Source organism: Ipomoea nil, unplaced genomic scaffold (genome assembly GCF_001879475.1).
Source record: "Ipomoea nil cultivar Tokyo-kokei standard unplaced genomic scaffold, Asagao_1.1 scaffold0146, whole genome shotgun sequence".
Taxonomy (NCBI): Eukaryota; Viridiplantae; Streptophyta; class Magnoliopsida; order Solanales; family Convolvulaceae; genus Ipomoea; species Ipomoea nil.
The window spans coordinates 3,958,163-4,030,251 of NW_017616574.1; the positions used below are offsets into that span (position 1 = coordinate 3,958,163).

Consider the following 72,089-nt stretch of genomic DNA (forward strand, 5'->3'; position numbering starts at 1 on the left):
AAATTTTTGCGATCAATCGGTGTTTGAATAAAATAGTTTTGTCGCATTTTAAATTAATTCGACACCAAAAATGGATTCTATTCGAAAATCTCTAAGTTTTCGAGTACTTCGCATACCAAGATTTAAATCGAGAATTTTATCTGAGTGAGACCGGGAGAATTCAAAAAGGATTTTAAACAAGTGTTCATCCAAATAGCTTTTGAGAAAATTCACTTTCAACCCCAAAGTATTTAAAGATAGCATTTCTAACCTATGGTTCATGTTGCATGGTGGACCACAAGACATCTAAAAATCTCTTCCTGATTCAACTTTTAGCTTATGGAATTACTCCTTTGCCCTCAGCCAATCATTGATGATCAACCTAGGGTTTTGAACCCTATATAAACCACCTTATTCCATCTTGATTCCCTGATCTCATTCTTTGCCTCTCCCCACCATTTGTCTGCCAAGAAAAAGAGGAGAAACAACATCACAGTAAGCTTATTCATCCTTCAATCCTAGCCTCTTTTCTCTTCTAGTTTCCTTTAGTATTTGAGGTTCTAGGCTAAGGTTATATGGTGTGTTTGGGAAGTATAGGTGGTGAAGGAGGCTCAAGCTAGGTATAGAGGAAGAAGAGATCCAAGCTAGAAGAAAGACTAAAAGAGGTATAACCCCATGGATTCCTCTTTAAATTTGGCTCTATGAAGCCTTAGTTATGAGTAGAAATGAGTAGAAACTATGAGTTTTTGATGTTTTCATGCATGGAAGTGATTTAGTATTTGTTTGTGAGTTGTTGAGATTGTTTTGGACTTGTTTGGATTAGTTTTTGCAGGTGAAACATCATCCGGTGCACAACACAGTGTGCACCAGATCATATGGACGACCCTAGCTGCGGCCCATCAGGACGGCCACCGGCTAGAGCCGTAGTGGCACGGGACTCGGGCACGGCCCTAGAGGAGGGTCGTTGCCTAGTCCCGGTGATTTAACGGGGCTCATGGGGCGGACCATGAGGAGTCCCGCCCCAGGTCCCTGAGTTTGTTCTGAGAAGGATTTTTGTGCAGTGGCCGGGCCCTTGTGGCTCAGCTACGTGTCGTTTTGGACCGAGTGTTATGGGCCCTTGTGGCTCGGCTCTTCGGGATCGTCTCGACGCACGTTTTGGCTTTGACTTCGTTGAATTTGGATTAAAAACGAGTATGTTATGAAGGAATTTGTGAAGAATTGCTACACAGAGTATATATTTGCTTAGTTCACTGTGTATGAGACATATTTGGTTATGTGATCAGATAATGATTTTATTGAGTATAGACATAATTCTTTGAGAATATGATTTATTATGAAAGCATGATTAAATTGTGTTATTTGATCAATGAGAATAGAAGCATATTTGTTGAGTGAAATGTATAGAACTTGCTATTTTGCAAACCGAGCATGATGATATATTCTTGAATACTTCATGATATTTTATACATGGTTTAGAAGCATGTTATAGAGCATTTTGGCATTTCACATGTGTCATATTTCAAAAATGCATAAGGGACCAACGTGAGCCCAAGAATAGTTTCAAAAACCATAAGCATGTGGTATAGCATTCTTTGATGCATTGAGAAGTAGTAGAGTTGTTTGCATGCATGAGATTGATGCATGAGAGATATATTTATGTAATATCTATATCGGTGAGGTTTTGGAGGATACCGTTTGGACTATGTCCTCTGGGGAGATATTTATGGACATTGCGGTCCCAGTATATGTAACGCGGCGTATTCCCACGTTACGAGGTTGGAAACTTTCCGCCTGGCTTGGAATCCTGGTTAGGGGGTGTGCACACTAATAGTTCGATACCTGATTCCACAGAGTTTGAACCACGAGATTGGTTCCGTAGACGGTAGGAGATATTGGGTCGGAATTATGTCGTTCCCGATGGGGTAATTCACACTTCTGTGAAACCCTAAGCCGTCTACGAGTATAAGAGAAAGAAAGAGAGTCAACAAAGACTCAAGAAAGAGAGTCAACAGAGACTCAAGAAAGAGAGTCAATAAAGACTCAAGAGAAAGAAAGAGAGTCAAGAGAGACTCGAGAAAGTAACGAAGAGACCTCCACAGAAAGTACTCTATTTTATAAAAGAGTGTAAGAGTATGATTAAATTGTTGCATGAGTTTGCATATGAGTATGAGTATATTGTTGCACGAGATTGCATATGAGTATGAGTATATTATTGCACTAGATTGCATAAGAGTATGATTAAATTGTTGCATGAATTTGCATATGAGTATGAGTATATTATTGCACTAGATTGCATAAGAAGTATGATTATAATGTTATACGTGATTGCATGTGAATAGAGCATCGTAAAAGATTGTATAACGAGAAGTTTGACTTAAGATATTCCTTTGAGCATGATTATCTTGTTGTACTAGAAGCTCTACTTATCATGTGATAAGAATGTGAAAGCATGTGAACACCTGTTATATGGTCTTTTAGCATGAACCTATCTGTAAGCATGAATTGCTTGATAAGCTATTTGAGAAGTCTATATGTTGATGAATCTACGTGATCAGTCTTATACATATATGAGAATGACAGCTTATATTATAGGGTGCAAGCATCTAGAAAGAATGTGATAAATCTAAAGATAATTTGAGATGAGCTTATTGCTGATAAAGAAATCAAATGTTTTCTAAGTAAATGTTAGAATGCTTTACAGGGTTGAGTGTGGTTATACTTAGCTTCGTGCTAATGGGTGTTTTCCTATTTGTCTATGTGTTGCTTGCAAAACCCCTTTCAGGTGGGCCCAACAATGTGAAGAAGTCGAGTTAGATTAGTCTCGTAGATAGAGATATCTAAACTCTAGTACCACGGATGTTATGTATGGATTTTATACTTTTGACTTTATGTTTAGAGGATTGATGTAGACAATTTGGGGTGACGTATTTCCCCCTTATGTTTTTAGTTTTATGATGGATGCCCGACTTTTACTTTATTTCTAGTTTTAACCCCTTTAGCCTGTGCAATCACCACGGAGTGGTGGTTGTGGCGGTGACACTCCCACTACTTATCTTTTAGTTTTCCGTTGCTTAGTGATGTCAATGACTGTTTAGAGTTATAATTCAGAGTTAGAAAAGTGGGGTGTTACACTCCCTTCGGCCGTTTGCTACCCCACCGTAACACCCCTCGCCCAAGCAGTACTACGTACTGCCGTAGCCGGCGGTAACAACCAGCTGCCGCCAACTGGCCGTGGTCCCCGGGTTCCACCCGCTCGTAGCTCCGGCCCATACGGATAGTCCTCCACTGGCACCACCGAGTCCCTCGCACCACGACAAAACTTGTAGGCATGCCCAAGCATCCCACAGAAAAAACAATATGTATGTAACCGCTCATACTTGAAATAAACCCAACAGGTCGTCTTGTCACGCTTTACGAATTTCATTCGGCGTTTCAAAGGTTTATCCACTGACAGTGTAACCCTAATTCGATAGAACGTTTTCCATGGCGCATTCTGAAACCGATCATCCCTTTTCACAAACACCCCTAGGTAGTTTCCAATCTGCTCTTGAATCAACTCAGATGTATATCCTGTAAGCAAGTCATGGATTTGTACCCACATATCAACCGTATCAAGCTTAACATTCACGGGCAGAATACCATCAGGAACTTGTTTGCACACAAAAGTACTATTATCAAACGACCATAGCCCCTCATCAAGGACCCGGTGCACATCCTTTATATGATGAAAAACGAATAGAAACAGCCCCGGTTGTATTTCAGAAGCATGTACCCCACTTACCGGTTGCCAGACGGATGCCATAACCTGACTCATAAATTCAAGCTTAACAAGCTTCCTCGTCAAGAAACGACCTACCACCCCCCACGACTCCTCCTCCACCGCGTCGTCCTGCTCACCGTCATTCTCCTCCTCCTTGGGCACGAACGCCGCCTCCTCCTCCTCCAAGACAAGGTCGGCCCACCTGGTCGTGATACCTGCCACCGCCGTAGCGTTAGACGTCGACGAAGCCACATTCAGAGAATTCACACCGTAGACTTCCGTCCGGCCACTGCAGCCTTCCGTGCGCTTGGTCCGTTCAGTTCGTACGTGATCGCCGGGAGTTACCGGAGAGATTGTTGAGAGAACTGACCAAAACCCTAGAAACCGTAGGTAGAGAGAATTTGTAAGAGAAATATTAACTAAAATATAGTCTTAACCTAATATATACACTACCTTGTATCTAATACCTTATCCTAACAATCCCTACAAATAAATATTCTAACACTTTGTCTTTCTCCCAACTCCACTCCATCATCTTCCACGTCATTTTCCTCCTAAAAACACAAGCAAATAGCCTTCATCTTCTACAAGCAAAACATCATCAACACTACTCCTTTATGAATCTTTTCTATGAAATAAAGTAAGACCAACCTTCATCTTGCATTTTCCCTTCTCATTTCATAGTCTTTATTACATCTTCTTATGTTTTCTACATTGGGGTTTTGGGGTTTCTAGAGGATCAAGTTGAAGAAAAAGTGCTAGGATAAGCTTGCTTGGAGATTATAGTGGTTTGGCTAGCTAAGAGGTAATTAAGCTTCCTTGTCCAACAAAGCTATTTTCAATCCAATATGTGTTGAATGTTCTACTTGAAAATCCTGAGCATATTCTTGCTGTATTTCTTGATTTATCTCTTGTTCTTGAGTATATTTTGGTGTTAATCTTGATCTATAATGTCTATTCTTGATTCCCTTTGAGCTATTGATATTCTAGAGTTGTTAGTATGAATTTTTTGTTGATTTTTAGCCCTTGTGTTGATGAAATAGCATTCTACTGTGTTGAAATATTGCTTTTGTTCACGTACTATTTCTGCTGTCATTTTTGCCATGCGGGCATCCCTCGCGGACATGAGTTTCCCGCTAGAGATACCCACAAGGCCACTCGTAGAGAGGTGTGGCGGCAATCTCTTTCCCGTGGCACATGCCCGTCGCCTCTATGCGGTATAACATGGCGGGAGTTCTTTTCCCGAGGTGACTGACCATTAGGTCCTGGGAGGTAATTCCCAGAATGTATTACTTTGGTTTCCAGTGCAATGTTGTTTGACCTTTAGTGCATTACAAGTCTTTCTTGGTGTTTTGTGAACTCTTTGACCTCCGTTTGAGTTGTGATTCCTTCATGAATCCTTTTTCCTTGGTATCAATTGAGTCTTGAGTAACTTGATGGTATATATATATATATATATATATATATGTGTGTGTGTGTGTGTGTGTGTGTGTGTGTGTGTGTGTGTGTGTGTGTGTGTGTGTGTATGTGTGTGTGTGTGTGTGTGTGTGTGTGTGTGTGTTTTATTGGCTATATTGTATTATTATTATATTATTGGGCTTTGGCCATTGGATTGGTGGAATTGGAGAGCTTATGCTCCTTTGGATCGGTGGAAGAAGCTTATGCTTCATTGGATTGGTGGAAGAAGCTTATGCTTCATTTGGATTGGTGGAAGAAGCTTAGGTTTCATTTTGGTGGATAAGGTTGGACTAGTGTACAGGGTGGTCTCTTGGTGTAAAGGTTGGAACTGATATAAGGCTGGATATTGATATTAAATATTGAATATTGATTATTGTTATATGATTCCTTGATTATGTATATACCATTATGTTTGGTTGAATTGGAAACTATTGGTAATTCTATCTTGTTAATGTGTTGGTATCAATCTCTTGAATCCACTTTGAATTGAGTATGTCTCGTTGTCTATTAATTGAGTCTTTGTCTTGTATCTTGAATAGTCTTGATCTTGAGCTTACTATTGGAGTCATTCTTGAATTGATCTTTGAGTCTTGAATGCTTGGGTAATTGAATCATTTTAAAAATGCGTTGAGTTGGTTACGTTGAATATATCTATAGTTGCAAAACCTATTTGAATACAAATGTATATCTATATAGTTTTACGTGTTGGATTGGAGGCTTGCTTAGCACTCTTTTGCTAATTGTTTAAAATGTATTTCAGGTATGGACTAGAACTCGTTGAGAGCGCGTTAGCCGAGCCTAGCTCACTGCTTGATAGTATTACTTTCCTTTTTGTTTAGACTTTGGCCTGTGAGCCGGATGTTGATGTAATAATTTGATACCTAGTTATTTTGGGATTTTGACTAGTTATGTTGACAGTGTAGACTCGCCTTAACATTTAGGATAGTAATTCCTAAGTGTGGCGTAACGCCCTTTGAATTTTACCTAGTTATTTTGGGATTTTGACTAGTTATGTTGACAGTGTAGAGTCGCCTTAACATTTAGGATAGTAATTCCTAAGTGTGGCGTAACGCCCTTTGAATTTTAGTATGCTTCCGCAGCATTTGAATTTGACTTAAGCTTTAATTGAATGCCTATTGCTGGTATTATTGCCTAGATTGCATGTTTAGTTTGAGGGTACTAATAATAATAATAATAATAATAATAGTGTGCGCAAACTCACAATACAAAAGGATTTAAAAAAATAAAGAGATGTACATAGCTAAAGTAGCATACAACTTTTGAACCACTAACCTCCAAATTGAAATACAATAAACACACATTCTTACCATTTCTTCATGGAGCCTTTTAAGCTTAATTGAAAACTTTTAGTTTTTATTTCTAAAGAAAAAAAATAGCTAGGTAAAAATTAAATATTGGGCATCTAAAATTTAGGGTCTTGTGCTGTTGCCCAACTTGTGTTGGAAAAATAGCTTAAAATGACATTTTAAGTGGCTATTTTGTGGTACAATTATTAATGGGATCCACTTCCGATTTGGGTCGGGTCAAAGTGGATTCGGATTTTTCGTAGTGAGACGAAGATATTGATATATTGTACACTCAAAACGGATAATGATAATGGGTGAATGAGATATTGATTCTCAAAGTAGACCCCATTTGAGTTGGAAAAATGAAGGAAAAAAGAATGAGCTTTTGTCCCACATTGGTTCGGGAAGTGGGTTTGCACCACTATTTATACAAGAGCATTTCTAAAGCTTATTGAATTGTATAGCATAGAGGCTTTCTCTCGTGTGTAGGGGGGTGCAAATCAAATCCCAAAGTGAGCCTGAAAAGGCTTGACTTGTGTACCCCGGCTCTTGTAGGCACAAATGTTGTCCGAAAAATTGGCTGGCCTTGCGGTCTAAGTTATGCCAGATTTCGGTATCTTTTTCCCAACGCAACAGTTTCTATTAATTCCTATTTTAAAATTCGAATTTAAGTCTCACATGATGGCTGCTATTTCAGATGTTACAAGACTAGGTTTAATGGTCATGTTCAATGCTATTGAAGTCCAACAGTCCTATATAAGAAGTAGTAGGGCAGCAGAAATTTTAGAACAACAAGTACACATACTTACACGTTTTTCCAATTCTCCAAAATCTCTGCTTCTACTCATTTCTTAGCCTACTGTGTTCTAAGCTTTGCTCTAGTTCGTCGGGTTCTTTGTTTGGGTGCTCAAACAATTCAACCGTAGTACGTTTTATCTTGGAAAACCTAGGCTACAACGCTCCTAACACTTGTGGGAGGTAGCAACTAAGGTTTTAAAGAAAGAGTGTTTCGCTCGACTCGTACTAAACACCTTTCCCTCGGTATCCTTTCATCCTTCCCACCATATCCGATCATCCTTCCCAAAATTTTCATAAAAATAATAATCTTTTCGCAGGATTATTATTGGGTTTTTTACCAACATATATCCGACAACTTGCACATCCCAAAATTCGGCTCTGAATATGAATGTAATTGAAGAGTAAAAAGAGAAATACAAAGTAAAATTTCATTAATATTTTGCAATAATAATTGGAGTTTCGTGTATACTTTGATGGACGCGTTAACGAAGACGAGAGCCAATAATCCGCCTCCACTGAAAATTGAACTCACAACTTTCGACATAAGGTAATAACTTGGTGTCAGTGGACCACAACCTTATTTCTTTCATTTGATTTAAAAAAAAAAAAAAATTTACATACATGATTAATTTTTTTCGTAGTACTTTCAACTAGGCCGGGTGGTGGCAACCATGTTTGCTATACATAATTAATTTTTTGTTTTAAATATTTTGTTCAAGCGATGTTTCCACCTATACCTAATATATATATTTTTGAATGCTATACCTCATATATATATATATATATATATATATATATATATATATATATATATATAGTTTACTCACTTTTAACTAAGCGAGATTTACTTATAAACTTGCATTCAAATGAATGAGAACGCTTTTCGGATGGTAATTTTGACATATATAATAATCATTTACTCCGTATTATTTATTGAGTATGAAATTGTGATTATGCTTGAGTATCTTTTGAGACATTTAAATATGCATTACTTAAATATCTAAAAATATAATATGTGATAATATAAATGTTATATATATATATATATATATATATATATATATATATATATATATATATATATATATATATATTAGCGCTCAAATACGGCAGTGGCTTTAGGTGCGGCGGTGCGGCCATATCAGCATCGTCCATTCTGCTTAATCTAACGGCGGCGGCTAATTTTTGAAGATTTAAAGATTAGCGCGTCCTGGTAAGTGGGGATGTTATGGTAATTGTAGTGATCATTTATATCGTTCGCTTGTCAGAATACACCAACAGTGTTAACAAAAGACACCAATAGTGTTAGGAAAAAGCACCACAATGAAATGCACAAATACACCAAAAAACACACAACACACCCAAAAAATACACCATATAACTCACCACCTCAATGGTGTATTTCTGAACACTGTGTGATGCTTTTATTCATACCTAATGTTCCGTTCTGGTGATGCATATCTAATTTGTGCATGTTTTTTTTGTGTGCATTTTCTAACATGGATGGTGTATATTTGTATAACTATTAGTGCGCCCGCACTGATAGCATGAGAAGGCGCGGGCGCACCTGAACTTGGCACCAACACAAATCCTCAAATACACCACAGTAAGATTAATAATGCACCAATAACGAACATAAAACACACAACACTATGATTTGATCTATTCTGGTGCTCAATGACGACTTTAACCTTGCAGTTCGCGTAGTGTGAGAACGTGCACGAAAATATCAGAAAAGCCTTTATGAATGTGATTCGTTGGATTTATCTAATCTAATGGCCTATAATTAACCGCACCGCCGCACCTAAGTGCACTACCGCACTTTAACCTTCCTCTATATATATATATATATATGCAAAATAATGGCCACAAAATTTTCCCTCCAAAGTGTGAATGCATTTTGATAGAAACAAGATTAGTAAGTATGAATGCATTAATTGTGTAGGTAGAGAATTCCTTCCTACCAAACAACGTAATTTGAATTCGTACTTTATTATCACCTTAGGGTCCGTTTGGAAAGCAGGAAAATGACTTTTGGAAAATGAGTCATTTTCCGAAAAACATTTTCCTTTCCAGTGTTTGGTTGCATTCTGGAAAACTGTTTTTGTGTGTTTGGTTCATTTTCTAGAAAATGAGTAGAATTGTATAATTAAACATTTTAATTATTTTATTTAGAATATTACAACATGTATAATAATATATAATAATATAATAATAATTTTAAATATAATAAACAAATGACTAATAATATATCAAAAATATTATGGTGGTGGTGGTGGTGGTGTAATGGTAGTGGTGTTATTTGTTATATAATAATAATAATAATAATAATAATAATAATAATAATAATAATTATTATTATTATTATTATTATTATTATTATTATTATTATTATTATTATTATTATTACTGGTGGTGGTATGACGGTGGTGACAGTGGTGGTGGTGGTGATGGTGTAGTGGCGGTGGTTGCGGTGGTATGGTGGTGGTGGTGGTGGTGGTGGCGGCGACGGTGGTTGCGGTGGTATGGTGGTGGTGATGGTGGCGGTGGTTGCGGTGGTATGGTCGTGGTGGTGGCGACGGCGGTGGTGTGATGATGGTGGTGTGGTGGTGGTGTGGTGGTGGTGGCGGTGGTTGCGGTGGTATAGTGGTATGGTGGTGGTGGTGGTGGCGGTGACGGCGGTGGTTGCAGTGGTATGGTGGTGGTGGTGGCGACGACGGTGGTTGCGGTGGTATGGTGGTGGTGGTGGCGGCGGTGGCGGTGGTGTGATGGTGGTGGCGGCGACGATGGTTGCGGTGGTATGGTGGTGGTGGTGGTGGTATGGTGTTGATGGTGTTGGTGGTTGTAGTGGTTGCGGTGGTATGGTGTTGTTGGTGGTAGTGGTGGTGGTGGTGGCAGCGGTGTTGGTGGTGGTATGGTGTTGGTGGTTGTAGTGGTTGCGGTGGTATGGTGTTGGTGGTGGTAGTGGTGGTAGTGGTGGTGGTGGTGTGATGGTGGTGGTGGTGTGGTGGCGGTGGTTACGGTGGTATAGTGGTGGTGGCGGCGGCAGTAGTGGTGGTGATGGTGGTAGTGAGGTGGTGGTGGTGGTGGTATGGTGTTGATGATGTTGGTGGTGATGTGATGTTGGTGTAAAAGTTAGAAAATGACTTCCCCCAAAAAAGGGGAAGTCATTTTCCTCCAAAACAAACCTATTTTCCAAAGTCAACGGAAAATGATTTCCGTTGACTTGATTTTCCAGGCACATCCGAACAATGAAAACTTGGAAAATGATTTCCAGAACTCATTTTCCAGGTTTCCAAACACACCTTTATTGTTTTCCCATTAAGGGTGCGTTTGGAAACCTAGAAAATGACTTTCGGGAAATGTTTTTCGAATTTTTAGTGTTTGGCCAGCAGGAGAAAAATGAGGTCAATGGAAAATGATGCATTAGTCAAAGGAAAATAGGTATATTTTGGGAGAAAATTACTTTTTTTTTTTTTGAAAAGTCATTTTCCAATCCCCTATGTATAGTATATATAACTATATAGTATATATAGTGTGTGTAATATGGATACACTATACATACATACATACATATATATATATATATATATATATATATATATATATATATATATATATATATATATATATATATACACACACACACACACACACACGATGTATATACAGATACATACTATATATAATGTGTATATATATATATTGTATATACTGTGTACAGTGTGTACACAATATATATATACACTACACACAGCACATGGTATACATAGTATATATATACACTGCACAACGCACATTGTGTGTGTGTGTATATATTCAAAATTATCCACAAGGCTTAATGAGTGCGGTTCACAAAAGGATTTTATCATAAGTATCAAACAGTTAAAATGTTGAAGTATACAATTATGTTCATTTTCTAGCTCATTTTTCGAAAAATGAATAAACACAAAAAGGCCATTTTTCGTTGTGTAGTTAAACACCGGAAATGAAAATGTTTTCTTGAAAATGACTCATTTTTCAGAAAATATTTTCCACAAGTCATTTTACTTTTCCAAATGAAGCCTAAATTACAATTTTTTTTCTTTTTTAATTCCCTTGTTCTAACCAAACGCCCTGTAAGAGGAAATAAGATTATTCTACATGAGTAGTACATGTAATCTATACTATATATAAAAACAAAATCCTGGAATTTTAATTTCCCGCCCAATTCCTAAAAAATCTCACTTCCTATAAACTATATTGATTTCTACTCTACCATTCGTACAATAATTCTGCATTAAAATTCTATTCTAATATTATAAAATTGTGTAATACAATCTATACTATATATAAAAACAAAATCCTGAAATTTTAACTTCCCGCCCAATTCCTAAAAATCTCACTTCCTATAAAATATATTGATTTCTACTCTACCATTCGTACAATAATTCTGCGTTAAAATTCTATTCTAATATTATAAAATTGTGTAATACAATCTATACTATATATAAAAACCAAATCCTGAAATTTTAACTTCCCGTCCAATTCCTAAAAAATCTCACTTCCTATAAAATATATTGATTTCTACTCTACCATTCGTACAATAATTCTGCGTTAAAATTCTATTCTAATATTATAAAATTGTGTAATACAATCTATAATCTATAATCTATAATATATATATATATATATATATATATATATATATATATAAACAAAATCCTGGAATTTTAACTTCCCGCCCAATTCCTAAAAAATCTCACTTCCTATAAAATATATTGATTTCTACTCTATCATTCGTACAATAATTCTGCGTTAAAATTCTATTCTAATATTATAAAATTGTGTAATACAATCTATACTTCTATACTATATATAAAAACAAAATCCTGAAATTTTAATTTCCCGCCCAATTCCTAAAAAATCTCACTTCCTATAAAATATATTGATTTCTACTCTACCATTCGTACAATAATTCTGCGTTAAAATTCTATTCTAATATTATAAAATTGTGTAATACAATTTATACTATATATAAAAATAAAATCCTGGAATTTTAACTTCCCGCCCAATTCCTAAAAAATCTCACTTCCTATAAAATATATTGATTTCTACTCTCCCATTCCTACAATAATTCTGCGTTAAAATTCTATTCTAATATTATAAAATTGTGTAATACAATCTATCTATACTATATATAAAAACAAAATCCTGGAATTTTAATTTCCCGCCCAATTCCTAAAAAATCTCACTTCCTATAAAATATATTGATTTCTACTAGGGGTGTAAATGAGCCAAGCTGCTCGCAAGTCGCTCGTGAGCGGCTCGGTCAACGCTCGGCTCGAACTCGGTCAAAATCGAGCTCGGCTCGAGCTCGAGTAGCTCGTGGATTAAACGAGCACCAGCCGAGCTTAGGTATTGTAGGCTCGCGGCTCGACGAGCCTTTCGCGAGCCTTATAATATATTATATAATATATAATATATAATATAATTATATTATATTTAGTATATAAAAAATAATAATTAGGGGAGGGAAATTAAAATGCTTTAATAATTATGTATGGATAAAAATAATAAAATAAAGTAGTTTAAATTTTAAATCAAACAGGTCAGATTCGAGATCAAAATTGAGCTCAAATTCGAGCCTAAACTCGAGCTCGAATTCGAGCCTGAACTCGAGCTCAGGTTATGGCTCGAATTCGAGCTCGAGTTTGAACAATCGAGCTGCTCGAGCTCGAGCTCGAGCAGCTCGACAATTGCCGAGCTCGAGCTCGAGCATCAGTTCACAAGATCGAACGAGCTCGAGCAGTGCTATCATTAACGAGCACGAGCATGAGCCTACCCAGGCTCGGGCTCGGCTCGGCTCGTTTACACCCCTAATTTCTACTCTACCATTCGTACAATAATTCTGCGTTAAAATTCTATTCTAATATTATAAAATTGTGTAATACAATCTATACTATATATAAAAACAAAATCCTGGAATTTTAACTTCCCGCCCAATTCCTAAAAAATCTCACTTCCTATAAAATGTATTGATTTCTACTCTCTCATTCGTACAATAATTCTGCGTTAAAATTCTATTCTAATATTATAAAATTGTGTAATACAATCTATACTATATATAAAAACAAAATCCTGGAATTTTAATTTCCCGCCCAATTCCTAAAAAATCTCACTTCCTATAAAATATATTGATTTCTACTCTACCATTCGTACAATAATTTTGCGTTAAAATTCTATTCTAATATTATAAAATTGTGTAATACAATCTATACTATATATAAAAACCAAATCCTGAAATTTTAAATTCCCGCCCAATTCCTAAAAAATCTCACTTCCTATAAAATATATTGATTTCTACTCTACCATTCGTACAATAATTCTGCGTTAAAATTCTATTCTAATATTATAAAATTGTGTAATACAATCTATACTATATATAAAAACAAAATCCTGGAATTTTAACTTCCCAGAATCGGCCTCCTCAGCGGCCGCCTCGCCGGCTGAACCGGCCTTTAATTTTTATTTTTTTTAAGTTGTAAAGTGTCAAAAGTTCGGCACGGCATAACTTTTGACTCCGTTGTCCGTTTTGGACAAATATTTTTTTGAAATCGCGTATTTTTTCGAGATCTATCCACCGCAAACTGCCGTAGGTGGTTTGGCCCACTAATTTCTAAAAAAAATACTTTATTAAAGAGTTTCTAAGAAAAAACTATGAGTACCTTATGTTTTATTAATGAATTTTTAAAATTTTTAATTAAACAATTGTCCCGTGCATTATTTAATAATCTTTCTTTATAATTGGTCAAATTATTTAATTATGGTAAATTTGGGAATGATTAATGATGGTAATAGAAATCTTAGAAGAATATAGAATTGAACAATATTTAATTATTGTTATATTATTATTGTGACTCACGGAATACAAGAGTTAATGCCATTTTTGGCCCTAGACTTATTGGGGCATTGACACTTTTCATCCTCCATAATAAAAATTGCCACTTAGTAGCCATTGTTTTTGATCGTTGGATAGTTTTGATCCTCCGTCAATGACCTCCTTTGTTGACCGTGAATTAGAAGAGGTTTTCTGTCTTTTTATGTTCTAATCCTTGTATTTCTCCATCCATTGGTCACTGCTACATCCATTTCTTCAAACTGAGGTTATCCGCTTCAGTCATTTCTAACATTAAGAAACCATCTTCACCCAACTAACAATCACGCGTTTTACATTTGACATCAATCTCAAGATAATGGAAACAAGTGCAGTTGAAATAGAAAGGACGTTAGTCCATGCCTGTGGAAATTTTGTCGAGCATACAACATAACTAGCAAAGTCAGGAATATCACCCAACCCCTCCCTTAACCTTTCTGCATCAACTATAATAGGTATGCCCCTACTCTTTGCCTCCTGCACTACAATCAAAGCAGTCTCAAGCAGCCTTCCATCTAAGTAGACAATATTTACTCCAAGCGCTGAAGACAATTTTGATTTGGCTATGTAGACCCTCAGATATCATGGGTGGATATCCGCCGACCTGCTGCCCTCTCTGCTTCGCCGGAACCAAAAACAACCGGTGAAGGCCCCAACCTCGTCGGATCTGTTGCTGCACCGCCAGATCTGCCTTACTGGTCTGTCTCCGGAAGGAGTTACTGCCTTGTATGCTCGCCGACGTACCCACAACTCGCCGGAGAAGAACCTCGCTGCTACTCACTACCGACGGTTACTACTTAGCAGCCAAGTCTCGCCATCTCGCCTCACAGGAGTCACAACAACGCTGGTCTAAACAGGATTAGAAGAATAAGACATATAAAGACAGAAAAGCCCTTCTAATTCACGGTCAACAAACGGCTTCATTGACGGAGGATCAAAACTGTCCAACGACCAATAACAGTGTCTACTAAGTGGCAATTTTTATTATGGAGGATGAAAAGTGTCAATGCCTCAATAAGTCTAGGACCAAAAATGGCATTAACTCCGGAATACAATACAAGAATATTTAATTATGGTTATATTGTTATTGTGCCTCACGACCATTATATACTAACAGTACTTGAAAAGAAACTAATAATAATAATAATATAAGTGGTAATAATAATATCTAAAAGTAATTAAGTGTTAATAATAATAGTAAGAATATTAACGTAAGAGTTGTAACATAGAATAAATTGTAATAATTAATAACTATAGTCTAGGATTAAATTTGGAATTGTCAGGAAAGATAAACGACCTCTGGTGAAATTAACTCTTAAATAATTATATATCGATTTAAATATTCTTAATATATTACAACAATTCCATTCCGTGCATCGCACGGGTGAAAATACTAGTGTCGTTAACAACTTACAGGGCGTTTGGTTGGAGGGATTTTAAATTCCCTTCTCACTTAATTCCCACCTAATTCCAAAGGTCATTAAATTCCGTAGTTTGATTGGAGGGAATTGCAATTCCATGGAATTGCAATTTCCCCATTTTCATGGAATTAAAATCCCATGTCCACCCCTGGTATTTTAATTCCTGGGATTTTAGGAAGAAAAAAATACTGATGAGACAAAATTACCCTTCTCTTTTTTAACCTAAAATGAATGTCTGATCTTTCCTTTTAACAACAACAATGGACATTTTGGACTTTTACTATTTATTCCCTTTCAATTCCCATGTATACCAAACATTAGAATTGAAATTCACAGTAATTCTATTCCTGTCAACCAAACACTGGAATTTAAATTCCCACTTTATTCCCAGTAATTTAACTCCCATAGAATTACAATCCTTTCCCACATAATTCCCCCCTCCAACCAAACGCCCTGTTAGAGAATTTTTTTAATTTATTTTTTAAAGAAGGGTAAAGTCATAAAGAATTTGTAAATATATAAGAAAATCTTAACTATAATAAAGCTATATGGTTTGGGAAGTAATTAATGTTACAATTATTATTTTAGTGAGTAATTATTGTTACAATTATTATCTCTATCCTTATTATTATTATAAAATAGCCACAACATCCTTTACTATTAAAAAAAAAAAAAAAAAAAAAAAAAAAAAAAAACACACACACAACATTTGAAAAATAAAATAGCTATTTTTTTCTCCCCATAACAAAGGATTACATTTATTTTAAATTTACTCATACAAAATTTGATTTTTTTTTCTAAATGTAATTATCTTAGTTATTATTCGTATTGTGAAAATTATAATATAGATGAAATACAATTAAGAATAAAAAATCAATGTAATTATGTAAATTCTCTCTATAAGTTATTTGAATATGTACATAATTAAAGATTATATTAACCATACAAAATTTTAATTTTAATTTTAATTTTAATTTTTTATTCTATACAAATAATAAATACTTGACCGATGGAAGCTCAAAAATATTATTATATTAAACAATTTAAAATATTTTTATTTTTTCTATTTTTTATTTATATTTATAATAACATCATTTTTCCCGTGCATCGCGCGGGTGAATTACTAGTAAGTATATATAGTATAGTATACACAAGTTATAATTGTAACTAATTACACTTACATGTTTTTCTATTTCTGTTGAAATCCTATCATTATTCATGTTGCATGGACCGTCCAAATTGAGTAGTTAAACCATTCAGATTTACATAGTAACAATTTTATAACTTTTCATAACTAAAAATAGAAAATGTAAAAGTGGATTTAGTAGGAAATTAAAGTCTTTTTGCATATAATTTTTTTGAGTTAATATTCAATATAATCATCGATTATAGTGGTTTACTTAATTTAGTCTTAAATAATTTTTTTGCTCAATTTAGTCCTATTTGATGGTTTTACACAATTTGATCATTTGTTAAAAATTTTGTTAATTGACTGTTAGAAATAGGGTCCTAATGGTAATTTTTCATCATTCATCCCATTTGGGATGATTCCGTATTCTTTCCCTTATATCCACGCATAAATGTAAATCTTTGTACCCAAATATTTATTTACTCTGTATTTATTTATTTAGGGTTGAAGTTGATTTGAGTACGAAAATTTGCATTTCTACGTGAATCTTAATAAGGAGAAGAATAAGGAATCCTCCTAAATGGGATGAAGGATGCAAAATTACCATTAGAGTCGTATTTTTAATCGTCAACTAACAAAATTTTTAACAAATAATTAAATTATATAAAATCATTAAAATCGAAAATTAAATTAAACATAAAAAACCATTTAATGCTAAATTAAATAAAACCACTATAGTCAAAGACTATATTAAGTATTAACTCTAAATTTTTTCCATATATTTATATAGAGGGGCGAGGACTACATGAGTGGATAAATGCCTAAAGCCAAGAGGGGCACCCCGAGGCATTGCACGTGATTTTAGAGACATTTTCTAGGACTACGATATTTCAAAAGCAGAATTGTAGCCTAGTACTCCTAGTAGGTATACGCATTAATTCTTCCTATTTCTTAATAAACACTATGAACTGTTTGGTACATACTTGTTAGGTGAGAGCTGTTAGTTGGTGGTTGATTGTGTTAATTAGAGGATATAACTCGTTGATAACATTAGCTGATTGTAGAAAGGTGTTTAGTAAATTAATTGTCAGTTGATAGTTGTTTTTTTATAATTTCTTTTCTCAAAAAGTTAATTGAAAAAGTTGTTTTGAGTCGCTTTTTGAATTTTAGCATTTTGAAATTACAAAAAGCTAATTAACCAAACACTTATATTGATTTTTAACCAAATCAAAAAGTTAATAGTAATCAAATAAGTTAAAATTGACCTATAAGTTAACTATTTTACCAAACAAGGCCTATATCTATAAATGGAGAGGTGGAGTTCTTGGATTCTTGATTTCAATTTTCAACTTGGGCAACGACAATAAATGTTCCCTGTCAATTCATAAATTACCTAATCCTACCGCAAGTTTAAAAAAAATTCACTTAGCAGTCAAATGGACCCCCCCCCCCCCCCCCAAAAAAAAAAAAAGGAAAAAGACACGAAAATTAATCAATAATCTTATGAAAGAAAATTATAGTGTTTGTTACAAGAAAGAAATTTCCTCTCAATGAAAGTTGGCTGCCTAGGCCTAGCTTGAATTTGAGGCTTTTCCTAAAATAAGCCAATAATAGATTACCATTCTCTTTAGATACTTCAATTCCCTCTTTTTTGGAGTAAACAACACTATTTTTATGACATTAATAATTAATTAGTAATTTAATTGATCCTTTTCCCACTTCTGCTTTGATGCAACTCGTTCATGGCAGGGATTGTATTCCTGCAAAAACAAATGGTGCAAACAAACATCAAACAACATATTTAATGACTATTATGTCTTGATTACTCCTCTATCATTTTTTGATTTACAAAAAAGCCTACTCTAGATGAAACTCACATTGCAATCCTAATCAGTAAATGACCACAATGAGGCAAATCAACTTAGATTTCTCATATTTGATCAATTCAAACCAATAAAGTCAATAGACAGCTCCTATAGAAAGTTAAGCTTGGAACCTTATGGTTACCAAGCCAACTGATTAATTAACTTGTCTAGGGTTCTCTTCTATCATTCTAAACTTAGAAAAACTTGTAAAGACAACCTTTTCACTTGATTATGCCAACAATGAAAGGAGGTACGTTGAACCTATTACCGCTTTGCGATTATTAGTTTGTGTTTTATTTTGATATGCAACTCCATATATGTTACAAAGTAAATAATTTGTAATATTGGAGTTCAAAGCCAATAGAGACTCTGTCGAGTGTGTAAAACTGAATACTTTCTAACATAAAGATAAAAGTTGATCGTAATCAATATATATATCAAATTTAAATGAATATTTTTATTTTGTATACAAAAATATTCAAAATAATTAGTAATTACCTCCAATTCATTCATTAGCTCTTTTGCATTAGGGGCTGAGACGAAAATTTGGCGCGCATTTGGGCTGATGAATCCTTCTTCTACAGCTTTGTCAATAAATGTGAGCAGAGAATTATAGTAACCTTCTACATTCAGTAACCCCACCTGCATTTATACACATTATTATAATTTTATAACTTTAATTTGATCCCTAAAATAGAAAATAAAATATTTTAAGTTTCAAAAGAAAAAAAAAAAAAAAAAAAAAAAAAAAAAAAAAAAAAAAAAAAAAAAAAACTTTACCGGTTTATCATGGATGCCAAGTTGAGCCCAAGCTATGACTTCAAGAAGCTCTTCTAGAGTTCCATACCCACCTTAAATGGTATAATAATTCACAAAATTAATTATAACACAAAAATAAAAGAATGTTATTAAACTTTTAAACTCCATTTTTTTTTGGGTGATGAAAGAAACCCGCAATTACTATTCAAGCGTGTGCACTAAGTAAACCCACAAATCACACATGCGAAGTAAATTGCATTAAGATTTAAGAATACCTTAAGTGATAGGTTCATCCGAAAGGATGTTAGTAATAATTAAACTCGTGATCTTTAAGTACGAGAATCATGCTCTATGTACTTTATCTCTCTTTCTGGCGCAAAGAAAAACTATGTTAATAATTTTAAAATTCACATTATTATTATTATTTTGGACCTGCTGTCTTCTTATTGGGCTTATCTAAGATGGATTTGCTTTTATAGTTTGGGCTATGGAGGTTCAAGAGCCCAGACCAACATAGCCCACCATTATGAGTAACCAATCATTATGGTGTGGAATTGTGTCTACCTTATAAATAAATTGAAGGCACATAACATGATAATTATAGACATATAACATGATAACTATAGACACATGATTAAAAAAATAAAAATTTATTACAATTGCTCTCATTAATGGTTAATCGTTTTAGTAAAAGGAACACATGATCAATTTTATAATTATTGTAAACTTTTACTTTGCAATATTTATAAAACAAACTCTGGTCATATTTTTTGTTATTTTTAACGATTTTTAACCAGTGATCTACCAAAATAAATCGATCATATCAATTCTTATTTTTTACCAGAAACGTGTTTTCACATTAACCATCCTTATATAGAGAGAGAGTGAAAAGGTCTAGAGAGAGAAGAAGAAGAAAACTCACCAGGTAAAGCAATAAAGGCATCAGAATGCTTAGCCATCTCAGCTTTCCTCTGGTGCATATCAGCTACAGCCTTTACTTCTCCCACTGTTTCCCCAGTTATCTGCACCCACATTATTATTATTATTATTATTATTATTATTATTATTATTATTATTATTATTATTATTATTGTTATTGTTATTGTTATTGTTATATCTCAAGTCAATGCATAATGCATTGCTTTCTAGGTCAACCCAACTTCAATATAGGGGTATAAGGGACCACACACATAATTCCATGACAAAAATAATACAAACTTGTTAAATACGTGTCAATCAAATTACTTTTTGTATGATTTAAAAAAATAAATAGTATTTTTGGATGTATTGACAAAAGATATGGCCAACAACGTAACTATTTTATTTAAAGCAAGAGGACTACAATCTTTTTCTCTATGTGACATTGTCTGTCTCTAACTTCGACAATATACATTGTTCACAAATTATGTCATTACATCTCATCTGGATACTGATATTATATAGCATGATTTCTGCTATGGCCATGGAAACAGTCAAACAACACTATTTTTAACTTGTACAACGCGTTTGGTTCACGGAATAAATTTGGAGGGAATAGGAATGCTATTCCACGTGGAATGGAATAGGTAAGGAATAGAATAGGAATTGTATTATATTGTTTGGTTGGCTGAAGGAATAGACTTTAGTAATTGTATTACAGTGTTTTGTTGGTTAAAGGAATAGAAATGGAATAGGTTTTAAAGACATAAATGCCCTTATACAAAATAATAATAATAAAAATAATAATAATAATAATATTATTATTATTATGATATACTAATATATATATATATATATATATATATATATATATATATATATATATATATATATATATATATATATATATATATATATATCATGGTTGCAGTAGGCGCTAGGCGCTAGTCGGGCGGCCGGGCAGCGCCTAGCGCCTAGGCGGATTCTAGGCGGCGCTAGGCGGGCACCAAAAAATTTTTTAAAAATAGTAACAGACTTGTAGTTCGACAATTTTAATGAGGTTGTTTTCAACATTCACTCAAATAACACATATAAATAAATGAAATAATGATAATTTATAAGTCATAATGTCATAATAATATTAAAATCAATAATTAATGAAAGACGACATCGGTCAAAATCGAACAAAATTGGTCAAAATCAGACAAAATCGGTCAAAATCGGTCAAAATCGGTCAACTCGGCCGAGTTGACCGACTTGGCCGAGTTTGGCCGCCCAGGCCGCCTAGCGGCCGGCCGAGTTTTGGCCGCCTTTAGGCCAAAACTCCAAGGCTCGGTGCTAGGCGGCTAGGCGGCCGAGTTTTGCAACCTTGATATATATATATATATATATATATATATATATATATATATATATATATATATATATATATATATATATATATATATATATATATATGTATATGCATGTGTGTGTGAGAGAGAATAACAATAAGTTATCGTTATTCTCTCTCACACACACACACATGCATATACATGTATATAAATATAAATATAAATATATATATCAATAACAATAACAATAACAATAACAATAATAATAATAATAATAATAATAATAATAATAATAATAATAATACAAATACATATTTTTTTTATATTTATTTTCTCACTTATCCCACATCGGTTGGAGAAGTAAGGAATGGAGCCTTGAGGCTCCTATAAAAGGAGCCTCAAGGCTCCATAATTTCAATTACAATGCTCATCCGCTAGGCAAGCTTGCAATGCCCATCCGCTAGGCATGCAGATGAGCAGACTACTTAATTTAGTAGCTAAGGCTCCATAATTAAGGAGTCTTATACAGTTAATTTATTTACACACACACATATATACACACACACACAAATAATTTATTTAAATATAATATATATATATATATATATATATATATATATATATATATATATATATATATATATATATATATATATATATATATATATATATATATATATATATATATTGATGGATAAAAATTATAATTAATTAAATATATACAGTTATATAATACATTATATTTATTAAATAAATATAAATATTATATAATGTGCAAAGGGTATTTTTGGTATTTGTGATATAAAAGCTATTCCCAAAGGCATGGGAATAGCTAATACCAAGGCTCCCCCTAGGAATGGCTATTCCCCTTGCGAAGGTAATAGCCCATTCCTAGGCATGCTATTCCCATAACAAAATGATCCAACCAAACGATGTAATAGGTCTATTCCAAGGAATGTTATTCCATTCCTGACCTATTCCATGAACCAAACATGCCAGTAGAGATGGATTAAAGATTTTGAGAAACAATTTGGAGGGTGTTTGTTGATAGGGGCATGCATGGTATTTGAAGAGATTCAGACAAATTTCACGAATATATATATATCAAAGTCCTAACTACAATGACAAAAGCAATGGCACAAAAACAACCACTCAATCAAACTCCCTATACTTGGCTTGGTTGGAATTATACTTGGCTTGGTTGGAATTATAAGGTTGTCTTCAATCTCTAAGAAGATAAAATGGTAACAAGGAGACAACCCTCACTCATGCCCACAAATGTGGCTAAAATTAGAAATCAGATACAAACAAATTCACGACATTCATTACAATACGTCTCTTTTTAATTGGGCGATATTGAGATTAGAACGTAATCCATGACTTTTCGCAATATCAATCTAGGTTAACCTAATAAAATTGTCCCATGAGTCTATCAATGGTCCAAATTGAATTATATATTATGTCTTTGATAACTGAATTGCACGTTTATATTTTATATATTATATGCTTAACACACACATATATCGCTATCCGAGAATCTAGTTAACTAGGTCGGATAATAAAAAGGTGGCAATACAGTTTAAAAAAAAAAAAAATAGCAAAAAAAAGAAATGGTGAGGAGACAAAGGTAAAGGAGGACTAGATAGCAAGCACAAAAAAATGTGTAACAATCACACCAAACACGTAATCAACAACAAAAATCCTTGTACTAACTTTAATGTCCAGACACAGACAACAATATAATGGCAAACAAGATGATAAAGCTGAGGTTGAAATTCAAGAAAATGAGTCCACCACACGATGGACAAATAATATACCATTTTTGATAACGAGACTACATTTTTCCATCGTCCTTAAAAGCATTTCTAAAAGAGTTCGAGTATAGTGATTTTTCCACGTGTAATCTTAAACTTTTAAATTGATCATTTATGGTTCTTCGACTTTTAAATTTTTATTCATTCGTAGTCCAAGTTAACCACCCATGGTCCTTTTAGGAGGACCATGGTTGGTTAAATTCGAAAGTTGAAGGACCATGGTGGTTAACTTGGACCACGGATTGTAACAATTTAAAAGTCGAAGGACCATATATAATTAATTTGAAAGTTTAGGACTAAACGTGAGGACCCTATATGGCATTAACTCATTTCTAAAGCTAATATTTTTAATCCAAATTTAATATTTTTCAAATTTTTTTTTTTGCCCAAAAGAATATGAAGAATGACAGGAATGTGACAAAAGGAGCATACCTCTCTTGGCAGAAGAGTCTTGGGAATAACTCTGGGGACAAGAACATGACAAAAAGTAGTAAGGACTTCATGTAATTAACGCATTTTACTTGCACAAACTTTTTAAAAGTCTACAATCTCGTTACAGTCAACATTCAATAATAATACATAACTATTAAATTTTAACGAGAATAATCGTCAATTCATCATAAAAGTAGCTAGGACCGTATATATGTGTTGGTACGTCTTAAACTTGATTTTAAATGTGACATCTAAATATTAGTTTTCGTTTGGTTGAATCGGTTGGTGCTATAAGTAATATAATATACTACGTATATGTTTATTAATTGCAATAAATTAATTATTTGTATAGTAGTGGGGCTGATAAAAACAATAGAAGAAAAGAAATGGAGAGTGCAGAAAATAAGTTACCCAAGGACATGACGGCCACCATTGTAAACAGCTTGAGAGACCAGTCCCATCAACCCAATGCTTCCTCCTCCATACACTAAGTCTATATTCCTTGATACCTAATATGAAAATAAGAATAAGAATATAAAATTCATTAAAATGAAAATGAAACCCAATTTTCTTAGCCTCTTCAACAACAACTATATATTAAATTAAACTTAGAGACGATAACATCGAAACAATTTAAACTTTTAGTTAAGACAGTACAAAATTATGTCAGTCCGGGCTTAGACAGATTTACGTTAGCTTGGGCTAAACATAATTACGTCAGCCTTTCGGGCAGGTTGGAGGGGAAGAAAGAGAGAAAACACAAAGGAGATATGTAAAGAAATATATACCAATTCTTTGCCAAGTTCAATGGCTGCTTCTTTATAGGAATTCTTCTTGCCAGGGCTACTGCCACAGAACACACAAATTCTTTTGAATTTGGACTGTTGTAATGCTTCTTTCTCCTTTCCCACCTCCATACTTCTTCTTCTCTCTCTCTCTTCCTACTTTTATTTTCTCTGAATAATGTGTGGGAGATAGGCTTTTTGGTGAGAGTTTGTGTTGTGCTAAATCTTGTAGACTTATAGTGCCTTTTGTACTAAGCTCTCTCTCTCTCTCTATCTGCTGTTGTCTTCCCCACAGTTGGGGGCAGGAGGCCACTTCACAAATATCCACTGTGAAAGTATGCCCCACAATTTTGGGGAATATATATTTAGGATAACTTATTTTGAAAGAACCAACGTTGATAACCATTCATATTCCTATTAAAGTTTGATATGGCATGCACTTAACATGTACCATTAAATGTTAATTTGAGAAGTGACTCAAGCCGTAATTTTAGAAACATTAACATAGAATCCAATATATGTATAGATTGGACGATCACTATTTATCATGACCACATTTATATAGATTTTCTATTGTTCAATAGCCATTCATTTAGAAGTATCAATATGTATTTTGTTGTTTTCTCGTAGCACAACATACACCAACCGTCTTAAATGGTTGAGTTATCATTAGATATTCATTTGAGACAAAAGGGGCTTTTTGGTAACATAGTTAGTTTATTAGTTAATTTTAGTTTATTTGATAATTATTAGCTATTTGACTTGGTTAAATTGCCAATATGAGTGTTTGAATAATTAGTTTTGAGTAACAGTTTATTGCCTTAAAGCGCTAAAATTCAAAAAGCTATTCAAAGTAGTTTTTTCAACTAACTTTTTGAAAAGTTCATTTTGCATGTAATCAGTTATTAGCTAACAGCTAATTTACCAAACATTTTTCTACAATCAGCTAACTATCAACTAGTCAAACCCACTAATTCAATCAGCTAACAACTATTTACCAAACACCATCAAAATATAACCACCTTGATTTGTACAAGTTTGAACTCCAAACTTGAGGGCGACCTCTCGGAGCTGAGACTTGTGGATGAAGTAAATCACGGAGTGTGTATCGACTGGTATATATATATATATATATATATATATATATATATATATATAGTGAGTTTTGTTCTCACCATTAATTTTGTCAACAAGAATTTTAGTAAATTTTTTTGGGGGTTTTTAAATCAAGAGTGTCGTGCTCATAATCCGATGGAGTGTCCATTATTTTCCATGCGCGCCCACAATTAGAGTTAGTCCATACCAAAAATTAGCACGCCTAAATCCATCAACTCTCCACTCAGATCACCTTCATCAACCAACTCAACTCTCATTCTATGTAATTGCCATAATGCTATACATATGTATTCCTACTCATCAATGCCCTTGTCACTTGTTAATGGAATTTTCATGTTCCTTCTTTGCCCCTGGATGCAATTAGCGGTTAATTTTTTATAAGTTTGAACCCCAAACTTAAGCATATCTCACCGTTACTGTCCTGAAGTCAGTTGAATGAGATAAATTTGAAGATGTGTTTCAACTGACTTACAAGCACTCAAATGCTTGTACACGCTCACAACAAGGTCAAATTCATTCATTTGTTTTCTGAAAATTAGTAAGATTTAAACATTGCACTGTGTGGTTACTAGCAAAGCAAAGCTTATTATTTGATAATATTAGAATTTTCGTTCTCCTTTGTTGTTTATGCTCGTGATGTAGGACGAGGAAACGGTCCGTAGATCGACATGACAACAAGTGAAGAGAGAAAATTTTTAAGAAATAGAATAACCCAGAAAGAAAGCAGGGGATTTCATCCCTTCTCTATATAGGCTTACAAACTCTAGCTATTTATGACCTAGTATAAGGATATGAAAGGATAATATTAAATGCCATGTACTTAGGGAAAGGTAGGTAGACTTTTGGGAAATACGAAAACTCATAATCCTTTGTTGACAATATTCTTCCCAAAAAGTTGAATCTCCAACTCCAAGGGGCCCTCACATCCTTACCCTACAGAGCATCTGGGAGTTAATCGTTGATAATATTTTTCGGGAAAATGACACTTTTTTTTCGAATATTATATACTTATAACACTTTTCCCTCCTGAATTATTTAAGTGACAGTTTTTCTGATACATTAAATGTACATATTAACGCTTAAAATAAACATTTCATTTATTTTTTTTCTCCAACCAAGTATAACCACGATTTGGTTCAAATCGAACAGACACTATAGCAACCAAATAGAAAGGTTATGATGATAATTTAGAACCGAAACACGATATTTAGAGTTTATTAAAATCGCGAACCGAAACTATCCGTTCATGTTCTGAATGGAAAAAATAAAATACATTAATTGTTGAATTTAGAATATTTAAAAAAAATTAATAGAAAGTTTGAACCAGCAGTTCAAATTGGATCCGAAATCGTGAACCGACGGTTCAAAACTAAAACCAAAAACCAAATCGCGGTTATCTAAAAACATAATAAGTGTAGATGAAGGTTATACCCTTCATTTATGTCCGTTTTTTCCGTTAAATTTTATTATACATTATGCTATAAATGTTGTACTATACAATATTTTGGACAAACATACCCCTACCGTTATAACTTCCGTTATATTTTCCACTATTGCTACCATGCACATGCATCCACCATATATTTTCTTATTTTCAATAATAATATACACATTATATATTGAGGTTATATGTTACTTATATCTTAAAATATAAATATTAAATTTATAGAAATGTTTTACATTATTATTATTATTATTATTATTATTATTATTATTATTATTATTATTATTATTATTATTATTATTATTATTATTATTATTTACAATAATTTAAATATCTAAAATCTAAATAAATTTAAAATTTTAATATAAAATATTAATATTGTGCACCTATTTTTTGCGCATCGCGCATAAGAAATACTAATATATATTTATATGTGAAAATCAAAATAAATGCGAAAAAAATCATACATTATTTGTAACTATCAGTTATTCAATAAATCGATAATAAAATTTTATATACCTTCTTTGTCCCTTGGGTCGTTTAAAGATGAGAGATTATATGTAACTTAATTTTGTTGGGACGATGTGGAAAATTCATAATTACTATTTGAGAGTGTGTATTAAATAAATCCGACTTTGTGATTTTAGTCGGGAGGTAAACTAACATAAGTTGTTTATAATTAACCGGCTTAAATCAAGAAGGTTATTATTAGTTCATTCCCGCTCAAAATCAAATTTATAACTTTGTGATTACAAAATCAACAACTTGACCAATTAAATTTTTAACATTTAATTACGTTGTCATCATATATTAATTACTGTTTGTATAAATCTACAAATATGTTTTGTAAAATTAGTTATTATCTGTTTGAAACTATAAAATAACGTATAAGAACGCCGGTCAATGCATGTTTTGTTATTGTTGGTAAGATGAGAATATAATTGTGTTGTATTTAATAATAATGTCTGACAGTACAGGGAGTGAATATATAGAGATGCTAGATAGAATCATAGTCTAACACGAATAATATAGTCCTAGTCTAATATGGATAATAGAGTCCAAATAGTCCTAATACTCCCCCTCAAGCACAAGGTTGGTCAGCCAAAACATTGAGCTTGCAACAGAGTAAATTAAAACGTACAGACGAAAGAGACTTAGTAAAAATATCCGCTATCTGATCTTTGGTAGAAATAAAATTGACTTGTAATTCCTTCTTCGTGACTTTATCACGAACAAAGTGGTAGTCAATCTCAATGTGCTTGGTGCGAGCATGAAACACCGGATTAGCACACAGATAAGTAGCTCCCAGATTGTCAAACCAGAGTTTGGGCACACAAGGTGGCGCAAACCCGATTTCCTTCATCAGAGAGACGAGCCAAGTAACCTCTGCAGAGACATCAGTCAGTCGTTTGTATTCAGCCTCAGTTGATGAACGAGCCATAGTATGTTGTTTTCAACAAACCCATGAGACAAGATTGGTCCCCAAAAATACAGCAAAACCACTAGTAGATTCGCGATCATCAGGATTGCCAGCCCAATCCGAATCTAGAGAAGGAGAAGACGTAATCTTAAGACCAAGATGTAGTGTCCCATTTACATACCGTAACACCCTCTTGAGAGCCGCCCAATCCGCAGTAGAGGGAGAGTGCATGTGTTGACACAAACGATTGACTGCATAGGAAAGATCAGGCCGAGTTACCGTAAGATATTGCAGAGCATCTGCAAAGCTGCGATACTGAGTGGGATCAGCGTATGGTAAGTCTCGGTCTTCGTGGTTGAAACCGGAGTAGCCACGGGCTTGCAATCAACCATACCTGCTCGTTTTAGAATATCCTTCATGTACCGTTGTTGAGACAGACGCATGCCATCAGACAACGGAATGGTCTCAATACCCAGAAAGAACGAGGGCACACCCATATCACGAACTTTAACTCAAGAGCCAACTTGTCAATAAGAGCAGTCACATGAGCCGGATCAGATCCCATAACCAAAATATCATCCACATAAACCAGAAAATATAAACGAGTATTGCCATGTGAATATATAAATAGAGAGACATCCGTCTTGGAAGGTGAGAAACCAGCAGAAACCAGAAAATCATGCAAACGAGTGAACCAAGCACGTGGAACTTGCTTAAGCCCATATAAAGAACGTTGAAGGAGACAAACGTGCCCGGGCATCGTTTTGTCTTCATACCCAGGGGGCTGGTGCATATAAACCGTCTCAGCGAGATTGCCATTTAGAAAAGCATTGTGTATGTCCAACTGTCAAATAGTCCATCCACGAGAAATAGCTAAGGATAAAAGAAGACGTACCGTAGTCGGTTTAACAACGGGACTAAAGGTCTCAAAGAAATCCTCGCCGATAATTTGATTGAATCCCTTGGCAACTAACCGAGCCTTGTAACACTCAATCGAACCATCAGCCTTTCTCTTGGTTCTAAACACCCACTTACATCCAACTACATTCATACCTGATTTAAAGGGAACAAGCCTCCATGTATTGTTGTGCACCAAGGCATTAAATTCCAAATCCATTGCATCCCGCCATTCAGGAAATTTAACCGCTTGAGTAAAACATGTAGGTTCAGGAGTAACAGCAGCAGCAGATAAAGCAACATGATCATGTGGTCCCGAACTTCTCGTATTCATTCCATGAGAGTGAACGGGTGAGGGCGCATGACAAGACCGACCACGAGGCCGGCCTCTTGGCCGAGGAGCCGGCTGGTCCGTGACTGTCCGCTCGGACTCGGTCACGGGCTCGGCAGTAGCAGGCTGCTGGCGGTGGTGGTCAGAAGCGGCTATGGGCGCGGCAGGAGGGTCACGAGCCGTGACAATAGTCGGATCGATCACCACCAGAAACAATTGGTGCAACACCCCACGGCTCCGGGCGTGGTTTTGGAACCTGCGAATCCACAGAAGCAACAAAAGGAAAGACAGCCTCATCGAATCGCACATGGCGACAGATAAAAACCTTGTTAGTGTTAGTGTCTAAACAACGATAGCTACGAAAAGATGGATGATATCCTAGAAAGACAGAAAGGGATGACCGAAACTGTAGTTTGTTGCGATTATAGGGACGCAGATTTGGAAAGCATAAACACCCAAAAACACGCAGATATGAATAAGATGGAGGAGACCGATGCAAAAGATAATGAGGAGATTTATCAGATAAGACAGGAGTGGGCATTTTATTGATTAGATAAACCGCAGTTTCAAAAGCATAATCCCAAAAATGAGACAGAACAGAGGATTGAGCCATTAATGCTAGTCCTGTTTCAACAACATGCCTATGCTTACGTTCTACCCTGCCATTTTGTTCATGAGTATACGCACATAATTGCTTGTGACGAATACCTAAGGACGCAAGAGTGGAACCAAGCTTTTTATATTCTCCCCCTAAATCAAATTAAAAAGAAATAATCTTGCGAGAAAAGGAACGTTCAACTAGTGACCGAAACTTATCAAATATAGCATACAAATTAGATTTAGCACGCATGGGATAATACCACATATAACGAGTGTAATCATCCACAAACAACACAAAATATTTAAAGCCAGACGCAGAAAATAATGGCGCAGGGCCCCAAATATCTGAATAAATTAATTCCAAAGGATGCGTACTAGTAGTTTCGACACGAGACAAAGGAAAACGAGAAGATTTTCCTAATTGACAAGAGGAACAGACATTGGGAAGATCACTAGAATTAAATGTACCAACAGATGAAGACGCTAAAATTTTACGTAAGACTCGAGAATGAGGATGCTCCAACCGCATGTGCCAAACGTAAGAGGACCGTGCAGCAACAAATGCAGCAGGGAAAGCAGAAGACGCAGGCCATGTGTAGAGACCCCCAGACGCATGACCCTTAAAAAGAACCTTCTTGGTCAAAATGTCTTTCACATATAAACAAAGAGGGTGGAACTCAAAGAAAACATTATTGTCCGTGTGACCAAAACGGTCACAAATTTGACACGGATCATCATAGCGCCAAAAACAATTGGCTCCCGTGTGACCAAAACGGTCACAAATTTGACACGGATCATCATAACGCCAAACACAATTGGCTCCCGTGTGGCCGAAACCGTTACAAATTTGACACGGATCATCAACGTCACGTCGTTGACCGGACCGCTTCTGATACCATGTATCTTGGTTTGATGCCATCGGCTACTGCTACGAAGTGAGGAACATGGATGTTGGAAAAGAAAACCCTGGCTAACTGATACCAGATGAGAATATAATTGTGTTGTATTCAATAATAATGTCTGAGAGTACAGGGAGCGAATATATAGAGATGCTAGATAGAATCCTAGTCTAACACGAATAATATAGTCCTAGTCTAATATGGATAATAGAGTCCTAATAGGTAACACCATATATTACAGACTCACTTTGTGTTTAGGATTCACAAACAAAGTAGAAAGTATACTTATTAGCATAAGATGACAATTGGCCGGTTATGCGAAAATATATATATGACGATGTCCTTTATATTATCACCTGTAATCCAATAGCACAGGAAAGACGTACTATCAATAAAAAAAAGAAGATGATAAATACTGAAGATGAAAACAATGACAATATTATCCAAAAGAAATAGAAGACTTAGAGAAATTCAAACCAAAAGTAGTATTTATTTAGACTATTGTTTTTAGACTAAGTATTTAGACTAGTGTTTTTACAAAGTTGTAAACGTTTATTTTATTGACAATTATAATCAACCCCTCCTATATTGTCTTACAATTCATATACTTACACATCTGATCTCTTATATAATCTTGTATTGATATACTTTGAAATACTTAACTATTGAGCATTATCTCATTCACACAATGCATGTGAAAAACTTGTGTGTGTGTGTGTGTGTGTGTGTGTGTGTGTGTATATATATATATATATATATATATATATATATATATATATATATATAATGTTGATTGCAGGGAAGTTATGGTATAGGTATTTTGGGCGGCGACTTGAAAGGTGGAGTCCATCATCTTGCCATCGAAATGAAGAGTTTACTATTACACAATTATAAGGAAAATAAAGCTGTACTTTTGTTATTAGCTAAGCTTTTGGTTTCACGAAATGGAAGAAGATGAAAAGAAGTAACTGTTTCATTTTATTGTCAACTGGAGGACCAAAGCTCCCTTTTATACAAGAGATACAAGAAAGAAGAGATGAAGCTAACTGCTAAACAGAAACAAACAAACTACCAAGAAGAGGATGAGGATAAGATGGTGACACGTAGCAGCCAGGTGTCAATATCCTATAGTCCTAAAAGCCCCCCTCAAGCTGGATTATACAAATCTAACAATCCAAGCTTGGAAATGTAATTGTGGAACGAACTTGGACAATGTGCCTTAGTAAAAGTATCAGCTAGCTGATTTGCAGATGATACATGGAACAGCTTGATAACTCCTCTATTGAGCTTCTCTCTAATTAGGTGACAATCCAGTTCTATATGTTTCGTACGTTCATGAAACATAGGGTTCTCTGCAATAGCAATAGCAGACCTGCTATCACAATACATAGCCACAGGAGTATTCTGGTTTACCCCAAAGTCTGCAAGCAGAAAACATAGCCATTGGACTTCACATGTTGTTGTTGCTAAGGCTCTATACTCAGCCTCTGATGATGATTTAGAAATGGTGGCTTGCTTTTTTTGACTTCCATGAGACCAGTGCATCCCCTAGGAAAGTGCAAAAACCAGTAACAGATTTCCTTGTGTCCAAGCAGGCCCCCCAATCAGAATCTGAGAAAGCTTTCAGGTGTAAATCAGAAGAGGAAGGGAAAAATAAGCCTTGGCCTGGAGCTGCCTTGATGTACCTTAATACTCTATGGACAGCTTGTAGATGAAGGTGAGTGGGATTGTCAAGGAACTGGGACAGCTGTTGTGTTGCAAAGCTAATGTCTGGTCTTGTGATGGTCAGATACAACAGCTTACCAACAAGCCTCCTGTACTAAGAATTGTCTGCTAGAGGTTCTCCATCATTTTTGCTAAGTTTGTGGGATGGAACTGTGGGGCTGTGAACTGCTTTGGAGTTGGTGAAACCAGCACCATTGAGTAACTCAAGAGCATATTTCCTCTGACAAACAACAATACCTTTGCTTTGCCTAGCCACTTCCAAGCCAAGAAAGTACTTCAAAGCCCCTAAATCTTTTATTTTGAAGTTTGTATTCAACTGTCTTTTTACCTCTTGAATGGCTTCTAAGTCAAAACTAGTCACAACAATGTCATCCACATAGACTAGTAGTGCCACAAAAGAGCCTTCTCTCATTCTAGTAAACAAGGAGCTGTCAGCCATGGATTGCTTGAATCTCATACTGTGTAGGGCAATATTCAGCTTAGTATTCCATTGCCTACTGGCTTGTTTCAGCCCATATAATGACTTGTTTAACTTGCAGACCTTCCCATTATTTGTGCCTGGAAATTCAAGTGGTGGTTGCATATATACTTCTTCATTTAAATCCCCATGTAAGAAAGCATTGTTGACATCCATTTGGTGGAGGTGCCAGTTCTTTGCTGCTGCTATTGCCAGGAGGACTCTAATGGTGGTCATCTTGGCTACTGGACTGAAGGTATCTAAATAATCAACACCAAGTGTTTGAGTATACCCCTTTGCCACAAGTCTTGCTTTATACCTTTCTATAGTGCCATCAGACTTGTATTTGATTTTGTAGACCCACTTGCAGCCAATTGGCCTTTTGGAAGGGGGCAAATCCACTAATTCCTAGGTGTTGTTCTTTTCCAGTGCACTGCTCTCTTCTTTCATGGCTTTTGTCCAGCATTCATACTTTGCTGCCTCTTGATAATTCTTTGGCTCAACTTGGCAAGAAATGTTCATAACAAAGGATTGAAAATGTGGTGACAGTCTGTCATAACTGAGGACTTTGCACATGTCATGGGGAGATGTCTTTACAGATGCACTCTGACATACATAGTCTTGTAAGTAATGTGGAGGTTGTTTCTGCCTGGTTGATCTTCTATGAACTTGTTGGGGAATCTCAGAGGGTGGGATATGAGCCACATCATTAGACACCTGCTCATTTGACACCTGATCATCATCAAACATCTGCTCATTTGTCCCACTCCATGAATGAGTCTGCTCATTCTGCTCATCAGGGGAATCACATCCAGAATTAGAACTTGTCTGGATTCTACATTCAGTGGCTTGTCCCTGGGGAATTTCTGGAAACTCAATGGGAATAGTTCCATCAGTAGGAAGTATGATCTTAGGGGTTCCATTCTCTGCATTATCAATCTGCTGGAAAGGGAAAATGTCCTCACAGAAAATCACATCTCTTGATACAGACATTTCTTTGGATTTGAGATCATACACCTTGTAGCCCTTCACACCATTAGCATAGCCAAGGAAGATGCACTTCCTAGCCCTTGCATCCAATTTAGACTTAGGTCCTAGCACAGTAGCATAGGCTAGTCATCCAAGAACTCTTAAGTGTTGAAACTGAGGTACTTTCTTCATTAGGACTTGGTAGGGAATCTTGTGGTTTAGGGCAGCTGATGGGAGCCTGTTTATTATGTAAGCAGCATGTAGAATACATTCCCCCCAAAACTTCTCTGGAAGACTGGCCTGAAACCTAAGAGCCCTGGCAGTTGACAATAAATGGCCATGCTTTCTCTCAACTCTACTGTTTTGTTGAGGAGTAAGTGCATGATGTTTGGTGCACAATGCCCTTCTGTTGAAAGAAATCTGTCATGTTGAATTCCAACCCATTATCTGACCTGATACATTTAACAGAGGTCCCAAACTAATTTTCTACTAAGTTGCAAAATTCTGTAAGTAAACCTCTGGTTTCAGATTTCATCTTCATCAAATACACCCAAACTGCTCTACTATGATCATCAAGGATTGTAAGGAAATAATGATGCCCATGAATGGTAGCCACTTTGTAAGGACCCCATATATCCACATGTAGCAATTCAAAACAGTTAGCAGATAAAGAGGTACTAGAAGGAAAATGAAGCCTTTTTTGTTTAGCAAAGTGGCAACTATCACAAATCAACTCTTTATTTGACTGAATGGTGGGTTCTAACCCTTTTAACAACTGTATTTTTTAGTATGAGGCATGCCCTAGCCTTGCATGCCACATGATACATTTATTATGAACTGAAATGGAATTGCATACAGACAAATATTCAACTGGAAAGACTAGGTAGTATAGACCATTTCTCAGCTCAGCCCTTCCAATCACCTTCCTTGGATAGCATCCTGTATAACACACTTATCAGACTGCATTTCTATGACACATTTGGTGTTCTTAGCAAGAGCTCCTACTGAAATCAGATTATAATGGAAACCAGCAACATAAAGCACATTATGCAAAACAAGCTCAGCAGACAGATGAACTAATCCAGTAAAGCTGATAGCAGCTTGTTGGCCATTTGGCAAATCAACATGTAAATTATGGACTTCCTTTTGATCTCTTAACATTTCCAAATCACAAATAATGTGGTGGGTAGCACCACTATCCACAATCCAGTCATTCTTGTTGATTTTAACAGAGTTGAGTGAGGGAGGCATACCTTCATTCTGGAAACCAGTGGATAAAGTGTTGACTAGAGCCTTTGGGGGTTGATCAAAAGGTGAATTCAAGCTCTCACTAGTTGGTTTCTTGGACTGCATGAACTCAAGAAACCTTGCAAAATCATCATGAGTGAATGACACCCCACTACTGTTAGTCTGCTGGTGTGTTGATGATCCTTGTGTCTGATTTGCACTTGCATAGCCTTGATTCTTGGATTTAGGTCTCCAGCCTGGGGGATACCCATGCTTCTTATAGCATTTGTCTTCTGTATGCCCTGTGTAACCACAATGTGTGCACACAGGTCTTTTATTCGTTGTTGAAAACTTCTTGAACCCTGCCTGAGAGTTTCCATCTGTTCTAGCCATAAACACACTGCCTGTGGTGTTACTTTCCCCAGTTTGGTGTAGTTGGCTTCCAAAGCCAATATCAGCCATTTGAAACTGTCTTTCTTGTTGAGCAATCATTGAATAGGCTTCATTAACATCTGGCAAAGGCCTCATAAGCATAATTTGGTTCCTAGCTCCTGTGTATTTCTCATGCAATCCAATCAAGAAGATGGATAGCTTATCTTTTCCAGAGTATTCATTCAATTCATCAATCTTTTTGCCACATTCACATTTAACATTGCAGGCACAACTCATCAAGGGCCTAAGAATACTCAATTCATCCCACAACAACTTTTGCCTAGTGAAATACTCATTTAGTGAACTGTCTCTCTGCTTAGTTTGGTAAATTTCACAATTGATCTCTGCAATGCGAAAGAGATACTGCTTACTAAACCTCCTCTTGAGGTCATTCCAGATGCCACAAGCTGTATCAATCCACAATACGCTGTGTGCAATTGTTGGAGCTAGGGTTCGCACAATCCAGGATCCAACAATATTGTTACATCTTTCCCAGGCAAGGTACTTTTCTACATTATCCATGCTAGGTTTTGTAATGGTTCCATTGATGAAGGCCACCTTGTTTTTACAGGATAAGGCCATAGTCATGGCTCTAGCCCAAGGGTGGTAGTTTGAGCCATCTAACTGGAATGAGACTAATTCCAGTGCCGGATTTTCATTCATGTGCAAGAAGTAAGGATTTGAGTGAGCCTGAGGATCAAATGTTACCTCTCTGGCATTAGTTGTGGAAGACGAAGGGATCGGATTTGGATTTCCAGTAGCTTGATTTGCTGTTGGATCTGCCGTAGTGTAATTTCCCGGTGTGGTTCGTTCTCCGATCGAAGGCCACGCCGTCATTGGATTAGGTTGGACTGCCATTGGAGCAGATTGAGTGAGTTCTCAATTTCTTTGCTCTGATACCATTTCACGAAATGGAAGAAGATGAAAAGAAGTAACTGTTTCATTTTATTGTCAACTGGAGGACCAAAGCTCCCTTTTATACAAGAGATACAAGAAAGAAGAGATGAAGCTAACTGCTAATAACTGCTAAACAGAAACAAACAAACTACCAAGAAGGGGAGGAGGATAAGATGGTGACACGTAGCAGCCAGGTGTCAATATCCTATAGTCCTAAAATTTGGCACAGTAATAAGCACTTCTTTGACAATTGGTATCAAAGCAGGTACGGTCCAACTACTAGCTCTACCTTTTGGCATAGTAATAAGCGTTTGATCATGCATGAGAATGCAGCAAGGTACGATAGGATCTCCTAGCTTGAACTTAGAAGAAGCCAAAGGGGCCATGAGATTGGACTAGTTGTAGAAAAATTGTGAATGGGGAGTGGCACATTTTCTTAACTCCCATGTGAACAGGGCCGGCCCTGGGGCATGGGCAGGCTGGGCCCCTGCCCAGGGCCCATCCCTAGAGGGGGCCCATAGACTAAGATATAATAATACATTGTATATTATATATACTTAGTATATACTAGAAAAAATTATTTAATTATTTTTGACTTAATGACTTCTTATGGAAGTTAAATAGACGGAAGATTCAGGAAGAACCGGAGAAAAGAGGCATTGGCGCATCGCAAGTCGCAACCATTCAATACTTCTTCGCCACAGCAATCGTTCAATTCCTCTCAAGGAGTTATTAAAAGTCCAGAAGCTAAATAAGAATGGGCAATCGAGTGAATCGAAAATCTACTTTCATAATCCACAAATAACAAATCTTTTCTGCGGTCAGCCGATCCTGACTCTGTTCGTCGCGCCTTCACCACTCTGGTCTACAATTGTAATTTGCAAAGGTATTTTAATTTTTATGATTTGAGATTTTTTTTTTGAAAGATATGATTTGGGAACTAGGCGATATTATTAACTGTATTGTTGAAAAGTCTATGATTTGGCCATTTGAGAATTAGGATTTGCATAATTGTAGAATGCACTACATTTGGAATTTGTAGAATTCTGATTTCTGAAAGCTCTATAATTTATTTAAGAATGATCATTTTTAATTGGGATTCGCAGAATTGAAAACTACAAGTCATGGCTTAGTTTGTTGCGTAAATAATTATCCATTTATCCAGAATTCTTAATTCCTAATTGTTAATTGAAATATTGAATAAGCTCTATTGTTAATTGAATAAGTTGTATTGTTGTATCTATTCCTTCTCAAAGTAAAATGGCATCTGTCAAATGGCAAAGTAATTTTTTGGTTTAATTTACTAATTACTTTGATGTAGTGATTCATATTGTCTCTTTTTAATCTTTGTGAATTGCTCATGTTGAATGTTGATGTCCAAATATTAATGGGGATTTATTCGGAATTAATTGGCCTATATGTTATAATTTCATTTATTTATGCAGAATATTAATCTTTATTTTTGCAAGGATTGAATGACATGAATATTTAATTTGTATTTAAAAAAATTGTTAAAAATTTTCTAATCTTATTTCATGTTATTTGACATCATGATTTTATTAGTATTATTTAATTTTAATTTTAATCTTTTATATAGGGGCCCTTTTTTAAATTTCGCCCCGGGCCTATAAAATGTTTGGACCGGCCCTGCATGTGAAGCTCCATGGCTGAGTCAAATATATGTCAATTGTAAAAAGGTTTGTGATATACCACATTGCTTGTCGTGTTTGGAATGAAGAGATGAAGAGAAGGCCACCCAGGGAAGAGAACAGCAAGCTAGTATGCGTGCATGTGAATTGTGAATTGAAGTAACAACAAGTTAAAATGCCCTATCATATATATCCATTCTTCAACTAGCTACCAATTAAGTTGGTCAACAATATAATTTCAATTCCTTATCTGTTCATCAACTTGTCACATGCAATGTAAAGGATTTGACGCGAATGGCCTAGAACGTAACGTTATTATCATATATAATATATATTTGACTTCAATAGGTTTTAAAACTTGAAATTAAAGCAATCTTGAATTCTGTATGGTTCAATTCTCTTTTTGCATGATATATATATATATATATATATAGGAAAAAGTTCTCGTGCGGCAGACACTTCCCGTGCGGCGGTGCGGCGGGATTACAGAATACACCAACAGTGTAAGGGAAACGCACCACAATGAAATGCAAAAAAACATCACAGAATACACAACAAATCCAAAAAATACACCATATAACTCATCACACCCCAATGGTGTATTTTCGAACACTGTATGGTGTTTTTTCTCACGCCTAATGGTGTATTTTTTGTGATGCGTACCTAATTTGTGTGTATTTTTATGGTGTATTTTCCTATCGTTAATGGTGTATATTTATTGAACTATTGGTGACGCCGCACCTAAGAACACCGCCGCACCTGAACTATATATAAACAATATATATATATATATATATATATATATATATATATATATATATATATATATATATATATATATATATATATATATCTGGATCGGAATGACACGTATGTTGCAAAAATCGGTCTAGGTGTCCTTATGTACACATGAGTATGTATGTGTACATATATAATTATCAAAATTCATCCCATGTTTGGTCATTCCGATCAATTTTTCTCTATAATCTTATTTGATTTTTAACGCTAACCCAAAGATCACTATATTCAACTATGTCGACCGTTTGCATGCCACTTAAATTTCAATAACTCATATGATTGTTATGTTAGAGATTTCGACTAAAGTTGGCTAAAAAATCAATCAAAAGGATCAAATGTGATAGGTATTGATAGTCATACACCAACTGTGGATGGAATTTGATAGTCATATACCAAATGAGGAAATTAACTTGGTAATTAAAAATCAAATGTATGATGGAGAAGTATGTACAATATCCAGAGGACAAAAAGTGGAAAAAAAAAAAAAATCTCTAATTTTGATTGCTTAATTAGAAGAATTTGACGCAAACAGTCTAGAAAACTATCATAGACTAAGCTATAGGATCAATTATAGCTAATGTTTATCACTATACCAAAAGTTATAGCTAATAGCAAAATCACAACTAGCCACGCCTAATAATCCTCTCAGCACCTGCCAACCTTCGAACCCGTACGTGACCATGACTCTGAAACCAATTATTGGATCAATCGTTTAGTACTACTACACCAAAAGATATAACTAGTAGCGAAGACACAACTTTATTTCCTTATACTTACATAACAGTTAGCGCCATGGTCCGATGATAGGATGCTGAACTTGACTCTCCAAGTCATAGCCCAACAATATCATCAATATGTTTTACAAATAATAATAATAATAATTTAACCTCCAACTCTATATAAGAGAACTGGTTCAATTCCCTAACTTTGTGTCATATATATGTGTATACGTCAATAAAATCAGATAAATTACTCTGAAAGTTCGATCACGTGACAAACCCTAGTCCCTAGCTAGCCAAGTAGCCATTCTCAAAAGCCTAGAGGACATAATAGGACCATGCCTCATCTGGGACCAGTGCCCTAGTGCATGTCCAAGCCTCTATATCTGACCAAACATCTTCAACAATCATCATACCCAAATTAAAACTATATCTTAAGAAATGGGATACCAAAAAGAAAAAAGAAAAAGAAATTGTATTATTAGTGTAATATTATTATTGTTATTGATGGTGTGCTTCCCTTGTCAACCACGTGGACCAAACCGATATCTCCAGAAAACGGATCGGAGCGGGGAATTAAAGAATTGAAGATCGATGATATATGATGATGATGAAGATACTGCGTGTGCCATTGTCCTCTCCTTATCAGGCAACAACATCACCCAACAACCCTAATGGCTTCTTTCATCTATACTTTATCTTTTCTCATTTCTCCATATGATAATGATACATCACAAACTACACTTTATATATGTGTGTATCATATTCAATTCATGCTTTTATATGACGGCTGCCAAGTTGGTAAGTTTAATATTACACCCGGCTTCTCGATTGAGTTGTAATTGATCTTTACTAAAAGTAATTTCAGATAAAATACCGTTATTTCGGCCTCCATAATACTTAAAAGCATTACCATTAATTATAGAAATGTTTAAGGTGTCATTTAACGCCGTGTCAGTTTGCACTATAGGTACAACTCAAAATGCATGTCTAGTGCGTTGTACTAGATAGTCTAGATTATATTCACAAAGTACACAACTCAAAAAAAAAAAAAATTATATAAATTATTATACCCCATACAGATTGATCAGCTTGTATCTATAGTCATCTTAGAATTTTCATATCATTTGTTACTGTAATTAAACTTGGAGCGGTTTAAAAAAAATAAATTGAACCCAAATTCAAACCTCGAGGATCCCATTGCTTTTCACAATTGCTCTAATTTTAGGGCTTAATTTGTAAAGGAGGTCAATCGTAAGATATGCTTCACAGAGACATAAACTAAACATTTGCTCCACTAATGTCTACAAGCTAAGAGATCTAACTCAAAAATGTATTCACTATTACCAATGAGAATTGAACCTAGGTTTACCTCATCTTAAATAAATTTTAAAAGTTTAAATTTTACGGAATTGGTTTTTAATATTTTTTTAATGATTATTGTTGTTATAATATTCATTGTGCATGTCCAAAAAGAACATGTATACTCAATGAATAAGAGATAAAGATGAGCACACTTTATAAGTGGCACAAATAATATAATAGCCAATTTATTACGTGTGAGAATTTAAATGGTCATTTTAAGATCCACAAGAGGCAATCACTTAAATAAACTTTATCATATTTTCTCCCAAATACTAAAAGGCAACACGTTTTGTTTGCTTTAATTAGCAAAACACACTTACACGACTGTTTATAATCATTGTATGTAATCCTAAGGTCCAATTTTGGTCAGATGGGGCGATCGGATTAGCAGAGCCATCTAGGTGTACATGCACCCTACCTCTACCAATTGTCTCAAAACAAGTCTTCAATATTAAAATTTTAAATCCTGCAACACTACAAATGCATTTGCAATGCAATCTATAATATTACAAAAATGTATTTAATAGTCGAAGAAAACTTGAGTTCCGTCGGGGAAGTTCAAGTAATTGTTCAATCAATGTTTTAATCTTACTCCCGACAATAAGGTGAGAATTCAAACTCCACTGGAAATTTAAAGAGTCATTGAGGGACTTAACTTGGTGATGACTTTTTTGTATTGTGCGCAAAAGCGTACAAGCGGCGGCAGGAGAACCTAGAATCACTTAGGCAACTCGTGAGATTTTTCACCTTCACAGGCCTTAAAATTGGTTCATAAAAGTTCATGATATAGTCTAGCAAAGTCAGGTGCAAACTCACGCCCAATTACAAATGCACGAACTCTAAAGTACACCATCCAAAACTACAAAGTACATCATTTTATAATACTTAGCTATCATTTTATAATACTTAGCTGTGCAATTCAAAAACTAGAATTCTAAAAAGTGTATAACTAACACAAATAATACATGTGAAAACTACTATACTTATAAGTGCAACTCAAAAATAAGCTTCAGACATTATAGTGGTACATTGGTGCACAAGAGAAAGTCTAAATGTGCAAAATATAATTAATAATCAAAAGAGCAACACAAACCTTCTAAAAGTGCATAATATAATTATTATAAGTGTACAAGTTTGCACCTAGGCACATGCTCTCATTTAATCTTTATATATATATATATATATATATATATATATATATATATATGTTCAGGTGCATTTAAGTGTTTCCCGTGCGGGTGATAATGTGCGCGAGTTTTGTACTTAATGTGCGAGTCCTGTGCTTAATGTGCGTGAGTGTGTAATGTTTAATGTGCGTGAGTTTTGTACTTAATGTGCGTGAGTCATGTGTGTAATGTGCGTGAGTTTTGTGCTTAATGTTCGTGAGTGTGTACTTAATATGAGTCGTTGTTGAAACTTTAAAGTGCATGAGCTTAATGTGCGTGAGATTTGTGCTTAATGTGCGTGAGTGTGTAATGTTTAATGTGCGTGAGTTTTGTACTTAATATGCGTGAGTCATGTGCGTAATGTGCGTGAGTTTTGTGCTTAATGTGCGTGAGTGTGTACTTAATGTGAGTTGTTGTTGAAACTTTAAAGTGCATGAGTTTTATGCTTAATGTGCGTGAGTTTTGTGTTTAATGTGCGTGAGTCGTGTGTTTAAGGTGCGTGAAGTTTGTACTTAATGTGCGTGAGTGTGTACTTAATTTGAGTTGTTTTTAAAAGTTAAGGTGCGTGTGTTTTTGTGTTTAACATGCGTGAGGCTTGTGCTTAACATGCGTGAGACTTGTACTTAACATGCGTGATGCTTGTGTTTAACATGCGTGAGGTTGTGTTCTGAATGTGTTTTGTTTGTGTGCTTAATGCGCGTGTGTTGTGTACTTTAAGTGCGTCAGATTAATGCTTAACGTGCGTCCACTCGCACGACCGCACGGGAAGTCTCAAATGCACCTGATCCGCTCCATATATATATATATAATGGCAAGGCTGATTTGCATGCACTAAGAAGAGTATATAAATGCATATCTAAAAAAAGAACAAGCTTTGTCCCTCTAGTTAGGAACAAGATGCAAGTAGCTTAGGCAAGTGATCAAGCATAGATATGATCCCAAATCCTTTTTACATATATTTCACTTGTAATTTCACAAATCAAAACAATCCTGGCTGTGTGATCATATCATTGGTACGGTTACTCAGCTCCCAGTCAAGGTTTTCCTTCATTGCAAGAAGACACAGTGATTGATTGAGATTTAATTTTCTTGAGCTCAATTGATGAAATGCAAGAGAAGTGCAAAAGAGATGCAAGTTAAAGTGCTTTTTAGCCAAGTTGAGTTGTATGTATTTACAACAGTTAAATCATTAATAATACTTTTTAAATCATGAGTGATACTGAATTTATTATAATACTGCGGGATAAATTAAAGTGAATTAGGGAAAATATCATCATTGAATTAAAGTTATAAACCGTACTACATGTTTTTCATGAAAAGGTTGCAAGTAGTGAGGTTAGTTTTAAGTAGTGAGGTTGCTTAACAAGTTAAACTTGGAAGATTCCTCTCTTTGATGGCTACTTTCACTTGGCACCATTTCTCTCTTTAACCCTCAATGATGGTGAAACATGATAGAAGATGTCCCCCCTTTGAAAAAAATAGGATTAAAATTGAAAGCCAATATTGTTCCAAACTTTATTTATTTTTTAATTAATTTAATTTTTGTGTGGCTCTTATTTGGAGTTTTACTTTTTAGGAGATAGATTCAACTTCCTTTTCACCCCTCTAATTAATGCATATTCATATTCAGCCAATCTATGCATATGGCCTGCAAAAATTCTTCAAGTTCAAAATATTTTGCATAGCCCAATTAGGACCACTTTAGTTAGAATTTCAATATTTCCAAACACACTTTTGGCTGCCTCTTTGTCATTGCCTTTTCAACTTGGGGAGGAACTTGATTTTCAACTGAGTTGTCTTTGGTATATTTCACTGTCATCTTACCTGGTTTTTTTCTCATTATCCACTGCATTTGGTATGGTCACATCTCTATCTATTCAATTTGGATTACACAATGTTGTATAAGCTAGCTCTCATGGTTTTGCTTATATATAGCTCTTTTTTCTTTTTTTTTTTTTTTTAAAGCAAAGCGAGTATTATTAACAGCGAATAAGCCGATGGGATGCAAAACCCCGAAGATCATACAGACAAACAAGCTTGACCCTTACAGGTAAAGAATTAAAAGAGCAAAAAATAGAGGGGAGCCACAGATGAGACCCTCCGAAGCAAGAGCATCAGCCACCTGGTTTTGCTTATATAGCTCTTGTATGTATAGTTGTATGAGCTCTTTAAAACTTAAGGTGACGGAATAATAATACATGCACTTGGAGGTAGTAAATGTAACCAATCAAATTAAAGAAGAGGGAGGCAAGATACATACATACATACATATATATATATATATATATATATATATATATATATATATATATATATATATATATAGGGATGCAAGTTATTAAGGTGTCTGTACGGGCTTAGCTCATTGGTTCAGTAGGCAATATTTGGAAAAAGAGATCAATGTTTAATTTGAACTTCGACAGTGGCAGTGTAGGGACTATGCCCAAAATGGACGGATCCCGGCCTTGTGCACCGACATTTGGCCATGCCATTGAGTCACCGTGATTTACATACATCCTCCCAAATACTCTGTCGGGCTGGGGTGTGGGGGGTTCCCTTAGGGTTGGGGATTCATCATTTTGGGAGAAGCTTAAAATAGGGATATTGTGGCTTTGATGTTAGGGGGAGTTACAATTGTCAAAGAAAATATTATATTAAGGAGTCCAAGTATCAGCTACAGAGGTATCGGAGACTCACTTCCAACTATTTCTCTCCTCCCTTTCTCTGTGGCCATGATAGAAATATACACATATTCTTTGTATATGTACTCTCATAAATAACATATTGCAAATTTTGACTTGGCTTTGTCCAAAAAAAAATCAATGATTTTTATTATTTTACATATAACATATGATGAAGTATGTGAATTTTCATCGTTACACAGTATTGAGTATTTAGTTTAACAAAACTCAATACAATATTTTGAATATCAAACAAGTCAGAATATATACAGCATATACGATATGACACTCAAAATCATATGCTTCTCTAGCACGTGTGACCAACATCAATCCATCATTAATGGTTGTAATTAATTAAGCAAATTAATGGTGATTATTAGGTGGAGTAATTAGTAAATGATGGTGCCATGATTGATTCACATGCATGCATATATATATATATATATATATATATATATATATATATATATATATATATATATATATATATATATATATATATATATATATATATATATATATATATATATATATATATATATATATATATACACACACACATCAATATCTATCTATGTCTGCTGACTGCTAGTGTGAATGAAATTAATGAAAAGAAGTTGATGAAGTCACAGTCCAAAATTAAGATATAGGCTAATAAAAGCAAAAGAAAGACACTAACTAAGCCAAAGCTAGGGGATTGAATGCCTTAAAGTGGGAGTCAACAATGTCCAAAGAAGTGTTAACATCAAGATAATGAAGTTTGAGGTTTGTCTAACTTTTGACAATTATGTGGTTGTGCACATATGATTAAACCACCCACCGACCTCCTATTTGTCCATTGAGGAGTACTTATGTCAGGTTATTTTCTATGTACTAAGTGCCACAGTTTTGTTTGTTTTTCATTCCCATTCCCCTTCCCCTACGCAACCTATGTACAAAGGGGATAGGCATGCAAGTGGACCAAAACTTCAACAAGCTAAGCAACCTAGCTAAGTAGAAAACACTAGTTTTGCAACTTAAGACCTAAAGGGCATGTTGAATTGGTACACAAAATTTTAGCCCAATGGGTAACGTCACACTCGTCGGTGAATCTTCACCAATTCCTAGGTGAATATTGAGTTAACTTGAAATTACAATTCAACGGCTAAGTTATATTAATGCTTATGCTCTTAAAGTGATAGAATCTTGAAAAAAAATGGTGGGGGAAGAAGAACATATCTTTGAAAAGCTCGAATGGCATGGTTTGTATAAAAGAGTCAAGATTCTTTGTATGCTGTTATTTCAATTTTGTATGTTATGAGATAGAATTTGCCTAATTGAGCCAACTACTAACGGTTTAGATCGGGTCCAATTTATAGTATTATGTAGTAATTATTATGTGTGTCATTGTCTTAAACTTTTAACTGTATAAGTTACTGGCATGAAGGGTATATCATGTACATATATGAGCTGGATACGACTATATAAACTTATGAAACCAAATTAAAAGTAATTTTTCAAATGTCGGTTAAGATACATAGAAATATTTATGTGGTGTTTTGGATCTATTTGAAAAATGCTTCTCAAAAAAAAAAAAAAAAAAAAAAAAAAAAAGCGTTTGTTTTAATTGGTTTATCTAAATTGAACCGTTGTACAGCTATACATTATTGACTGGACAGCATAAAAATGAGGTGTTCATATGACTTGTGTGACTGGGCATTAATTTTAATTTATGAGATGAGTGGGGCAGAGGGTTGGACTTTTGGAATGCAAACAACACCAATTAGTTGCAACTATATTTGCTTTTAGTTTATAAGGATTCACAGTGAAATTCATCTCTTAGATTCTTCCCTATGATTGTGGTAGATTGCATTCACAAATTAAACTGTGTAAATGCTGTGTTTCACACAATTTTTTGTTAGCATATGGCTATTTTATTATATTTGCATAAAAGTGTCTCAACAAGTTAAAATCTCTCAATTGTCCCAAATGCTATCAGTTTGATTTCTCGATTATCTTATCAATAAGTTCACTCATTAGGATTTTGTTTGGTATGTTAGAATTTCACATAGCGCCCAATTTCCTTCCATAACATAACCCATATGCTTTGTTGGTATCAATTGACTTGCTAATTTCATATGATTTTTATCACTTCAAATCCTAAGGAGGGATTAAATGTAATTGAAATTAGATGAAATTAGCAAGGCAATTGATGCTAACAAGGTATATGGGTTGAATAATGGAGGAAATTCCGGAGATGGGTGTGAAATTTCAAGCATTAAGTTCCTAAAAGAGAAGAAAGTTTAATAACAAGGTAACCATGAGACCAAATAGACAACTTTTGAAACTATTGTCCTTAATTGAACAAAAAGTATAGGGATTAAATTGAACAAAATTAAAGTAGAATGACTAAATTGAACAAAACACTATAGTATAGGGACCTCATAGATACTTTATTAAATTTTTAAAATTTAACAATGAAAAACAAGTACATAAAAGTCAACAATTGAGAGACCAAATATGCAATTTTCTATTGATCAAGTGAGTAAGGGTGTGGTTGAGTGGAAAAGACTCATCCATCCTTAACCAAAGGTCAAGGGTTCAATCATTGGTTTTGGGTATGGAGCAACCTTGAATCTCTAGGCCAATTGTCCCACCCATACAATCTAACAAGGGAATTAGTCACTGTGTCCGACGGTGAAAACCCTAGGTATACCAAAAAAAAAAAAAAAAAAATTATTGATCAAGTGAAATAATCCCCTCCCACCCCCACCCCCCAACCCCAACTTGTAAGTGAAAAAATATAAAGTGTTACTGTCAGGAACTTTTGTTAATAAGATTCCTCCCAAAAAAAAAAAAAAAAAAAAAAAAAGATCCCTTGGTAATTAAGAGATAAACTTTGTGACTCAAAGCTCCATTGTTGCACCACTTTATCCTTGCAAGTTAGCAAACAAATTGAACTTGTTAGGCGGCTTGTCCTGGGTAGGTACAGACCACTTCCATTCATGCTTTCTCCCTTTTTGGTGTCACATCCTCTACACAAACAAAAACATTACTCACAGCTAGCTAGGATTTATTTCATTTCCAAACTCCACTCATCTTTCCATGCCCAATTTCTCACTATTAGTACTTTAATATTATTGTTTTTTGGAATACTTACAAGTTTTGTTGAGATCTTGATTATGGTTTTGACAATTTGGATGGGATCACATGAAATAAAAAAGACATAAATAAAGTATCAAGTGGGAAGGAGAGGTCTAAGTCGCTTAAGTATGAGGTCAGAAGTTTGAATCCACATTTAAACAAAAATGCCTTTGGGAGAACTGTCCCCGACCAAGGCTGTAGGATATGGTTTATGGTTTATATAGCATCCTCGATCATATAAGCTAATTTTTTTTTTTTTTGACCACATGTTTCCTTAACTAGTCAACTAAAAAAAACATGTTCGTACCGGTAGGATCTCAAGGATGACAAAACACTCCCTTGTAAGTTTTAAAAGGTAGCTGCATTTCCAAGGCTTGAATTTGAAACCTTTGGTTAAGCTGGAGACCCACACTATCCCATCCACACACCCCGTGGGTATATATGCTAAGCTATTTCCAATAGGGAATAAAAATACTAGGAACGAATTTCAGGCCAACACATAAAACAAAATTCACAAGGAAGGACAGTTACTGGCCTGGTAGGAGGAAGGAAAAGGTATGTATGCTTCAATTTCCACATCTATTTTAGAAATGGCACCTTTCAAACAAGTTCTCAAGTTTCCCCAATTTTTGAAGAAGCATCAAGGCATAGTGTGCATCATTGCCTGCCTGCATAGAAAAATATATTAATTTAGGTGGTTTGAGCTGTTTTAAGATTACAATTGCACTTGATTAATGTACACTAAGTAGCAATTATGGCAACAATCCATATAATGGACCGACTACATATCTAAGCAAAGACAGAGAGAAAATGCAAAGTGCACTTTTCACCATCAAGTATCATTACTTTCAGCAATTAAAAATTGCCGTACCAGTTTGCAGCATGCATTATTATCCAGAATAGTAAAAGGTAGTAATAACAGGGATGAGGATGTGATGCATGAAGCACAATTAACTGCATGAGTAAATCATCATGCCTCGTTTGGTGTGGACCATTCTCCAGTTACTGCCAGCTAATGACCTCAATATGTGAAGCTATAATAGCATCCATCTTGGCGGCTTTCTTCTTCTGGAACAGGAACTATGACTAGGTTCATCCCTAGAGAAGACTTGAATAACATGAGAGAAGGGAAAATAAATGTTAATATCATGTTCGATAGAGTATGAATTAAAGGAGAAAAATGAAAACCATCTTGGTGACTTGCATACGAACAAGGTCAACCAAATCATGAAAACAAAATCCCAGCATCTGCTAGAGCTAGATCTGCACATGAAGATCACCTCCGAGAAAATTGAGCATTGCTATGTATAAAGGTAGTATAGGCTAGTAGTTTACAATTCAAGCCAATTTCCTACTTGTAAGAAAATTGAGCATTGATATGTATAAAGGTAGTATAGGCTAGTAGTTTACAATTCAAGCCAATTTCCTACTTGTAAAGGAAGTAACCAGTAGCTACATAATAACTAATATGATGCATCAAATATTACAACTTACTTCCAGCAGATTCCAAAACCAAAGCAAAAATATCTACACTTCTCTTTCAGAATACTCAAGAATTCTAACACCTCCCAAAGCCTTAAGTAGCACTGAAAAACAGCTCCTTATCCTCTACACCAGACTATAAGAATCTTCAATCTCAGAAAGAAAATGAAGACCATTAGAAGCATTACAACAGAGAAAGGATACACAAGAATTCTGCAATAAGAGGACAGGAAAGCCTGTCCATAATCTTACCTGCCAATGGACAAGGGTGGCAAAAATTGTATTACTTGTATAACTAACGTTACAATTCTACTGGCCAGTATTACTATACATCATTGCTTTTGTACTCTCCCTTGGACCAAACCCATAGCAAAGGAGAACTGATTAGCTCCAGTTTGATTTTAGTTTAATTTTAATTTCTTATTACTGTTTTCTTTTTAGGGACAAATACACTCATACATATGCATTCATGATTTCAAGTTGCCTTCTTGCAGGTACTTTACAATTAAGTTCCTGAGCAGTAATTTGTGCCAGCTGGGGACAAGTTTTCTATTGCCCAAAGAGGTGTTAATAGTTTGATACTCTACTTACTGACTTTGACACAGTACATGTCAATATCTTAACAGGAAATGGCCATGAAGAAAGGATTTGGGAGAAGCAAAAACATGAGTGAACTTAGAACATGGAAGGTTAGCAGAAAATAAAAGATAATGAAAATTTGGATTTTTCTCCTCCACTTTCCAGATAGCAAGAAAACAGAGAAAGAGGATTTTAAAAAAATAAATAAATAAATAAAAAGACGACAAAACACTATTATTTCACATATCTTCCTCTACTTCTTTCTCCTATTGCTTTACCCAACCCCACATATAAGAGTTAACAATTAGGTATGCACAGATGTGCAGTCAGAGAAACATTCAGAAACACAGCAGGAATTCCATGAACTTCAGATTCTCTCGTCTCAAGTAAAGTCAGAATTAGAAAAGACAAAATAAATCAAATACTTACACTAAAACAACAAACTTAGTGCAGAGTATTTCCAAACTCTGCTTCAGCAGATTCAAAAGCTTTTTTCACTGCACCAGTGCTGAGTACTGCAAGCTCCAAAAAGAAATGCTAAAAAGTTAATGGTTAATAAATATTGTGACCAATTTTAGAGTAATTTAAATTTTAGATTTGAATAGTTCCACTCAAAAATTAGGTTGTTCTTTAAGGCAAACTAAATTGAGTAGAATTGGTAGCTAAATATATAGACACTGAAGAAGTACAGATATAGTTTCCTAAGCAGGAATTAGAGTAACCTTTTGCTCTTTCATGATTAGTATACCAGAATATATAGAAAACATGGTGACAGAATTTACTCAAACATTGATGTACTATAGCAAAATAATTTTCCCAAAAGAAAATAATTTATGCCATCTTTTCAGATGGAATGTATGATTAACACCAATAGCCCAGAATAATCTCTCATCTCTAGGATCACTAATTCACTATCGTGTTTAGAATACTGCAATTTTCCTCCCAAGTAAATCAAAATACTCATTAGTTAAGTAAAATCATTCATGCATCTTTTTGAACATTACATTCCAAATACTGCTGTAAATTAAATTATAGCCTTTAAAAGAAATGAATGACACAGCTAAACTGCATCAAATTACTTCATCACCCCTTATGAGAAATTAATGACACAGCTAATGAACACATTGTATGAAGTTCAGTAGGAGCTTAATCATGAATTTAAATAGTCATCAATGTTCAAAACCAGAAAAGAATTTATAGCTACTTCTGGCTCTCTAGAATTTATCTCATGTCTATATATTACATCTAATTTACTGTAGTTTGAGGACAGTTTCCACTTCCCAACTTGTGCAGGTGAGAGCATGCCATAATCCATTCAGTAATGTGTAACTGACTAACGGTAATAGTGTAATACTGTACCTTCCATATGGTAATGCATACCGGTAATAATGCACCTTCTTTTCGGGGAAAACTATCCAGTTTCATTTAATACCTTGGATTAGAAGGTGCCATTTGAGTGCATAACATATATAGTGAATAATCATGCTTATTTGTCACAAAGCTATACCTTTTAGATGATTATATTCATGTTAGTATCCTTTGACCCACCTTCAGCACCAATGGCACCTATATGTCAAGACTTAGGGTGTGTTTGGTTGGCAGGTTTAGCACTCAAGTATGGGTATGAAAGTGATTGTTATTGTTTGGTTGATTGGTTTTTAAAACATACTATGGGTTTGGAATACTCATTCCCTTATTTTATAAGGGTTTCATCCCATTATTCATCCTTAGCCTAATCATTCTCATTCCACCCTATTACCAAACATGCAAAATACTTTCACCAAAACCCATTACTATTACCAAGTATTTGATACTCATTCCGATTTCGATTCCCCTGTGCGAACCAAACACACCCTTAGTTATTTAGTTAGAATTTAGAAACAAACCAGAACTAGGGCATGGGCACTGTGGCTGTGGCTGCCCACTTTCCACTGCCACTCTTACACATGACTTCCACCCTTCTGGTGATCAGGTCAGTGTTTCCTTCAAAAGAGGAAAGAAGATTCTTGACACTCTTATGCCCTAGGTAGTTCTGTTTGTGCCTAATTTAGCACCACCCACCCACATTAAAAATTTCACAATATGGAACTTGTACAGAATACTTCAATTACTTAAACAATACTACACAGATTGTTACTGTATAATAGCAAACACTTTGGAAACCAGCCTTGGCTGAATCTTAAATGTTGCAATTTCTGAATAAGGATCCACACTGAAGAAGCCACGCAGATGACCATTATAGTATTCAATTAATGCAGATCAGGTTTAGGAATGAATAGTAATCCATATGATTGCAATAACAGGCGATGAAATTTTCTATAAAATTAACATATGATTGCATACATTATCGAGGCATCCTAGGCCAAGGTGCCTTGTGGCTTGTATCGAGGTGTCCTAGGCCGAGCTCGCTATGGACCTGGGCGTCTTGGACTGAGGTCAGACGTCTTGGGTTGAGCTGAGACGTCTTAGGCTGAGGTGAGACGTCTTAGGCCGAGGTGAGACGTCTTGGGCCGCTCCAACTTCTTGCTCCGCTCCCCTGGGTTGGTTTGCTCCAAGCATAATATATCCATCATGAGTTCCACACTCTTTGTTGGAGAAGTCGACAACGAAAGAGAGTAAATGTCCTGACTCGACGTCTATATGCAACGTGTCGAGCTCATATGGTCGAGCTCACCATGGCTGAGCCCATTGTGGCCGAGGTGCCTTATGCCGAAGCGTCTTGGGCCGAGGTTCGTTGTGCCGAGGCGAATTGGGCCGAATATTCGTTAATGAAGGAGAGTAAACACGAGTCGCACTCCATGGGTCTGAGCCCCACATGGCCGACCCCAACGTGGCCGACCCCAACCTCAAGGATTAGACTTGATAGCGGCTTGATTGGCGTCATCCCTTCTTTATCATATGGGTTCCGTCTTCCGCTCCACCCCTTTGTACTTTTCCTAACATGCCTCTCCCCCCGGAGGTAAGCACATTTTGTGTCTCTCCTCTGGGAGGTGGGCACATTTTATGTCTCCCCTCCGGGAGGTGGGCATATTTTATGTCTCCCCTCCGGGAGGTGGGCATATCTTATGGCCCCCTCCGGGAGGTGTGTCCTTTTGTACCTTGCTTCGATAAACATGCTTCCCCTCCCGGAGGTGGGCACATTTTATGTTTCCCCTCCGGGAGGTACTTCCTTTTGCCTTCGATAAACATGCTTCCCCTCCCGGAGGTGGGCACATTTTATGTCTCCCCTCTGAGAGGTGGGCACATTTCATGCTTTGCGTTGATAAACATGCTTCCGCTCCTGGAGGTGGGCACATTTTATGTCTCCCCTCCGGGAGGTACTTCCTATTGTCTTTACTTCGCTAAACATGCTTCCCCTCCCGGAGGTGGGCACATTTTATGTTTCCCCTCTAGGAGGTGGGCACATTGTTTTGACTTGGTGTTTTGAATGGACAATCAGCTCTCCCTTATTGATTCATTGTTTCTTTTTTTTTTCTTTTTTTTTTTCGCACAATGTCTTATGTTAGCCGCTTGAGCCTAGTCTTCCTGGACTAAGCCACCGGGCTCCTCCGTCGTGGTTGGTACGCGAGGTCGGACCTCGTGCCCCCTTAGGGTACGTTAGCCGCTTGAGCCTAGTCCTGCCGGACTAAGCCACCGGGCTTTTCCGTTGGGGTTGGTACGCGAGGTCGGACCTCGTGCCCCCTTAGGGTGCGCTACCCGCATGATCCAAGTCTTGCCGGGCTAAACCATCGGACTCTCCCGTCGGGGTTGGTACACGAGGTCAGACCTCGTGTCCCCTTAGGGTGCGCAAGCCGCTTGGGCCGAGTCCTGCCGGACTAAGCCACCGAGCTGTTTCGTCGGGGTTGGTACGCGAGGTCGGACCTCGTGCCCCTTAGGGTACGCTACCCGCATGAGCCACGTCCTGCCAGACTAAGCCATCGGACTCTCCCGTCGGGGTTGGTACGCAAGGTCGGACCTCGTGCCCCCTTAGGGTGCGCAAGCCGTTGGGTCGAGTCCTGCCGGACTAAGCCCTCGGACTCTCCCGTCGGGGTTGGTACGCGAGATCGGACCTCGTGCCCCCATAGGGTGCGCAAGTCGGTGGGCTGAGTCCTGCCGGACTAAGCCACCGAGCTCTTCCGTCGGGGTTGGTACGCGAGGTCGGACCTCGTGCCCCCTTAGGGTACGTTAGCCGCTTGAGCCTAGTCCTGCCGGACTAAGCCAACGGGCTCTTCCGTCGGGGTTGGTACGCGAGGTCGGACCTCGTGCCCCCTTAGGGTGCGCAAGCCGTTGGGCCGAGTCTTGCCGGACTAAGCCACTGAGCTCTTCCGTCGGGGTTGGTACGCGAGGGCGGACCTCGTGCCCCCTTAGGGTACGCTTGGGGAGGTCAGGTGAGTACTCGATTCTTACAACATCGTTGGAGGGGACGCTCCACCTCTTAAAACGTTGTAGGATGAGACGCCCCACCTCTTGGAACGTCATTGGAGAGGACGAACCACTTCTTGCAACAATTTTGGAGGGGATGCTCCACCTCTTAAAACATCGTTGGAGGAGACGTTCCACCTCTTGAAACATCTTTGGAGAGGACGAACCACCTCTTGAAACATCATTGGAGAGGACGGACCACCTCTTGCAACATCATTGGAGAGGACGGATCACCTCTTGCAACATCATTGGAGAGGACGGACCGCCTCTTGCAATATCTTTGGAGGGGACACTCCACCTCTTAAAACATCGTTGGAGGAGACGTTCCACCTCTTGAAACATCATTGGAGAGGACGGACCACCTCTTGCAACATCATTGGAGAGGACGGATCACCTCTTGCAACATCATTGGAGAGGACGGACCGCCTCTTGCAATATCTTTGGAGGGGACGCTCCACCTCTTAAAATATCATTGGAGGAGACGTTCCACCTCTTGAAACATCATTGGAGAGGACGGACCACCTCTTGCAATATCTTTGGAGGGGACGCTCCACCTCTTAAAACATCGTTGTAGGGGACGATCCACCTCTTAAAACATCCTTAGAGAGGACGGACCACGCGGTGGGCCGAGCAGGTCCCTTTGTGGATCTCCTCTATTACTGACCTCGCCTCGTTGGGGTACAAGCAATGTAGCAGGGTGTCATTGGAGGACCTCTTGTAGAGTATATCACGGGAGACCATGTAGGTTCTCCCCACCGGCTTGGCTGCGGCCTTGTCAAGGGGTAAGCAACCCATAACAGGTTCTTCCGTTAGGTAGTGAGCGGGGGCGTCCCCCCTGTACTACCGTTAGGGAAATGCCAAGGTCGGGGTCGGCGCGCACGACATCGACCATGAGTTAATAAGAACATATGTCAATATTTGAGCTCCCGGGGTTTGGGGAAGTCGGGTGCTCGACCTATCACGCCCCCTTGGGAGGGGTGGGGTAAATGTAGGCACCCCTCAAGAAACGTCGGGGCCAAGTATGAGGGCTCGGACACCTCCTTGGTGCCCCTCAACGGGGCGGGTCGACAAGGTGGTAGCTTGTTGTAGCGCGACCATCCCCTCCACGAGCTCGTTCATTCGCTTACGGAGCTGCTCGACCTCGTCACGATGGGTGCTTGGAGCTCGACCATTCATTTCTCCCGACCTCTCATCTCGGGAGGCCTACTCGCGTCGTGGCGGAGCTCGGGGCCAGCGGCTCGGCGACCTTCGGGGACATGATTCCTCCGCTTGTGGTGCGTTGGGGGTTGGCCTTGGGCCCAACCTATCACAGGTCGACACGCGTTTGCCCAGCCTCACCAAGGCGGGCCTAACATGGGTCGACCTCCCTCTATCACCCTCTCGATGGCGATCTTGGCGGATGTCACTCCCTCCCCGCGTTTCCGATGGCCGGGGTGAGTTGACCTCCTCTTCGGTTTGAGTGTTGAGTGCCCGGTGTAGCCGGGTGCTTGGACCGATGCGCCCCCTTGAGGGAGGTGGAGGCGGGGTCGGCGTCCTTTGTGTGGCCTCCGGACTGTCGTGCGAACCTCCTTGGGGACCCTCTGTGAGGTGAGCCAAAGTCCTAGAGGATTGCTAAAGGGTAACCGCCCCCTCCTGTAGCGGGGCAAGATTCAGAGGAGGGGCCACGGAAGCCGGCACCCCACCGCTGCGATGGTTGGTGAGGTGATCTTTCAAGTCCCCCCGACTTGGTGGAGGCGGCTGGTTGGAGGCTGGGGGCCCCGTAGGGGCCGTTCCCAGTTGCGGCGAGCCGGGTGCCACGGGAACCGTTGGTGTGGTCGAGAGTTGGATCTCGACCTTGTCATGGTAGCTGGTCGCGGTAGACCACTGGATATAGAACACGCTTGAGCTGGTACAGCAGCTCTCAACAAGAGCACCAATGATGGATTTAATTGACCCGGGGTAGACCCGAATCAATGAATCAGGATAAGAACGTGATATGAAATAAATAAATGTAACGCAAGGATATCGTAAGGTCGCGGGGACCATAGGTCGCGGGGACCGTAGGTCGCGGGGACCGTATATTGTATTAAGTATCGCTAATAAGCTATTACAAGGCTTGATTAGGACAATAGTATGTGTAAAATAGTGAATATGCCTTGTTAGGACAAGGAGGTGGGCTTTTATAGAAGCTAAACCCCCAAACCGTCTCCCCCTAAATCGGTGGGTAGTTGGATCTCCGAGTTGACCGCGCCCGGGTGTAGACCGGGTCCATGGGTGTGCCGAGCTCGACATGGCCGAGCTCACCATGGCCGAGCTCATAGGGCCGAGCTCGACATGGCCGAGCTCACCGTGGCCGAGCTCACCATGGCCGAGCTCGACATGGCCGAGCTCACCGTGGCCGAGCTCAACATGGTCGAGCTCACTTGGCCGAGCTCAACATGGCCGAGCTCACCTGGCCGAGCTCAACATGGTCGAGCTCACTTGGCCGAGCTCAACATGGCCGAGTTCACCTGGCCGAGCTCGGCATGGCCGAGTCTGCGCCTGGGGTTCAACCTCTGGGCCCCGGGTCCATTCCATACTTCATTGCTCTGCTTCCCGGGTCGGTTTGCTCCGATCATAATATATCCATTACATACAATCTTGGGGTTGTATTAAAGTGGTGAGTAGTCACTCCTTATTTTCCCCGCCATCCGTCTCCAGCTAGGGGTTTCTATGTGAATTTTGCTTTTGGAACAACCACAATTTGGTTTGAACCATTCAAGTTAAATAATATTTGCAATACTTACCCGACTTTCCCAAATGCCCCCCCAAAAAACCGGCTATTTTCACACCGCTTACTGTACCAGCGATTTCTTTTTGGCATCTCAAATATGATTGTTGCATGTTTGAACTTATCCATATTAGAATTCAATCAAACACTCAAATTTATTTGACTTATTGTGATTTCTAATTTAGGAGAGTTAGTAGAGATGTTTTCGCTCCTCCAATCATTCATTCAAATATATAAGAGCATCTTCATTGACTTTTTCTCTTGAGTTTTTAGGAGTAGTTTTTTTGCGAGGTAGAATAGTAGAGGAGAGATAAAAGATGAAATAGAATTTGGGTTTTCTCACAGCTTTTGTAGGAAGAAAACTGGAGCAAGTGAGTAAACTGACAATTTTTTTTTTCTCCCTCTCCATTGTCCATGTTGATTCAACAAAAACCCAACTTATTTCTAAACCATTGTTATTGCTCTAAATTGGAGCAATGGTCTTGGAATTGAATTAAAACCCTAATTTTTATTTTATAATTTGCATTTGATTTGTTCATTCTATTATATATAGTTGTCTTTTATGGACAATCATGATACAACAATGGACAATTATGGTTGTGCAAGAAATACAACCCCGGTCATCTTCATATATATATATTTTTGTTTTTAAAATTGACTTGTTAAAAAAAAAAAAAAAAAAAAATCATTTGGTGTATTTCTAAATCATCTGAAAAATATGTACATTCTAAATGTATAATCTATGAAATGAAACCAATTGCCTTGTATGCAATAAGGCATGATATATATAACCCTATCTTTAGTTGTGTTGTCAGGGATAATTTAACAATACAGCAGAAGAACAGACAGTTGAACCTGGCAGCACTGCAGCAGAAGAACCTCATTGAGCAACTTGTTGTGTATATATAACTGTTGGCACATGGAATGATTCAAATCGCGGTTCAGTCAAGTCCACTGCTTCTTCATCTTGAGAACGCTGCTTTTTGACGTTTGAGGAGAGGACGATTTCACTCTCTTCATACTTTGCAGAATCAGTATTGGCTTCTTTCTGGCTGTGTGGAGGCGAAGATGAGCGGTCACACGTGATTTGCTTGATCTCCTCTTCTCCAGTTGGGTTGAGAGTTCTTCCATAGCTTTCAATGTCACGGTTGAATGAGCTCTGAACAATATAAAACAACCAAAACGAAATAATCATCTGTTAATGTGCTTAAACGAAATAATAATCTCTTTTCTTTTTTTGAGTTCAAACCTTAAAGCTGTGTCCCATAAAGTTCTTCCTCTTAGATTTTTCTGGAGCAATAGTCGAGAGAATTTGAACAACCTCACTCATGGTTGGGCGAGAATCGGGATCTAGCAGCAGGCACTCCTTTGCTAAGTAAGCCATTACCTGCATTTCCTCTTCTTCAAAGACCCCCTTCATATTTGGGTCTGGCAACTCTGAAATCACTCGCTTACTATCTTGCAAACGCGGAGTTGCCTGTAAAAATATGAAAAGAAAGAAATCATTGTTGTGTCCTGAAACTATAGATGCATTTGACAACTAGTAATACAATTTCTCCATGCATGTCAAAATTGTTTATGAGGTTTTGTAGTACCCATATTACGAGGCTCTCCTCCCCTCTGTTCATTGACTTCTGAATAGGCTGCCGTCCAGTAATGAGTTCAAGAAGCACAACACCAAAACTGAATACGTCTGATTTTAGAGAAGCTCGCCCGACAATCGCATATTCTGGTGCAAAATAACCAAAGGTCCCCTGCATTCTGGCAGGGGAACTGGAACAACTGGCCACACCATCATTTTGCAGGTGTTTAGCCATTCCAAGGTCAGTAATCTGAAAATAATTCCAAGTAGATAACAAGTTGGATACCAAAAACTGACAAATGGAGTACACTACAGAACTTAGATAAAGTTATGAAATACAATGAAAAGGTAGTGACTACTGACTACTGTTAATTCAATTTTTATTCTTGTTTCCAACAATTATTGGCCAATGCTATCTTTGTAACAGTTCTTTGCAAATGCCAAGTATGGTACTCATGAAAGAGACTGAACTGGACTTTATTAGATGAATCCAAAATAATTGAATATTCTCTCTCGTGTTAGATATTTACACTTAAACTTATTCTGTGAGTTGACAACTACTATACACCCCTACTTGCAGCTTTTATAATTTTATTTGAATAAAGTTGTATTCTTCTCATAAAGCTCTAGCACCCATGAATATTGAACAAATAAGTTTCTCTTTGGAATATTGAATCTAACATATATCAAGCAGTGGTCTTCGTTGTCAGTTGTCAGTACATAAACAAAATGGCACAAAGGAATTTAAAAAATTAGTCTGAGTAACCGGACCAAAAATGCATTTCTACTTGTTAATTTGGTAATTGAGATTTATAACATTACCTTGGCTCTCCAATTCTCATCCAGTAGGACATTTGTGGATTTGACATCACGGTGCAAAATTCTTGGTGCAGCTGCTTCATGGAGATACTCCAGACCCCGAGCAGCTCCAAGAGCAATTGTAACCCGAGTGCCCCAGTCCAAACATCTTCCAGAAGCCACATCCAGACAATCTCTCAGGCTGCCATTAGGCATGTATTCAAATACAAGCAGCCTCTGAGCATGTTTTCCATGGTATTCTAAGCAGTAGCCAAGCAATGGCACCACATGACAATGATGAAGTCTTGATATCAGTTCTATCTGATAATCATGCAGACAAGGGTCGTTACATTTAACTTCTTTATTTGTTTGCATCTGTTAACACTGTGCACAATACTTTAGTTTACTTGTAGAATTAACACTAAAAAGCACTACCTCTGTCAAGAAAGAAGATTCTGAATCTGGCCCTCCTTGAATTTTTATTCTCTTAACTGCAATGATTCTTCCATCCTTCAGTTGGCCGCGGTATACCTGACTACTTCCTCCAACTCCAATCAAATTGGAAGTAGAGAACCTATCAGTTGCGTTTTCTAAGTCAAAGTATGAAAACTGTATAATCATTCCATATGGTGCTCCCATTTTGCTTCTGAATAGTAATGACGCCTTGGGAATGCACCCTACAGAATAAAGTGAAGCAGGAAGTTAATTGTAGAAATAGGCAGAATGAAGTTCTATCTCTACCTCATCAATTTCACATTTACTTAACCACCCTAGTATCAATGAAACTGAAGGGTTAAAAAGGAAAGTTTAAAACATAACAGCTTTAACATTCCCAACATTTTGACCAGCACTTCTTACCTCTAACAAAATTTGTTGGGGTGGCTGCAGAAACTTTAGATTCTGTTTCTGAAGAAGCTCCTTGGCTTATTAAGTTAGTAGCACTACTGAAACTTGTTTCTTTATCTGGTGAAAAAATATGTCGTTGAACAGAATATTTATCCCTTTGATAGATGTAGCACAGCATCAAAGCAATAAATGCAAGAGTTGCAACTGCTGAACAAAGTAAGAGAATAACAAAAACAGCTTTGCTGGAAATCCACTTCTTGGGATACTGTGTTTCAACTGGAGTCCCTATTGAAAAGCAATTAAACACTCCATAAGCAAGGATAGAAATAATTTGCACTGTACTTAACTGAGATACCATGCAAACAAAGATGTAATAGTTGGGGGTAACCTCAGCCAAGATGGCGAAGGATACAAACTTGTAACCACAAAATCACGAGTTCGAATCCCAGCCCTCTTGGTTTGAGCCGGTCAGCTATGGGCAAGTTAGGGGTAGAAATAGGCCGGGTCGAACTAGGCTTTTGAAAATTAAGCCTGGGCTTGAGCCTGTATGTAAGCTATTTTTTAGGCTCAAGCCTGAGCGTACCATTAGCCTGGTCTGACCTGAAACCTGTTTAAAGGCCTGAAAAAAAAAAAAAACATATCTATCACAGTAATTTGAAGTTTGAACATCTACTTTAGGTTAGGTACTTCAAAGCCTAACATGATAATTAATCATCTTTAAGCAAATACAGATTTCACACTTTAATTAATTTTATTTGCTTCTTTATTGATTATGTTCCTAACCTGGAATTAGAAAGGAATTAAAGGATCTTTCATGTTAAAATATAAATAGAGTTTGAAGAGTGTCCAGTGTCCATGTGTACATAATCAAATACTCCCTCCGTCCCATTTATGTATTTGGTTTGGTTAACGAGGCTTGACTGAAGTTAGTTTTAATTCAATTTGTCATACTATTAAGTTTAGTATTAGTATACAAAATTTATATATTTAGAAACTACACTAAAAGTACTATTAAACACAAAAAATCAAATTTAAAAATAAGTAAAAAATACTCAAAAAATAAACAAATAAGAAAGAATTGGTTTGACCAATAAATAGTAAGTAGGACAGATAAAATGGGACAGAGGGAGTAAAACACTTAAGCACTCAATATATAAAGCTTCATGAACTTCTAAATAGAAGAAGTCAGGAAAAACTATTCTATATACTTGTGAGAATGGAAATATTGAATAGCCAAATAGCGGAATATGAAATAATTTTGGGGGTTAGGGTTTTCTAATTCACATATATACTTAAGTTATATATATATATATAGGCCATGCTTGTAGGCTTGTAGGCGTGGCTTTATAGATATAGGCTTGGGCCTATTTAATAAATAGGCTTTAAAACAGGCTTAAGCCTGACCTATTTACTAAATAGGCTAGGCCGTAGGCCCCTACAAAGGGGCCTAACCTATTTCCACCCCTATGGACAACCTAGGCTGGTTTACCTCCTTGTGGTCCTTTGCCAGATAAGGTCACAAGAAGGGATTTGCCTAGTGCACACCCTCGGGTAGTGGCTGCGATTTCCCTCATCACCTAAAAAAAAAAAGATGTAATAGTTATGAATAGCTGTATGAACCATCACTAATATGCTGGCGAGGATAGAAGGCCCCAAATAATAGTATCTGTTCATTATGACAAACAACTAACCCAACATACTATCTCTTCAGCATGACAAATAACTAGTACATAGGCACCAACTAACTACTTATTTGGATAAACTTTGCTAGACCATAAAGGTGAAATACCAAAACTGCAGTTGCAAGATGTAAAGCAGCCAGTATTATTACGTCCAGCAGCCACAGTAGGTAACCCCTCAGCGGCACATATACATATCCACTTGCTTTGGCTTGAGCCATCTGCAGATACAATAATGCCAAAGCTTATGGAAATATAAGGTAATTCATGAATTTCTTTTATTGAAAAAAAAGTTAATATCATTAAATCTACCTACAGTTAGATGTAACTTGCATTTTACTAACTTGTAATTATTTAATTTACACTTTGCCCAACCTGAATTAAAAATCTAAGATGAAATGACTATAACCCCCATAAACTATTTAATACAAACCAACTTCCTTTTTATGTAATTGTAAAAATCAAAACCAAACATCCTTAAATAGTAAAAGAAATAGTAGAGTTGGTCCCCCGTGGATTCAATGTCAATATTTGCTTGTTTCACTCAACATTGTATACAATTCCATATATGCAGTTTACCAGACAACTTAAAAACTTTTCTTTAAAGATGTCTTGTTTTGAGTTTATAATACTGTAATTAACAAACCATGGAAATAATAATATGTTAGAAAGAAAGAATGAAAGAAAATACCAGTACTTTTGTGTGTGTATGAAATTACTTTAAACTAACTATAAAGTTATGCAAGTCATCATCAAATATTATGAAGAAAAATAAAGAACATCTAAACCAATTTGACATTTTGATCGACACATCCACAATTTTTTTCAAAAAGGATAAATAATCTTTTGTTGAATAAAAAAGTAATTTAAACAGTGTTGATTTTTAAAATTACATAAAATAAATCAAGTGAATAATAGACAATTTATTCTAGACTTTTAAGTTAAGGTGTTCAAAGTTCATATGGAATAACTTTATGCGGGCAAAGTGCAACTAATATCTAATTATGGATGGGTTTAATGAAATTAACCCCAAAAAAATATAATTAAAATATTACCTTAAACAAAATACATATATTTGAGCCTTACTAATAATCAAAATTTAAGAAGCTGTCTTGGTTCAGCCAATAGAGCACATGGCTTTTACATAGGTGTATGTAGAAACACTAATGTGCATTTTTCTAACTGACTAACTGATTTTCTGCATTTGGAAAATATAAAAGTCCATTTTTTTTAGCCAGAATTCCCTTCTGAGTAATTAAGTAGGATTTTAACTCTACTTCCCTTGTAAGTAATTAAGTAGAATTCTTAACCTGACTTCCCTTGTAAGTAATTAAACAAAAATTTCGACTTCCCTTGTAAGTAATTAAACAAAAATTTCGACTTCCCTTGTAAGTAATTAAGTAGAAATTCCAACTTCCCTTATAAGTAATTAAATAGAATTTTGAGGCAGACCTCCCTTATAAGTAATTAAGTAGAATATATAAGTGAGAAGAAATATGGCATGGATGATTAACTTTGTGTGATTGTGGCAATAAGTTGTTACTGCATGCTTTCACAATAGGATTAGAAGCATACCAGGATTGCAATCACAGGATGAGGAACAGTTAGCAGCACTAGCAATACTCAAGTTGGTGAAACAGGTGCATGTCCACTTACTTGTCTCAGATGAATTAGAAGGCCCCTCTGAGAAATAATAAATAAATTACTTTATACAACTTAGCAAGGTATTTACATGGTCAAATTGCAATAGAAATTGAAGCAAGCAGTTAGCAGTTTTCTATTTTAATAAAAGAGAAAGAAAACTATTTCTGCTCCTAAGACAGACACTTGGGCAGAAGGAATTGAAGAAGCAAGAAACATATACAAAGTTGACACACCTTAAATACCCCACCCCCATAGGGAAAGAGATCAAATTTAACACCAAATTGGCACAGGATGAAAGGAAAAGGAGACAAATTCCGGAAGAAATTAAAAGGAAGGGCAACATACTAACCACAATTAACTTGCTCTATCCAGGCCAAGCTAATGAGACCAGCAAGCACAAGTTTCACAGTAAACCTCATCTCTCATATCCAATCATCAAACTAAAATTTCCAGAAGAGAAGATGCAATGAATATTTCAATTCCAGAGTAAGAAGACACAATGTATAATACCAGAAAGTTTTGATCTTGGGTAATTATTTCCATCCAACAAATTGTTAAAAATAAAATCTAAAAGAGTTTCTTTCAAAGGGAAACTTACATCAATTGAAGTTGTCTGGAAATCTAAGAAAGCTTGAATGTCTCTAGTCCTACATTTCAGCAATTAGAGCAGCATGAAGATCTGAGTTGGCAGTTCTGTTTTCCATTGAAGTTTCTTACTTTCTTTTAATGGAAATAGAATTCAGTTTAAGAAAACTGCTATATAATAATTAATGTATACATAGATAGCACTATACACATGTCATCTATGCCACGAGGTACTAAATATAGGCAGACCCTTGAAGATCCATTGATATTCAACTAACCTACTGAATGCAGTGTTGACAGAAATATGAAAAGATGCCCACCAGTCATTTTGACATTCCAGCAGTGTAGTTACATCAAACAATTAATGTGCATAGCAGAATGGGAAAACCTCTTTTGAACTTTAGGCAGCAGTGTGAAGTTCCATGTTTAACGCAAGCCAATCACATTAACTAGAGCTAGTCTTTGAAAAATAACAGTTTACTTCAACCTATGTGCGAGACTTAAACAGCATAAACATACTATCATATTCTGGAATTGTAAGTCTATAGATTTCAGAGAAATTCTGGTTTTGTAAGTGAGATACTGAAATATAAGGATGGGGTTTAGGTAAATAGATTGGCAATTTGAAATGATTAAAGTAAAGCTATATAAAATATACAAATTAAAACTGAATTTTTAAGAAGAAGAAGAAGAAGAAGAAGAAGTATTATAATCCAGAAAACTTACTCTTGCAGACCTCAAGGGTGGGATATTATGATATTACTAGAAAGCAAAAGCATTCCCCAACTTTGCCAATTTAAATGTGGGCATAACCATCAAGATCAACATGAAAGAAAGGCCAAAAATGAAATGCAGAACAGTCAGCTGACAGCAGACACGTAAAAAAAGGACCAAATATTATTATAAACACACAAAAAAAAAAAAAAAAAAAAAAAAAAAAAAAAAAAAAAAAAAAAAGATTTTAAATGTTTAGTTATAAGCTCAAAGGTCCATTAATCAAACTTTGCGAAAGCTACCCAATCTCGAATGCGACGGGGACCGCTCAACAAATCAAAGAGTAAAGACACATTAAACCAAATACAGCACAATTATTAAAGAGCAAATTAATCATAGTACCATATCTAATCTGCTCAACTCCTGCTCCAAAGTCATTATTAAGTGGCAAGAATCTTTAGTCAAATGGACCCACGTAGCTGATGAAAGAGGGCAAACAATTCAAAACGTTTGAAATGGTTATGGCTATGGGCAACGGTTGGAATGGTAAAAAGACTTTGCTTGAAAGACATGAAGATGCTGGGCTACAGCTACAGGGCTGTCCTCTCTTCTCTTTGGTGGAGACTTGAGACTGGAGAGTGACGTTTGCCGGAAAAAGACGCGCGATATATATTTTTAGAATATATTTATTTTATGTAGGTTGAGTGAAAGGCCCACATTTTTCATTTTTGGTGTCGGTAGACGAGTAAAGAAACCAAATTTTAATTCAAATTTTTTTTGTTTTTACGTTATCAAAATAATATATATTATTTAAATGAAATAAATATAAACAAATACCAAAGTTTAACTAACAATTATTCTAGTCATAAATCTTGTGGTTAAGCTGCATAAATGTATCTCTCTCAAATAAAAAGTCACAGATTCAAAAGTTAAGAGTATATATAAACAAATACTACATCCTAATAAAGTCAATACTACTAAAAAAAAATTTAACAATTACCCTTAATTAACGGATTTGTTAGCCAAGAGCCCAAGACAAATACAGTTCGAAAAGGAGTTAATGTCACCTTTGCTATTTTGGTGCCATTCCCACCTCCCACCATTAATGCACCATAATTATTATTATCAATACATAAATTTACTCTCTTTTTCTTTGTTTTGTTTATTTCGGTGAGAATTTCAATGAAATTTCATGTCCTTTTGTTGCATAATTTGAGATTGATCAAAATTTATAGAGAAAATTTTTGAATTTCTACAAGTGCATATAGTGTAAAGATCATTTGCAATTTGCACTTTATTTTTACTATTTACGGAGTATTAATTAATTAAACCATCTTTTTTTATTATTATTTACTGTAACATTTTTTATAATTTTTAAATAGAGTTAATTATCAAAATGGTTCCTTGACTATAGCAAAATTACTAATTTGGTCATTGACTATTTTTTTTGACCAATTAAGTCCCTCAACTTTAAAAATCTTAACCAATTTAGTCTTCCATTTGTTTGACCATTAGTCAGCACTTAATTTGGGACCAAATTGGTAAGTTCGCTATAGTCAATGGACCATTTTGATAATTAACTTTAAGGGTGGACAATTCGGTTTAGTTTTCTCGAACCGAACCATACCAAACTAGTTAGATTCGGTAATATACCGAATGGTAATAGATTCTTGTATATCGAACGGTTCGGTAAAAACTCAAACCGAACTGCATTGTTCGGCAAAAACCGAACCGAACCGAATACCAATTGAACTTTGGATTGCTATTTTGTTATATATTAGACTTTGGATATGGACTATGTAAACACCATAACACATAATATAGAACTTTTGATAACAAACCATAAAGAAATCAAATAAAATATTTACGAAAGATACTCGTGAGAATATGAGCTGAACAGCAGAACAAGCAACAAGGGACTTGGATTTACTTTTTATTTATTTATTTATTTATTTATTTATTTATTATTATTATTATTATTATTATTATTATTATTATATTTAAAAAAAAAAAATCAAACGGTATTCGGTTCAGTTCAATTTTTTACTGAACAATTCGGATCGACTCGGAATGGTTTTTTTTCAAACCTTTCGGTATACAAGAATCCAATACCGTTTGGTTGTTCGGTATATTACCGAAACAAACTAGTTCGGTACGGTTCGATTCGAGAAAACTAAACCGAATTGCTCACCCCTAAAGTTAATTATCAAAATGATTCCTTGACTATAGCGAAATTACCAATTTGGTTCTAAGTACGGTTGACTAACGATCAAACAAACGGAGACTAAATTGGTTAAAAATTTTAAAATTGAGGGACTTAATTGTTTAAAAAAATAGTCAAAGACCAAAATGATAATTTCGTTATAGTCAAGGACCATTTTGGTAATTAACCCTTTTAAATATATAAATTTTATATAAATATGGCGGAGAATAAAAAAATTAAAATGTAAATACGTTCAGCTCGTTAACATAACCAACCTCTCACTGGAAGAATAAAAAATACTCCGTAAAGAAAAAAAAGTGTAAATTTTACATTGATATACTAATAATGGAAATGACACCGTTAAAAATGACAAGGACTGATTTGGGAAAAAGAGAAGCTCAACGAAAAAATAGAAACGCCGGCGTACCTCCGACGTCGGAGGAGAGGTCTGAGCTTCACTTCCAGGTCACCGGAGTACTAGTGGGAGAAGGATTGAGCATCAGCGAGCTATTCGGCGAGAATGCGGAGGAATGGCGCCATAACTCTGGAAAACCAAAGGAGTCCTCAACTCTGAGCTGAACTGTAAACTGTCACTCTGAGAAGGAGAGAGAGAGAGAGAGAGAGATTGAGAGAGAGAGAGAGAGAGAGAGAGAGAGAGCGGAGGATGATGAGGAGGAGGAGGCCAGGGAGCGGATCGAGCGTTGCATCTGGGCCGTTGGCTTTGAATTAGCAGAGCTGTTGGGGCCCACAGAAGCCACGTGACTGACTGACAAGTACATCGTATTCCCGATGAGCCGAGCTGCTACCTGCTTTCTCGAGCAACACCACGGCTTCGGTTCTGCCACATGTCGAGTCAGTATTCCGATTTGGGGTAGGAATTACTTTTTACTTTGATCTTTTATTGTCTTAAGTCCATTCCCTCCCCAAAAAAGATGATGTTTGATTGTTTGATTTTTTTTTTTTTTTTTTTGAAAGAACTGTTTGATTCTTTTTAAAAAAATAAAAATAAAATAAGGGTCAAATAGGCTATCGAACTACACACCAAACTTTAATTAGGCCATTTAACTCAAAAAAATTACAATCAAATCCCTGAACAGCACAAATTTAAACAATTGAACTTAAAGTGACCTGCTAAACTGGTAATTAGATGACGTGGCGGTTACTAAATTATTTTTTATTTATTTTTTGATTAATAACTTATTTTAAAAACTTATTTTAATAATTCTTAAATAATAAAACTTTTTAAAACAAAAAACAAAAAAAAAAAAAGGAAAAGGAAAAACGCCGAAAATTTACATCAAACAAAAAAAATAAATCCACCGCTCTCCTACAGTTTGTCGTTAACAATGGAGCTTCCGTTTCCGGTGATGGAGAGGATCAACGGCGACGAAGGCACGCCGCTAAGGACCGTCGTGTTCTGCAAATCATCGGCCAGAGGTTCACGATGCGGCTGAGTGCGGGCGGATGGCGGCGGCGTTGGTGTTGGCGTTGGCGTTGCGTCGAGGCGGAACTGGGTTTATTTTTCCCAGTTACGATGTTTCTGCTGTCTTCCCTCTCAGACGACACGGGCGACCATTCTCGGCTGTTCGTCACTGCTTTGCTGGATTATGCCGGTGGCGATGTCGATGGTGAAAATGAAGGTGGTGCTGAGATCATGATTGCAGTAGCGTAAGAAACAGACGAAGAAGAAGGGGGAGGGGGTCGCCGGTGGTTTTTCGTTTTCCTTTTTTTTTTTTTTTTATAATTTAAAAAGTATTAAAATAAATTTTTAAAATAAAAACTAATTTGATAACTGCCATGTCATCTAATTATCCGGTCAACAGGTCACTCTAGGCTTAATTGTTTGAATTTGTGCTGTTCAAGGGCTTGATTGTTGCTTTTTTGAGTTGGATGGTCTAATTGAAGTTTGGTGTGTAGTTGGATGGCCTATTTGACCATTATTCCTAAAAAAAAAATAAAAAAGCTCATTTGTTTAATTATAAGCAGAAATGATTACAAATAAGAACAACTTCTTTTGCAATGTTCGGGAGAACTTGATTCGCAAACTGTTTCACAAATTTGAACCTAATTTCGGTGAATGAACGTAAAGCTTCTTTAATATCGTTGAAGAATTGATCAAACGTAGTCAAGACTGACTTTGGTTGAAAAATCTTGCACACTGACTTTGGTTGAAAAATCTTGCACACTACCTGAGTATCTGTTTTCAACATTATGTCCATTGACAATAAATCTATCAAGAATCAAGATGGACTACATATGACAATAAAAAATAACTGTTTGATCCTTATTTATTGAGTTATTATAATTTTATTTAGATTAGATATTTAATACAATAATTGATCTGTTAAACATTTAATAATTACACTTGAAGTGAAATTATAATTATATCAATAAAAAGAAGTCAATGCTATTTTCTAGTCATTTTTGGTACGTGTTGCTTGCTTGCCCAAGTTAATGCGATTTTTTGTCCTAAGAGCAACTCCATTAGGAAGATTTTAGAAGTTTTTTTGCAGGTTGAGTGTATAGGTGGAAGAGAGAGATGGAAGAGAGAGAAGAAGTGGGTGTGTTTCAGACTTTCAAGGAGACCTCAAATTTTCCAGAAATTGTGGGTCCCACCAAAGTTCTTTGCTTCCCCGCCTGGCCACGTGCAAGGCAAAGAGGCGCCCATCGGGTGCATGCACTGCGCGCGCCCAACGGGCGCGTTTAGAGCTCTTTTTATTTTTACTTTTCCTTTTTTTTTTTTATTTTGTTGACATTCGTTTTTTGTTTTTTGTTTTTTTTACCCCTCCCTCATTTTCTCTTTCCTAATCACACCTACAAAAAATTTTCAAAAATCACACCAAAATCTCCACTATTAAGGATGCCCTAAGAGTTAAGAATTACATTATTGATGGAGAAAATTAACTCTAATAATATATTAGAAATGATTGGAATATAAAGATCACGAAAAGACAATGGAATCTTATTTTCTTGCTTTTGATTTCTTTTTTTTTTTTGAGTTAATACCCATTTTGGTCCCTCGACTATGATGTAATACACAATTCAGTCCCAAACTATTAAAACTCAATTTAGTCCTCTAAGTTGTAAAATTATACCAAATTTGGTCCTCTGTTACAATTGTCATTCTTCCACCGTTATAGAGAGGGACAAAAATGTTATTTTATCTAAAGTCGAGGGACCAAAATAGGTATTAACTATTATTATCTAATAGTCGAGGGACCAAGATATGTATTAACTTTTATTATTATTATTATTATTATTATTATTATTATTATTATTATTATTATTGTTGTTGTTGTTGTTGTTGTTGTTGTTGTTGTTGTTATTATTGTTATTGTTATATTTGATAATTTGATATTGGTACAATGTCTCCTATCACCATATTACTTCCTTTTTAAAAATTAAAATGTACCACAAAAAAAAAAAAAACAAAACAAAACAAAACAAAACCAAAAAAAACATGCGCGGTCTTGCTTTCATTTTTTTTTCATTTAGGGTCAACAACCTTGGTCCACATTCCAAGCTTCTTGGGTCAAATATAATATATCCATTAATTATATTATGAGATAAATAGTAGAAGATGAGAATGTATTATATATAAGTATAAAGTGATCGGAAGCTTGACTAGAGCGGCCAAATAGTTTCAATTAGTTTACTACATATAAGATGTCTTGATTTATACTTAAGTTCATAGTTAGTGTATTGATGACCCATGGTAAGTGGCTCTAATGTTACGTGTTTTGGTTGAATTTGGATGTGGATAGCTAGTTAGGCAATGACTCAAGTTAGTCAAGGGGTTTAGTAGGTCTATCAAGAAGCTGAGGTGACATCTTTCGGCATCGTAACAAGTGTAAGTCACATACTTAACACGAAATGCTCAATGTAAGTGGGGTCGGTAGTCAATAACTTTCTAATCATATTTGGTCGGTCATGCAGATTGGATATTGATCTTCTAGACTTGCTCTTCTCCCTAAACCCCATATATCAATATTATTTCTGATGGTAAATATACACTAGGACTACCCATGAGATTACCCAGGTCAAGACCACCCGATCGTTCTACCCAACCATTTGGTCGGTCGATTACATCGCTTATTTTGGAGATTGGAAAGCCTAGCTTACATTATAAGTAAGAAAACCCACTTGCGCCTGCAGGAAGGGCCGCTGAAGACATACGAGAATGATGGATCTATTACCTCGGGTAGTCAACCTACGCCTAGTTGTGGGATGACCGACT

The 72,089-nt window shown here is 36.2% G+C and overlaps 3 protein-coding genes and 1 long non-coding RNA gene across 9 annotated transcripts; all 4 read right to left on the bottom strand.

The window, feature by feature from the left end:
- Nucleotides 1-18,247: 18,247 nt before the first annotated feature.
- LOC109173533 (cytokinin riboside 5'-monophosphate phosphoribohydrolase LOG3-like) lies at nucleotides 18,248-25,021 on the bottom strand. Of its 2 annotated transcripts, none has more exons than XM_019322775.1 (7): nucleotides 24,679-25,017; nucleotides 24,302-24,399; nucleotides 23,891-23,921; nucleotides 20,315-20,414; nucleotides 19,414-19,484; nucleotides 19,132-19,275; nucleotides 18,248-18,528 (listed from the first exon to the last, which is right to left on the bottom strand). In XM_019322775.1, the coding sequence occupies exons 1-7, from the start codon at nucleotides 24,805-24,807 to the stop codon at nucleotides 18,460-18,462; spliced, it is 642 nt and encodes a 213-aa protein (XP_019178320.1). In that variant the 5' UTR covers nucleotides 24,808-25,017; the 3' UTR covers nucleotides 18,248-18,459. The 2 variants fall into 2 exon arrangements, with proteins under 2 accessions (XP_019178320.1, XP_019178325.1); XM_019322780.1 differs by lacking the exon at nucleotides 18,248-18,528 and adding an exon at nucleotides 18,802-18,837 and having other exon boundaries at nucleotides 19,087-19,275; nucleotides 24,679-25,021.
- Nucleotides 25,022-33,972: 8,951 nt separating this feature from the next.
- Nucleotides 33,973-37,050, bottom strand: LOC109174480. Its single transcript, XM_019323716.1, has 3 exons — nucleotides 35,456-37,050; nucleotides 34,803-34,939; nucleotides 33,973-34,676 (listed from the first exon to the last, which is right to left on the bottom strand). The coding sequence occupies exons 1-3, from the start codon at nucleotides 37,048-37,050 to the stop codon at nucleotides 33,973-33,975; spliced, it is 2,436 nt and encodes an 811-aa protein (XP_019179261.1).
- Nucleotides 37,051-48,851: 11,801 nt separating this feature from the next.
- LOC109174609 lies at nucleotides 48,852-50,922 on the bottom strand. The gene is made up of 4 exons (XR_002053127.1): nucleotides 50,874-50,922; nucleotides 50,021-50,122; nucleotides 49,462-49,891; nucleotides 48,852-49,258 (listed from the first exon to the last, which is right to left on the bottom strand). It is a non-coding gene; the product is annotated as an uncharacterized LOC109174609 (long non-coding RNA).
- Nucleotides 50,923-58,474: 7,552 nt separating this feature from the next.
- On the bottom strand, nucleotides 58,475-68,501 carry LOC109173557 (receptor-like serine/threonine-protein kinase NCRK). Of its 5 annotated transcripts, XM_019322810.1 has the most exons (13): nucleotides 68,280-68,501; nucleotides 66,052-66,128; nucleotides 65,662-65,721; nucleotides 64,949-64,997; nucleotides 64,700-64,790; nucleotides 64,282-64,389; nucleotides 62,817-62,927; nucleotides 61,040-61,312; nucleotides 60,617-60,858; nucleotides 60,206-60,502; nucleotides 59,397-59,633; nucleotides 59,051-59,278; nucleotides 58,475-58,960 (listed from the first exon to the last, which is right to left on the bottom strand). In XM_019322810.1, exons 5-13 carry the CDS (start codon nucleotides 64,767-64,769, stop codon nucleotides 58,682-58,684), a joined length of 1,845 nt encoding a protein of 614 aa, XP_019178355.1. In that variant the 5' UTR covers nucleotides 64,770-64,790; nucleotides 64,949-64,997; nucleotides 65,662-65,721; nucleotides 66,052-66,128; nucleotides 68,280-68,501; the 3' UTR covers nucleotides 58,475-58,681. The 5 variants fall into 5 exon arrangements, with proteins under 5 accessions (XP_019178355.1, XP_019178345.1, XP_019178350.1 ...); XM_019322800.1 differs by lacking the exon at nucleotides 66,052-66,128; XM_019322805.1 differs by lacking the exons at nucleotides 66,052-66,128; nucleotides 68,280-68,501 and having other exon boundaries at nucleotides 65,662-65,850.
- Between the last annotated feature and the right edge of the window lie 3,588 nt (nucleotides 68,502-72,089).

Excerpts from the sequence above, each read along its gene's own strand:
- LOC109173533 (XM_019322775.1), bottom strand. The coding sequence starts at position 24,807 with ATGGAGGTGGGAAAGGAGAAAGAAGCATTACAACAGTCCAAATTCAAA. Across the intron at positions 19,276-19,413 it reads TTGGCATCCATGATAAACCG|GTGGGGTTACTGAATGTAGA; the intron begins GTAAAGTTTTTT and ends GTATAAATGCAG. Across the intron at positions 18,529-19,131 it reads AGCTAATGAATGAATTGGAG|GAATACAATCCCTGCCATGA; the intron begins GTAATTACTAAT and ends TTGTTTTTGCAG.
- LOC109174480 (XM_019323716.1), bottom strand. The coding sequence starts at position 37,050 with ATGGCAGTCCAACCTAATCCAATGACGGCGTGGCCTTCGATCGGAGAA. Across the intron at positions 34,940-35,455 it reads CAGGATGCTATCCAAGGAAG|AAGGGCATTGTGCACCAAAC; the intron begins GTGATTGGAAGG and ends TTCTTTCAACAG. Across the intron at positions 34,677-34,802 it reads AGAGAAGTTTTGGGGGGAAT|CCTATGCTACTGTGCTAGGA; the intron begins GTATTCTACATG and ends TTGGATGACTAG.
- LOC109173557 (XM_019322800.1), bottom strand. The coding sequence starts at position 64,769 with ATGAGGTTTACTGTGAAACTTGTGCTTGCTGGTCTCATTAGCTTGGCC. Across the intron at positions 62,928-64,281 it reads ATCCTGTGATTGCAATCCTG|ATGGCTCAAGCCAAAGCAAG; the intron begins GTATGCTTCTAA and ends TTGTATCTGCAG. Across the intron at positions 58,961-59,050 it reads TTATGGGACACAGCTTTAAG|AGCTCATTCAACCGTGACAT; the intron begins GTTTGAACTCAA and ends TATATTGTTCAG.